The 72,089-nt window shown below is 42.8% G+C and overlaps 1 protein-coding gene across 2 annotated transcripts; it reads left to right on the top strand.

The window, feature by feature from the left end:
- The first annotated feature begins 24,206 nt into the window (after positions 1-24,206).
- Positions 24,207-64,335, top strand: LOC110694021. 2 transcript variants are annotated; one of them, XM_021871182.1, is made up of 13 exons: positions 24,207-24,919; positions 30,678-30,861; positions 31,045-31,113; positions 31,188-31,286; positions 59,166-59,245; positions 59,333-59,507; positions 59,624-60,169; positions 61,258-61,946; positions 62,472-62,511; positions 62,684-62,735; positions 62,952-63,001; positions 63,811-63,858; positions 63,951-64,335. In XM_021871182.1, exons 1-13 carry the CDS (start codon positions 24,582-24,584, stop codon positions 64,125-64,127), a joined length of 2,547 nt encoding a protein of 848 aa, XP_021726874.1. In that variant the 5' UTR covers positions 24,207-24,581; the 3' UTR covers positions 64,128-64,335. The 2 variants fall into 2 exon arrangements, with proteins under 2 accessions (XP_021726874.1, XP_021726873.1); XM_021871181.1 differs by having other exon boundaries at positions 62,472-62,556.
- The last annotated feature ends 7,754 nt before the right edge of the window (positions 64,336-72,089 follow it).

Genomic DNA, 72,089 nt, shown 5'->3' with positions numbered 1-72,089 from the left:
ACTCTAAGCTTTTGTAAGACTTGTAAAAACCGTTCTTTTTCTTCTGTAGACATGGTGTATGAAGCGGGAGGCATATAATTTCCTCGACTTGATTCAATCCAAAGATGAGATTTTACGTTCAACTTTTTAAGGGCTTCTCTTGCACTCTCATCATCTCTAATCTTGTCCATATCTAAAAAAGTTCCTAACAAATTGTCACAAACGTTTTTTTCAATGTGCATAACATCTAAATTATGTCTTAAAATATTGTGTTTCCAATATTCCAAGTCAAAACACGTACTTTTCTTTTTCCAAAGAAGATTATTATAATCTTTCTCATCATGGTCATCATCAAATTCATTAGTGGATGTCCCACTTTTCTTTCTCTCTCTTTTCTTGGAGGGTTGTTTTTTTACTTTCCAAAGACATATATAATCCTTTCTTGTTCTTTCAAAATGTCTTTCCCCCTTGTAGGAACTGGAGAAACATCGTATTCCACTGTCCCATCAAATAAATGGGCTTGGGAACGATAAGGATGATCAAGTGGCAACCATTTTCGATGTCTAGTGTAGCAAATTTTACCACCAAAATTATATGAGTTAGTGGAATGGGCACATGAAGGACAAGCTTTATAGCCTCTGGTACTCCAAACAGACAACATAGCGTAAGCAATAAAGTCATTTATAGTGGAGCGTAAGGCTGCTCGCATTTTAAAGCTTTCCCCACTATATGCATCAACGACATCAACACCATTCCACAACAACTTTAACTCATGGATTAATGGTTACAAATACACATCAATATCAATGCCTGGACTTTATTTACCGGGAACAATCAAGGACAAAATAAATGATGATGGCTTCATACAAAGCCATGGTGGTAAATTATAAGAAATTAAAACCACGGGCCAAGTACTATAATTAGTATTCATAAGACGATATGGATTGAAACCATCACTTGCTAGACCTAACCTAACACTACGAGGATCAGCAGCTAATTCTTGATATCTTTCATCAAAATGTTTCCAAGCTTCACCATCTGCTGGGTGCCTCAAAACCTTATCGTCCTTTCGACCAAATTGCCACCTCATATCCTTTGCTGTTTTAGATGACATATAAAGTCTTTTTAATCTAGGGATAAGAGGAAAATATCACAATACTTTAGCCGACTTGATTAGGGGATTTTTATCCACCAAGCGCCGTTTGACAAGTGGACCAACCAGGTTCCGCCACGCGTCCTCCACGGACCACTTAAGACACGCCACGTGTCCACCCATGCCAAATGGGACAACCGGCCATCAAGGCCCATTTCAGTCTAGAAGCCCGTTCGGCCCTAGGTTTACCTTAAACCTAGAGAGTTGCACGCTTCCCAAGGCTATAAATACTCGATTAATCCTCATTAATCAGGGGACCGAATAATTGACGGAACACACTAATAACCGGCTGATCTCGCTAGCAAAGCAGATTACCTACATTAAATACTCTCACCTAGAGAGACCTTATTACTTTAATTTCTGTATTAATTACTCCTTAATCAGGTACTAACTTGACCGTTGGAGGCGGAGCTCTCAGGAGTCTCCGTTATTTTGCAGGTACAGGCGTCCGGTTCCAGTCTCGGAATTGTAACTCTCCCGCAGGACATCAGAAAACCCCGAAACATTTGGCGCCGTCTGTGGGGAGAGTACTTCAGAGATGGCATCCAAGTCTGTACCGACCCCAGAAGAGAGGCGTCCCCTAGACGACCCTCAAGTTCAGTCGGACCATGATACCGAAAGTGAATTTGAAGTTGAAACTCATACAGCTCCAGACGGGACCCTAAGGGCCCGCCGTACCCGTCATACTGAAATAAGGGAACGGGAGTATCTTCAAACAGGAAGCGAGCCAGCAGGCGCACCGCTTGCTCGGCAACAGCCGACTGATGGGTCTGCTCCGATCACAAGGAACGAACTCATGACCTTCATGAGGGGATTCAAGGGAGAGATCCAAGAGTTGATCAATAAAAAACCGCCTGCTTCAGTCAAAGAGCAGGCGGCCAAAAAACCTTCCACTTCACTGAAGAGGAAGCCAGTTCAAGGGCGAGAGGCGACTCCCCATCCTAAATCTAAGAAGCGGGAGCCGTCTGCTCTTGATTTCACAAAACTCCGTTATCCTACGGGAAATAGGAAACCGGTTCGTCATATTCAGGCGGACGGGTCAAGGCAAACGTTCACAGATGCTCGGCACCTGCTAGAGCAGAAGAAGAGTGACCGATTATCAGAGTCGGCTTCTACTTCAAATTTTCAGGACAGTTTGCGAAATGCCTCGATGAGGCCAACTCAGTCGTACCATGAGAGTCAGTCAGGCGGCACCTCCCGTCAGTCTGGCTTTCATAGTGCGCAGGCGGTACCAAATTTGCCATTTGTGCCGCAACAACAATATTTTATGCAGCCACCTCCATTTGGTGGACCTGCAGCAAAAAACGTCCAACCTATGGACTGGCAGCTACGGCTGCTTAGACTTGGTGAACAGCCGTCGGCCTTCTCCAAGGAAATTACTGAAGCCGCTCAGCCGGCCAAAGTAAAAAATGTTTTAGTAGGCGCCTATGATGGCACTACTAACCCGGAAGACCATCTGATGGCATTCACCAACCTGATGTACCTTCAAGGGTTGGATGATCCCACTTGGTGCAAGTGTTTCCCAGCAACTCTCAAGGGAATTGCACAGCAATGGTTCGGCAACCTGCCGACTGGTTGTGTAAACAGTTTCAGGACGCTTGCTTACTTATTTGCCTCCAACTTTGCAATGAACATCCCTGCGAAGAAAACGACCCTTGATTTGGGAACAATTCAGCAGGGTGAAAAGGAGGGGCTTCGTTCCTACATCAGGCGGTTCAACCTGATGAGAATACAGATTCAAGGGTTACCGGATGAGGTAGCTTATACTGACTTTTTTAGAGGTCTCAAAGACGGGTCTACCTTCAAATTTGATTTAGTTCGAAAAAGGGTGGCGACTCTTCAAGAGGCCTTGATTGAAGCAGAAGCCTATATACAGGCGACTGATCTGTGTACAATGAAACAGTCGGACGGGAAGAGGTTCGACAATAGAGAAGGACGACAGAAACAGTCGTCCAACAAAGATGAAAAAAGAAAAGGGGTCTGGGCGGCTGATTCCTCTAAACAGCCGGCCAAGAAGAAAAAGGAATTCAAACCATACTCCCCAAAGTATGTGTTTAACAAGGATAACCAGTTTATCCTAAAAGAAATAAAGGGACGGCTCTCAATTGAGAAACCGCTCCCCATGAAGGGTTCTGCGAGCAACCGGAACCAAGACAAAATCTGTGCTTATCATGATGACATTGGTCATCACACCAACGACTGCATTAGTCTCATGCGGTACCTAGACCGCTTGGCTGATCAAGGTGATCTTGACACTTATGTCAAGAAATCTACGGGGAATACTTTCTCAAAAAAGCAGTCGGCCAAAAAGAATCAACAGGCCGACAGTTCCGATACAGATGATGCAGTCGTCTACACCATTGCAGGCGGCTTCTCAGGAGGCGGCCCCACTATTAGGGGCAACAAAGATAATATAAGGCGGTTAGATGTAAATTCCGTTCACCAAGAACGACCGTCCAAATATACATTTCCTGAGATTGTCATCACTGAAGAGGATCTAGGAGGAATAAGGGGGCCGCATGACGACCCTCTCGTTATTGAATGTAAAGTGGCCAACCAGAGAGTTGGTCGAATCCTCATAGATACTGGGAGCTCTTCAGATCTCATCAGCAGCAAATGTCTGTCAAAACTGAAATATCAGACGGACTGCATACATCCGGCCTCCCACCCTTTAATAGGGTTTGGAGGAGGAGTCGTCCACCCACTGGGACGAGTTGATCTACCCGTCCGCCTGGGCGAAAAAGGGGAAGGACGACACATGGTAGTCCGATTCCTAGTTGTAGAGGAACTCTCTGCCTACAACATGATTCTGGGTCGCCCAACCCTGAATAGTGCCAAGGCTGTTATAATCCCGTCACTTATGCTGCTTAAGTTTGAAAGGGACAATGGAACAGTCGGCTCCCTAAGGGGAGATCAGAGGATGGCCCGAGAGTGCTATCTCTCGGATGTCAAACCCACTGCTAAGGCCACTGGGTCAAGTGGAGAAAAAACAGACCTTGACAATGTCAAGGAAAGTGCGCCTGTTCAAGAAACAGGCGACAGAAAAAGAAAGGCGTCCCAGACAGAGTCCGCCAGAAAGGCAAGAAAATAGCAATCATTGGCAGAGGACCGGCCGGATGAGTTCCGCCCTCAGCCGGCTGGTGAGCATACGGACCTGATATTAGACGACTCCCGCCCTGACCGAACAGTCAAAGTTGGGACGACTGCTCTGAGAAACCTTGGTGCTGACTTTCACAACCTGTTGAAAGAATACAAGGACATCTTTGCATTTGAAGTCCATGAAATGCCAGGCATTAGTCCTGATCTGGCAGTACACAAACTCGCTGTGGATCCGAAAAAGAAGCCGGTACGGCAAAAGAAGCGGAACCATGGTGAAGAAAGAGGTCAGGCGGCCGCCGCCGAAGTCAAAAAATTACTTGATGCAGGGTTCATTCGGCAATGTTACTTCCCAGATTGGGTTGCAAATGTGGTACTTGTTAAAAAGCCGAATGGCACCTGGCGAATGTGTGTAGACTACACAGACTTGAACAAGGCGTGCCCCAAAGACAGTTATCCTCTGCCCAAAATTGATAACCTGGTCGACTCAACAGCCGGCCATGCCTTGATGAGTTTTATGGACGCCTATTCTGGTTTTCATCAAATACCGACCAACCGATCAAACGGCCCCTTACCACCATGGAGTCCTCCGGACGAATGATCAAATGGGCCATAGAAATGCAGAGTCTCGAAGTTACTTTCGAGCCTAGAAAAGCAGTGAAGGGGCAAGCCTTTGCTGACTTTATTGTAGAGATGACTCGTCCTCCTGACTCTCAAGTTCCAGACCAAGTCTGGAAGGTATATGTGGACGGAAGCTCTACTTCAAACGGTTGTGGAGCAGGCGTCGTATGTCAATCTCCAGAGGGCGACAGGTTCGAGTATGCTCTACGCTTCAGTTTCCAGGCTTCAAACAATGAGGCAGAATATGAAGCTTTACTAGCCGGGATCCGCATGTGTAAGGCGGCCGGGGCAAGGAAAATAGACGCCTGTTCTGATTCACAACTGATAGTGAGTCAGTACAATGGCGAATACGAAGCAACACATCCGGCCATGATCAAATATTTACAGGCGGTCCGACAAGCAGTCGGCTCCCTTGAGGATTTCCATCTGATCCAAGTACCGAGATCAGAAAACAACCAGGCAGATGCACTCTCGAAATTAGCATCATCCGCCTCCTCCGATACTCCTCGAACTGTGTTTTGGGAAGTAATGGAGAAGAGAAGCATCGAGGAAAATCCTATTGGAATTCTAGACAGAAGCTCAACCTGGATGGATTCAATCAGGGCATATCTGACAAACGGTACACTGCCGGATGATCCTCAACAGGCGGCATCACTGAAAAAACGAGCCTCCTGTTTTGAAATGATACAGGGGGAACTGCACAAGAGGGGGCACCTTCAACCCTTCTTAAAGTGTGTTACTCCTGAAAAGGGACGAGAGATACTAGATGATCTTCACTCTGGTTTCTGTGCTTCCCATATAGGTGGTAGGATGCTTGCTCAAAGGGCAAGGCGGCAGGGCTACTTTTGGCCTACTTTGGAAGCAGATGCAATGGAGATGGTGAAAAAATGTGACAAGTGCCAAAGGTTTGGCAAATTAATTCACCGTCCGGCTACTGATCTCACTACCATTCACAGCCCACTACCGTTTGCTAAGTGGGGCATGGACATTCTGGGTCCATATACGCCTGCTACAGGCGGCAGAAGGTATATACTTGTTGCCGTTGACTACTTCACTAAATGGGTAGAGGCGGAGGCTGTAAAGGGAATCAAGACGAAAGATGTAATTTCATTCATTTGGAAAAACGTCATCACTCGGTTCGGGGTTCCCATGTCTATGGTTTTTGATAATGGTCCCCAATTTGAGACGCCTGTTCTCAAAAGCTGGTTGGGAGACCAAGGAATTGGACATTACTTTGCATCTGTCGGCCGTCCACAAGCAAACGGCCAGGTAGAAGCCTTTAATAAAATCATCTCAGACGGTCTCAAGAAAAAAATTGAACGAGCAGGCGGCCTATGGGCAGATGAACTACCACATGTTCTTTGGGCCATTAGGACGACTGAAAAAGGGGCGACTGGAGAAACTCCCTTCCTCCTAACTTATGGTGCAGAAGCTGTTCTTCCAATAGAACACTACGAGCCGACTCTTCGAGTAATGCTATATGACGAAGAGGCAAACTGGGAAGCTATGCGCCTGGCATTAGACTCACTTCCTTAAAAGAGGGGCAATGCTGTTTTGCGCCATGAAATCTACCGCCTGAGAATGACTAGATCATACAACAAAAAAGTGCACAGGCGTCCACTCAAAGTAGGGGACTTTGTACTTAGAAAAATGGAAGCAGTTGGTAGGGCTAACGAGTCTGGCAAACTAACTCCCAACTGGGAAGGACCCTACCGAATCTATGCGGAAGTCAGGGACGGTACCTACCGTCTGGAAACACCAGACGGACAACCGTTGCCTCGAACTTGGAATGTAGATAACCTTAAGAAATATTTCTTTTGAATGATGTAAAGTAAAGAGCTACTTAACAAGTTGGCACTTACTATTCAATTTTGTATTACGAGGGGCATGCCGTCTGTACCTTTACAGTCGGCTACTCTCCATTGAGTTTCACTCTCTATCTTTACAGGGGCATGCCGTCTGTTCCATTACAGTTGGCTACTCTCTCTCGAGTATTTTACTCACAATACTTAGCTAAAAAGTTTAGGGCCTGGCCGATCCTGTAACTAACAGGCGGCTACCCTTCTTTTACTTAGCACATACGTTCACCACGAACGTACCAAGGCCACTGGCCGAATGATCAGACCAGGCGCCTAGTCAACTGATCTAACTTTTAAAAACTAATCCGACCTGTCCCAACATTATAGCAGGCGTCCGGCGGCATCCATTCGGATGAAATTCGTCGCAGAGAGCAGCTCCCTTTTGGGTGGAACATTGTTCTATAAACTAATTACACGGCACCTATACGACTGTCCCAAAGGGCAACCACGTAGCCGTTTTTGAGACAAGGATAACTCTATCACTAACCAAACCAGTGGTAGCAGTTGACATCTGAGTCAGATGACCGCCTGTATTACTTGGGATAAATGCAGGGGGTACCTATTGAGTTAATAGCCAACAAACATTGGCGAATCAAGGGGTCTAGCCGGCCTACGCCGCCTGGTACCTCTACTTCTCAAACAAAAGTGACGGCGACTGAGTAACTCCAAAGTTAACTCATAGTCACTCCTTCAAATTTGGTATGGAACCTAAAAAGTTTGAGTCGTCCGCCTGTTTTATACAAACAAGGGCACTCGAACCCCTATTCCTACTGGATAACCTATTGAGTAAATAGCCAACAAACATTGGTAAATCAAGGGGTCTAGCCGGCCTACGCCGCCTGATACCTTTACTACTCAATCAAGATTGTGACGAAGACTAAGTAACTCCTATGTTAACTTAATAGTCACTCAAACTTAGTACTGAGCCTAAAAGGTACGAGTCGTCCACTTGTTTTTAATAAACAAAGGCTCTCAACCAATACTCTTGCTAGGTTAACAAATAACAAATTAGAGGCCAACATTGGCAATAAAGGGAAACAACCGGTACCCGCCGCTTGTTTTCCTACTTAAATTCCTTGGCTACTTGGTAATTCTATTTACTTGGTCAAATTGAATAAAGAGTTCGAATACCGATTGATTAAATGGCCGACTGATCATCTATCCTGGAAAACCAGTCGTCCAGGGGCATAGGCGGCATACTTACTATTTGTACCTGTCTTAACGTTCGGCCATACACAACAGTCTGTCTAGTGAGCAAATTTCAAATACTTAGACAAATTTGAACAAAAACAAAAAATTTGATTAAAATGAGCCGGCCATAAAAGACCAGCAGAATATTCAAAACCCCGGCCCCCTGGCCGGGTAATTACAAAGCAAACGGCACGCAGGCCGTGAAAAGAAAAAATATACTTAAAGCTTAAGAAGGGGGCAGTTCAGTATCAGCAGCAGCCGCCTGGTCAGCACTCTTCTTGCTGGACTCGGCCTTCGCTGCATCATCTTTTGATGCCTTTCCCCCAAGTGGCACAAGCGCCACAACCGGCTCTTCCTCCTCCAACGCAACGTCCATCGCCTCTTCTTCAGCAGCCGCCAGGATCTGTTGATTATATATTTCCGAACACTGGCGGTACGTTCTTTCCCATGAGGCAAAGTCGGCACTGGGGAACAGTCGTTCCCAGGTCATGCGTTGGATTTGGGCGGAGTCTTCCACCATCTCCCGGACGAGCTCTTGTTTTTCTTGCTCGGCCTTGTCCGAGAGCTCTTGGGTAAGACTCTTCTCCTGGTTCACCAGGCGTTCTTTTACGTTAGCCAAAGATTTCTCCATGGCTTCGTAAGAGTGCATTTTCTGGCGAAGGGGTTTCAGCTCGGCTTTAAATTTGGTGACGGTCCCCTCCAGCTCGTCAACCTTCTTTTGGGCCGCCTCTAGCTGAGCCCGAACAGCGGCGGTCGCCTGCGCCTGATAATAAAGAAGATCAATGGTCAGTACTTCATTTTGGGCAATTTGAAACATTGCTTTATCACAGCTGGAGGCGGCCATAGCCTTTGCGGCCTTTACCTCTTTGTTTTTCCGATCAATCGGCTTGCGAAGGCTGTTGACTCGGAGCAGGGCCTAAGTACAAAGAAAAACAGGCGTCAGTTTCCAATCATAAGGGTTAACAGGCGTCCTGGAACTTCAAAAGGGTATACCTCAGCTAGGATCCCCGAAATTCCATCGAGGTCAAGGGTGCCGGCACCCTTGACCGCCTCCCTGTCAGAGGGAGGAACTACTTTAACCATTGACTTGGCTACCTCAACCAAGTCAAGTCCCTGGGGGCCGGCTGCATTAAGCAAAAGGAAAAACAAGTTAGACCTAATCAAGAAGGAAGCAAGAGTGAGTTTTTACAAGCAAGTGTCCATACATCTAGGCGGCCCCGCCTGGGTTTTTGAGGAAGTGGCCGGCTGCTTCTCAGCCGCCACTGTTTTCCTGGAAGACCCAGGAGAGCTTGCAACAGTCGTTCTCCGGGCCTTGGGGTCCGGCTGTTGCGAGGAAGAAGCCCTTGGAGTGCCAGACTGAAAACAAAAAGAGTTAGTATATGCATAATACAACTTAAAGGGGAAGAGTTTTCAAAGCTTACCAAGGGTGCTTCCTTGCTGGGGGAGTCGGCGTACGACTGCTTCATTAGCGAAACCCGCAGCATGGCCGCCGCAGTCTTAGATGCTGTTATTTTACTCATGGCGTCGGCTGAAAGAAATAAACAGCAAAGTTAGTAAAAATCCCAAGTAAACAAGGCGTGAGAAAACAGAGTATTCGTCAGGCCGGCTACCTCTAGAGCACCGACTGCCGAGGCCACAGGCGGCCAAGAAGTACTCATCATAGAGCCACTTGAAGCTCGGGACGCAGTGTAGGGGTACTTGCTCTCGTACCCCTGAAGTAGAGTTCACCCTAGTCCCTACTTTGAAGAGTCCTTTGTCTAGGATCTCTCTTTTAGCCTTTGGGGGAACAGGCGGCATGCTGCGGCCGCCTGCAAGAAGAGGCGGATCCCTGTTCCACTTGTTAAAACGTTTGTTCAGCTCCGTGTCTGAACTCTCGATAATAAGGAAGGTGTTCCGCCAATCCTTCCATTTGTTTGCCTTACCTCTCGTCATGAGGTAACCCCTGTGGCTTGTTAGTTGATACCAGCCGGTACCTCCCGACTTAGGGGTCCGGCTGAGATAGTTCATGTGGGCGAAAGCCTCAAAACTTGGCTCCACCCCGTTCAGTTCGCACCCGGCCACATAGCCGAGTACGTTTACCCAAGAGTTGGGGGCTAACTGCCATAACCCCAGATCATACCCATCTAAAATCCGCTGAACAGCCGGATGTAATGGGAAGCGCAGACCAGCTTTGATGGCCGCCACATAGCAGCCAAAACAGCCGTCACCATAGCTGGTACCAGCCGGCCAGACGACAGTATCTTCTGGATCCGGCACAAACAGTAAATACTCCGGGCTCATTTTGTGGTTAGCAATAAAGCTCGCCACGTTGTCTCGCATGGTTGCGATCCGGCCCCGGGGCACCCTGCAGTAGTAGGGGGTGTTTTCCTCTCTGTAAGAGGCGGACGGCTCTGCCCAATTATCCCCCTTCTCCACTGCATGGGAACTTCTCGCCTCTTGTAGGCGGTTATGTTTTTCTTCTGAGTCAGAAGAACTATGGTCAGAAGAGCTGGAATCGGACTCGTCCCCTGACGAGTCCGAAGAGGACGACTCCTCCCCTCTCCTAGAGGGGCCCGCCTCCTCTCCCTTAGAAGGAGCAGAAGGTAAATTAGACATGTCCACGGTTAGATGAGAAGGGAACACCTTGGTCCCTCTCTCAGAACTGTCAGCTTGACAGTCGCCTCGTTCCACATCTGGCGCCTGGTCAGATGTTTCGCTAAGGAGTACCCTTTGGGAGGAGCCGTCTGAGTTTGATATTCTAGCAGTCTTTTTTGTTCTGGCCATCACGTTCTGCATAGACACAGATTCAGTTGGACTTTGTATAAAGGGCAAAGAGGGGTCCAGAAAAGGGCAGGCGGCACTCCTAGTCCTAGATTCAGCCGTCCCCGGTGACCGGCTGATCACTAACTTAGGGCGTGTCGTGTGCTTCCATGGTGCCATTTCAAAAAATAAAAAGAAAATTAAGAGTAAGAGAACTGAGTTACCTGAACGGATGACAGTTGATGAAGTCCTGAAAGTTCGGGTCAGTCGGCTTGTCAGAACAGGCGGTAGGCAGAAAATGTCCGAAAATGTCAGAGCAAGTTCAGGGGTCCGAATGTTCTCGCAAAAATTCTCAAATGTGAAAATGACCGAAGTCAGCACTTCCTTTTATAGGCAAAATGAGAAGGCGAAGGGTCGCCTCCGAATTCAAATTTGGGCGGGAGAGTCTCCCGGCCGTCTGCAAGGTGACACCTGTAACGGGCCGTCGCCTGTCACCGTGCGACACCTGTCACAGGCGACACGTGACCAGTCGCGTGCCACCTGTGAGGGGCAAATGATTAGGGGATTTTTATCCACCAAGCGCCGTTTGACAAGTGGACCAACCAGGTTCCGCCACGCGTCCTCCACGGACCACTTAAGACACGCCACGTGTCCACCCATGCCAAATGGGACAACCGGCCATCAAGGCCCATTTCAGTCTAGAAGCCCGTTCGGCCCTAGGTTTACCTTAAACCTAGAGAGTTGCACGCTTCCCAAGGCTATAAATACTCGATTAATCCTCATTAATCAGGGGACCGAATAATTGACGGAACACACTAATAACCGGCTGATCTCGCTAGCAAAGCAGATTACCTACATTAAATACTCTCACCTAGAGAGACCTTATTACTTTAATTTCTGTATTAATTACTCCTTAATCAGGTACTAACTTGACCGTTGGAGGCGGAGCTCTCAGGAGTCTCCGTTATTTTGCAGGTACAGGCGTCCGGTTCCAGTCTCGGAATTGTAACTCTCCCGCAGGACATCAGAAAACCCCGAAACACGACTCACCCTTTTTACACGATTCTTTACCTTTCTCACTTGTATGGCCTTCCTTCCCTTTAACAGTTTTCCACCTTGATGTATGACAAACATGACACTAACTTTTTTCAGCGAATTCGCCCCAATATAACATGCAATCATTTGGACATGCATCAATTTTCTCATACCCTAATCCCAAGTCCTTAATTATCTTCATGCCCTCATAGTAAGACGATGGAAACTCGTTGATTTGAGGAAATGCATAAACTAAAAGTTCTAGCAATTTAGTGAATGACTCAGCAGACCAATGGAACATACACTTAAGGTGAAACAAGTGCAAAAGAAATGATAACTTTGAAAAATTAGTACACCCCTCATATAAAACCTTATAAGAAGATTCCATTAGTCTTTTATACTTGAGATCCTCTTCACTAGATTAAGTAGATGGTTTTACATCATCTACATCACAATGAAAATCAAACTCTTCATGCATATCATATGAACTACCCACTTCATGCATATCATATGTGTTTCGGGGTTTTCTGATGTCCTGCGGGAGAGTTACAATTCTGAGACTGGAACCGGACGCCTGTACCTGCAAAATAACGGAGACTCCTGAGAGCTCCGCCTCCAACGGTCAAGTTAGTACCTGATTAAGGAGTAATTAATGCGGAAATTAAAGTAATAAGGTCTCTCTAGGTGAGAGTGTTTAATGTTGGTAATCTGCTTTGTTAGCGAGATCAGCCGGTTATTAGTGTGTTCCGTAACGTTTCTGTTCTGTTCCCTCCTTAATGAGGATTAATTAAGTATTTATAGTCTTGAGAAGCGTGCCACTCTCTAGGTTTAGGGTAAACCTAGGGCTGACCGGGCCTCTAAACAGGATTGGGCCTTGTTGGCCGGTTTTCCCATTTGGCATGGGTGGACACGTGGCGTGTCTCAATTGGTCCGTAGAGGACGTATCTGTGATTGACACGTGGCAGGCTCCTATTGGCCTACGTGAAGGATACGTGGCGGAACCTGGTTGGTCCACTTGTCAGACGGTGATTGGTGGATAAAAATCCCCTAATCATTTGCCCCTCACAGGTGGCACGTGACTGGTCACGTGTCACCTGTGACAGGTGCCGCACGGTGACAGGCGACGGCCTGCTACAGGTGTCACCTTGCAAATGGCCGAGAGATTTTCCCGCCCAAATTTTGAATTTGGAAGCGACCCTTCGCCTTCTCACTTTGCCTATATAAGGAAGTGCTGACTTCGGTCATTTTCACATTTGAGAACTTTGCGAGAACATTCGGACCCCTGAACTTGCTCTGACATTTTGGACTTTTTCTGCCTACCGCCTGTTCTGACAAGCCGACTGCACCGGATTTCCAGAACTTCATCAACCGTCACTCGTTCAGGTAACTCAGTTCTCTTACTCTTAATTTTCTTTTTATTTTTTTTGAAATGGCACCACGGAAGCACACGACGCGACCTAAGTTAGTTTATTTTTTGCAGCTGACGCCATGAGTAAAATAACAGCATCCAAGACTGCGGCGGCCATGTTGCGGGCCTCTCTCATGCAACAGTCTTGTACCGACTCCCCCAACAAGGGGGCACCCTTGGTAGGCTTCGAAACCCTTCCTCTTTTAGGAGTTGTCTTATGCATATACTAACTCTCTCTTTTTTTTTTTTTTTTTCAGTCGGGCACTCCAAGAGCTTCTTCCTCGCAACAGCCGGACCCCAAGGCCCGGAGGACGACTGTTGCAAGCTCTCCTGGGTCTTCCAGGAAAACAGTGGCGGCTGAGAAGCAGCCGGCCACTTCTTCTAAAACTCCGGCGGGGCCGCCTAGAAGTATGGACAATTACTTGTAAAAACTTTTACACTTGCTTCCTTCTTGACTAGGTCTAACTTGCTTTTTTACGCTTGATGCAGCCGGCCCTCAGGGGCCTGACTTGGTAGAGGTAGCCAAGTCCATGATCAAAGTAGTTCCTCCATCTGAAAGGGAGGCGGTCAGGGGTGTCGGCACCCTTGACCTTGATGGGATTGCAGGGGTCCTTGCTGAGGTATACTTTTTGAGTATTTGAATTCCAGGACGCCTGTTATCTTTTTTGTTTGGAAACTGACGCCTGTTTTTTTTTTGTACTTAGGCCCTGCTCCGAGTTAACGGCCTTCGCAAGCCGCTTGATCGGAAGAACAAAGAGGTAAAGGCTGCAAAAGCTATGGCCGCCTCTGACTGTGATAAGGCAATGTTTCAAATTGCCCAAAATGAAGTACTGACCATTGATATTCTTTATTATCAGGCGCAGGCTACCGCCGCTGTTCGGGCTCAGTTAGAGGCGGCCCAGAAGAAGAATGACGAGCTGGAGGCGACCATCACAAATCTTAAGGCCGAGCTGAAACCTCTTCGCCAAAAAATGTACTCTTACGAAGCCATAGAGAAATCCTTGGCCAGCGTAAAAGAACGCCTGGTGAGCCAAGAGAAGAGTCTTACCCAAGAGCTCTCGGAAAAGGCCGAGCAAGAGAAGAAAGAGCTCGTCCGGGAGATGATGGAAGACTCCGCTCAAATCCAGCGCATGACCTGGGGCCGCCTGTTCCCCAATGCCGACTTTGCCTCTTGGGAAAGAACGTACCGCCAGTGTTCGGAAAAATATAATCAAGAGATCCTGGCGGCTGCTGAAGAAGAGGCGTTGGGAGAAGCGTTGGAGGAGGAGGAGCCGGTTGTGGCGCTTGTGCCACTTGGGGGTAAGGCATCAAAAAAGGATGCAGCTGAAGCCGAGTCCAGCAAGAAGAGTGCTGACCAGGCGGCAGCTGCTAATACTGAACTGCCCCCTTCTTAAGCTTAATGTATTCTTTCCACGGCCTGCGTGCCGTTTGCTTTGTATTTACCCGGCCAGGGGGCCGGGGCTTTGAATATTTTGCTGGTCTTTAATGACCGGCTTATTTTAATGAATTTTTGTTTGCTTCAAATTTGTCCAAGTATTCCATATCTAATATCCAATTGTTTACTAGACCGACTGTTGTACATGGCCGAACGTTGCAGACAGGTACGGATAGTTAGTACGCCGCCTATGCCCCTGGACGACTGGTTGTCTGTTTCCAGGGTAGACGATCAGTCGGCCATTTATCCAATCGGTTTTCGAACTATTTTGTCTGAATCCTTTTTAGGCAGGCGGGCCTGTCATTTGTAAATTTAACCAAGTAGGAAAGTGGTCTGACCAAGTAAATAGAGTATTACCTAGTCGCCAAGGAATTGAGTAGTAGAGATAACAAGCGGCGGGTACCGGTTGTTTCCCTTTATTGCCAATGTTGTTGGCTTTTAACTCATAATTTGTTAACCTAGCAAGAGTAGTGGTTGAGAGCCCCTGTTTGTTAAAAACAGGCGGACGACTCATACCTTTTAGGCTCCATACTAAGTTTGAGTGACTATTAAGTTAACATAGGAGTTACTTAGTCTTCGTCACAATTTAGATTGAGTAGTAGAGGTACCAGGCGGCGGAGGCCGGCTGATCCCCTTGATTTGCCAATGTTTGTTGGCTATTAACTCAATAGGTTACCTAGTAGGAATAGGGGTTTGAGTGCCCCTGTTTGTTAAAAACAAGCGGACGACTCAAACCTTTTAGGTTCCATACCAAATTTGAGGGAGTGACTATGAGTTAACGTTGGAGTTACTCAGTCGCCGTCACTTTTGTTTGAGAAGTAGAGGTACCAGGCGGCGTAGGCCGGCTAGACCCCTTGATTCGCCAATGTTTGTTGGCTATTAACTCAATAGGTACCCCCTGCATTTATCCCAAGTAATACAGGCGGTCATCTGACTCAGATGTCAACTGCTACCACTGGTTTGGTTAGTGATAGAGTTATCCTTGTCTCAAAAACGACTACGTGGTTGCCCTTGGGGACAGTCGTATAGGTGCCGTGTAATTAGTTTATAGAACAATGTTCCACCCAAAAGGGAGCTGCTCTCTGCGACGAATTTCATCCGGAGGGATGCCGTCGGACGCCTGCTATGATGTTGGGACAGGTCGTATTAGTTTTGTAGATTTGATCAGTTGGCTTGGCGCCTGGTCTGATCATTCGGCCTGTGGCCTTGGTAAGTTCTTGGTGAACGTAGGTGCTAAGTAAAAGAAGGGTAGCCGCCTGTTAGGCACAGGGTCGGCCAGGCCCTAATCTTTTTATCTAAGTATTAGGGGGGTGGCTATGTGCTTGGAACCAGTCGGCCATCTTCTTATGGAGAGTAGCCGACTATATGCCCAGGCGACATGCCCCTATTGTGAGTGAAATACTCAATGGAGAGTAGTCGACTGTATAGGTACAGACGGCATGCCCCTCTGAATGAGTGTAAAACTCAATGGAGAGTAGCCGACTGTAAAGGTACAGACGGCATGCCCCTCGTAATACAAAATTGAATAGTAAGTGCAAACTTTTATTAAGTAGCTCTTTACTTTACATCATTCAAAAGAAATATTTTTAAGATTATCTACATTCCAAGTTCGAGGCAACGGTTGTCCGTCTGGTGTTTCCAGACGGTAGGTACCGTCCCTGACTTCCTCATAGATTCGGTAGGGTCCTTCCCAGTTGGGAGTTAGTTTGCCAGATTCATTAGCCCCTCTTTTCAGGAAGTGAGTCTAATGCCAGGCGCATGGCTTCCCAGTTTGCCTCTTCGTCATATAGCATTACTCGAAGAGTCGGCTCGTAGTGTTCTATTGGAAGAACAGCTTCCGCACCGTAAGTTAGGAGGAATGGAGTTTCTCCAGTCGCCCCTTTTTCAGTCGTCCTAATGGCCCAGAGAACATGTGGTAGTTCATCCGCCCATAGGCCGCCTGCTCGTTCAATCTTTTTCTTGAGACCGTCTGAGATGATTTTATTAAAGGCTTCCACCTGGCCGTTTGCTTGTGGACGGCCGACAGATGCAAAGTAGTTTGCAATTCCTTGGTCACCCAACCAGCTTTTGAGAACAGGCGTCTCAAATTGGGGACCATTATCAAAAACCAAAGAAATGGGAACCCCGAACCGAGTGATGACATTTTTCCAAATGAATGAAATTACATCTTTCGTCTTGATTCCCTTTACCGCCTCCGCCTCTACCCATTTAGTGAAGTAGTCAACGGCAACATGTACCTTCTGCCGCCTGTAGCAGGCGTATATGGACCCAGAATGTCCATGCCCCACTTAGCAAACGGTAGTGGGCTGTGAATGGTAGTGAGGTCAGTAGCCGGACGGTGAATTAGTTGGCCAAACCTTTGGCACTTGTCACATTTTTTCACCATTTCCATTGCATCTGCTTCCAAAGTAGGCCAAAAGTAGCCCTGCCGCCTTGCCCTTTGAGCAAGCGTCCTACCGCCTATATGAGAAGCACAGTAACCAGAGTGAAGATCGTCTAGTCATGTTCAACATCCCACCTAAAGCATGATATTCTTTGGTCATAAGCCATATAAGAGTAAGTAGTTGTAGACACCTAAAAATGCCTCCCCAAAACCAAACCCGATGATGTACAACCTTTCACCGCCACTATTGGTCGGGTTCAGTATTTAATTCCGAGAGTGCTTAAAAATCGTGTTTAATTAAATTCAATTTTTGAATAGTCCATGGATCAGTCTTGATGTTTAGTCAAAACATAGTTTTTAATTTTAGCCCAAACCTTTTTATTTTATTTTATTGTTTTATTATTTATTTTGGCCGAAACTTTTTATTTATTTTATTTTATTTTATTTATTTTCTTATTTTAGCCCAAATAATAATAAAAACAGAAATGGCCCGAAATTATCAATCGGCACTTAAAATGCTGAACGAAATTAGGGTTAAAAATGAATTTAGACAGAAAAGCGGACTGAAAACTCCCGCGTCACGGCAATAATCCACCGTGTCACGGGAAACTTTCCCGTCTGATGGTGGGGTTCCCCGTGACACGGGACACCTGCTGTGACACGAGGGTTTCCGTGTCCTTTCCGCGTAAACCCTTAACGCGTTTTCTCCCCCCGTTCACTAAATATTTCCCGCGTCACACAAAAGTATACCGTGTCACGGGAATGTTTCCCGTTTGACGGTGGGATTTCCCGTGTCACGATACACTTTTCCGTGTCGCGTTATACTTTTTTAGGGCTTTTATCATTTTAGGGTTCCGTGTGTTCCCTCAGCACATTTTTTCTATAAATACCCCTTCATTTCTAATGTACTGGACATCAATTAATTCTCTATTTTTCTCTCTTCTATGCTCTAGCCTAAACACTAGCCTACCCTTCTTCTTTCAAAATTCCTTTTTCAAGCATTCCAAGGAGTCCGTACTTTACTCATGGTTCTGTCCTTAAGCCAAGACGTGAAAGGTAGAACTGTTTGAGGGTTTGGCCCCAAATTAACTCTACTTAATTTAATTTAATTTAATTATTGTTTTATTATTATTTCCTTGAAGTTACTAACTCGTTTATTATTTTGTAGTTGCAAGCAAACAGAATCAAAGTAAGAATTATGTTCCTTTTATTTCTATTATTTTTCTAACGATTTTATATTGTTGGAATTATTGTTAAATTGCTTCCAATATTGTTGTTATTCTATTATATTTATGATCACCATATTGCATGATCAAGGGAATATGTAATTGAAAATCACGCCTAATAAGATAATTTGGACAGCCGATTTAGGTTCCTTTTTAATCTTATTATTAATTCAAGTGATCACAATATTTTAGAATTATGTGTTGCATTAATATTAAACCAATTTAGCTTAATAATAGTTTGGAGCGAATTGAATCTCTGTTTGTATGCCTTTGAGATCGCAGGAATCACTTTTCACTATAAGAATCGAGTAGAGGCCAATACGGGCAAATGTGACTCCATGACTCACTTCGTACCATCATCCCTGATCCTCCTTTCGTGGTTCCGAACCATATGGAGTTAGTAATCTCATGGATTATGAATTAGGTGTAACCTTCACGGGTCAATCGTTGTTGCCTTTCGTTGTCCCTTTATCGTGGTTGCCTTTTATGATCCGTGAACGATTTACAAGTTCCTTAAAAACTTGTTGGCGGCTCCCTACTTTCCTTGTCCCTAATCGTATTATGTCAATTCTCACTTCCTATGAATGTCAAGCATATTCACACATGCTTTAACGTAAGCGCACTTCAAACGACGCCTACAGTAGTGCATATGTCTTAAAGTATTGCTACAACATACTCATATCATTATTACTTTTTTATTAAAAAAATGACTTACAAATGAATATAGAAGAAATATAAATTAATTTAAAAGTTAAACAACCAAACAGCTTAAAACATGATATTTATTAGTCACAAGCCATATATGAGTACTGCACATGTCTTCAACTATTGCTATTACATACTCACATCATTATAAGTATATCATTCTATGTATAATATGGAAAAAGGAATCAATTTAAATGGAATACCAAGAAATCACTAAAAAATTTGTATAAACTAAGCATCAATGACGGTAATTAAAGGACAAAGTTCAATAACCTTTTAACTTATGATTATGATTAGTTAAGTAAACGATGGCTCATTTACCCACAAAAAAAAATACAAATGTAAAAACAAAGAATAAACATGATAGTTATAAAATCATGAGAAGGCATATGAATTCAAAATATCATATTATGCATCCATAGACATATACATTGAATTATAAGTCTTAAAGGTTATTAGTAGTTACCTGAATCAACTGGAAGAGTACAAGTGTGATTCAAGCCTAATCCTACTTGTTACTAAGATGATCTTGTTTGTTGTTGTCCCCTTCACTTTGTGCCCAACAGCCGATTTCACTTAGTTTAACATTTGAAGAGCCAGAGAACAAAATAAATTAATTTACTCAAATATTGAACTATGTAAAAAAAAAAAACAGATTGAAAAAAAAAACACACACACACAAAGCCAATTTATAATCATTTTAGGCAGACACAAAACACACTAAAATAAATACCGCCTAACAAATTCTCTTCTCTGGACACTTAAGGGCTTTGAAAAAGAATTGTAAGCAACATGACCAGTATATATCTAAATAACAAATTACCCTAAATAATTGATTATGGGTCATAAAATTCGAAAGTGACAAACATTCAATTATATTGCAATTAACCCCAATAATTGATTATGGGTCATGAAATTCGAAATTGATTAACAAATTACTCTAAATGCAAACTGATAATTTGAAGGGCAATTGAGATGAAAAAACTGGAAATTCATGACGACCTATGTTAATTTCATTCATCTTTGAAAACTGACAATTCATAAACTGGAAAATTAAAGGGAAGGAACAAATCTAAATATTTAGCTAATTTGTAAATGTAATTTGTAATTTAACCATGATTCAAACTCGTATTTAACAGCAAATTTCGTAATTAATTACACTAATCATAAGTTAAACCCTAAAACCAATTTAATTTACACGATAATTAAATGTTAATAAAAAAACACATACCTGTAGACACCTAAAAATGTCACCCCAAAATCAAACCCGATAATGAACACCTTTCACCGCCATTATTGGTCGGGTTGAGTATTTAATATTTGGAGTTCTTAAATCCATGTTCTATCCAATATATTTCATGAACCAATCCAATTTCTAGCTCATTTCCCTAAACCATAACCTATTTTCCACTTTTCGTGTCCACATCACAAAACCGAGCGGAACTGATTTTACGGATATTTTTATTTTGATCCAACTATTATTTGATTAGATAGGCATTTTAATAAGCTTTTCAATCATATATCATAAGCCCAATTCCGAGCTATAACGAAAAAGATATGAGCAAAACACTAAACTCGGCCCAAAACCAACACCCTTCCACTAAAACGTCCATATCTTAAAATATAAAAATTATTTTTACTTTATTCTAATTGGGTTAGAAATTAGACTTGATAAGCTTTCCAATGATATATTATACGCCTTATTCCAAGTTACGGATCAAAAGTTATGATGATTTTAAAAATGGGTAAAAAACTGGAATCACCGCGCACAGTACAAAAGCACCGTGTCACGGGAGTGTGCCCCGTATAACGGTGCCTTCCCTCGTCTGACGGTGCCTAGTGCCATGACACGGTACTGTACATCGTGTCACAGTGCCATTTTTGAAGCTTTTTCGCGTTAAATTCCACCGTGGCACGGTACTTGTTGCCGTAACACGGTACCTGCTGCCATGACACGGTATTTCTCACCGTGCTCTTTCCTTGTAATTTCCGTATTTTCCCATACCGTGACACGGTGTACTGTACCGTGCTACAGTGGACACTACCGTGTCACGGAATTTTCTCGTGTCTTTTTCGCGTAAACCCTTCACGCGTTTTCACTTCCCGTAGGTCAAATATTTCCCGTGTAACTCCAGTTGTCCACCGCGTCACGAGATTTTCCCCCGTCTGACGGTGCCTGGCACCGTGTCACGGTGTTTTCTGCCGTGTCGCGGTGTTAATTTTTAGGGTTTTTATCTTTTTAGGGTTCCGCGTGTTCCCTCTACTCAATTTCCCTATAAATAAGACCCTCATCTCTGTAGTTCGGGGCATCAAATCCTTCTCTCTTTCTCTCTTTTACACCAAAAATTATTCTCTTCTCTTTCTCTCATATTCTAAGCTTTAAACCTATATTCCTAATTACATAATTCTTCCCTTAAGCACTCCAAGGAGTCCATACAACACCCGAGGTTCCGTCCTTAAACCAAGACGTGAAAGGTACAAATAACTGAGGGTTTGGACCAAATTCACTCTACTTTTTTATTTAATTTAATTTAATTTCTATTTGCTTTATATTTTTTATTGAAGTTTCTAACAGTTTATTCATGATGTAGCAATTTAAAGGAACGCGCGGAATGTGAGTAATTAATTAATTTTATTTTATTTTCTTTTTGCTAGTATCATGATTAAGTTATTTTATATTTGATTTGACTAACGCTATTATTGTTGAATTGCTTCCAATATTGATGTTTATTCTATTTGATCGATCACCATATTGCATGTTTAAAGGGAATATGTAATTGAAAATCACGCTTAATAAGATAATTTGGACAACCGGTTTAGGTTCCCTTTTAATCTTGTTATTTAATCAAGTGATCACAAATATTTTAGAATTATATGTTGAATTAATATTCAACCAATTTAGCATTAAAATAGTTTGGAGTAAATTGAATCTTTGTTTGCATGCCTTTGAAATCGCATGAATTACTTTTCACTATAAGAATCGAGTAGAGGCCAATACGGGCAAATGTGACTCCATGACTCACTTCGTACCATCATCCCCGATCCTCCTTTTGTGGTTCCGAACCATATGGATTTAGTAATCTCATGGATTATGAATGGGGTGTAACCTTCACGGGTCAATCGTTGTTGTCTATCGTTGTCCCTTTATCGTGGTTGCCTTTTATGATACGTGAACGGTTTACAAGTTCCTTAAAAACTTGTTGGCGGCTCCCTACTTTCCTTGTCCCTAATTGTATTATGTCAATTCCTACTTCCTATGAGTGACAAGCATATTCACACATGCTTTAACGTAGGCGCACTTCGAACGACGCCTTCAATACCTTCAAAAGATCAGAACTTGGATGAGCGATTGGAAGCAATTGTTTGTAGAAGTGAATAATGAAATCAAAAGAGAGGGTAAAGTTAGGGCTCAAAAGTTAACTAGCTAGAGGAGAGGAAACTGATGATTTTGTGAGAGTTTTAGTGCGTGAGTTTTGTTTTAATTTTTTTTTTTTTTTCGTTTTTTTTTTTTGCTGCAACTTTCAATTGAGCGAGTTTGTTTATCCGCCTAAAATTTCATTTCATGGGCTTGAGATTACCGGGCCTCTTTATCCCATGAGGGCCACGTGATAATTCGACACTTTTAATTGTCAATCCATGTTTACGACACAAAAAAACCGTCGAGTGAGGCGCGAATTATTTTTTTGTTGACGGTCTTCCATAGTATCGAGGCTATAGTGTCGAGATTACATGGGTTTTGTAGTAGTGCGACTGAGATGATCCCTCTTTAGAGCCGAATGCCTCCTCGCTGGAATCATTTTCTTGTCCACCCAGAATCGAGTCATTCAGCGTCATTGGGACGCTGGATGGGTAGTAAGAAACCTCGCTCCTGGGTACCCTGATAGGACTTCCGTCCTCTTCATCATTAGGTCGTCGGGCTGTCCTTTTTGTTCTAGCCATAGTGTCCTGCATAGACACAGATCAACGGATTCGTTGGCGAGACCAGTTTAGGACAGGCGACAACCCTAGTTCTAGATTCAGCCGTCCCAAGTGACCAGCTGACAGCTATCCTAGGCCGTGCCTAGTGTGTTTGTGATACCATTTTTAAAGAAACAAACACAGGCGAAATGAAAGGAAACTGAAAAGAGAGAGAAAGAGCAGGCGATTACCTGAAAGAGGTACTACTGGAAGTTGATTAAGTCGACTGGGTCAGGCGGCAAATAGCAAGCGGCAGGCGAAAGCGTTTTTTAAAAGAAAAGTCAAAGATTCTCTCAGATTTTTTCGTAAATGAGCGAAAAAGAGAGGGGCAAAGTTTCTATTTATAGAGGGGTAATTCCAGGGCCATCATGGTAAATTCCCCAAAAGGTGAACAATAATTACTGTTCCATCAATAGATGAGTGACAAGTGTCACAGATGCCACGTGGCTCGCCACATCACATCTGTGAGGGGCAAATGTTTTGGGTAAAATTACCCCGCCACGTGGTCCAATGAGAATAGGACACGTGTCCACCGTATATTGGGCTAAATTTGTCCATTTACGAAATGACATGTGGAATCCACTGTCATCAAAAGGAATGACGGCTTTCAAAGGCTCAATTCCCGAAAAACCACCAAAAGTGCGGGCAGCTCATCAAATCTAGGTCAAATGACCTACGTAAGGGCACACTTTATCCAAAATGACCCTATAAATAGAAAGATTCCCCCCATTTGTAGGACAGATTGAATTTATTACAATATCACTGACATTCTCTTACAACAGAGAAATCTCCTGATCTCAAAATCGGAGAAGATCTCACCTTTATTTTTTTCCGCACTTTTTACTTAGTCCATCACGTTCTAACTTGATCGTTGGAGGCGGAGCTCCAACCACTCGGAGTCTCCGTTGTTTTGCAGGTACAGACGCTTCTCAACCAATCTTCGAGGTATAACTCTCCCGAGGGAAAAAAACACCCAAAACAACTGGTAATTGACCATAACAAGTATACACCAAAATTATTGGAGTATCTAAAAGCTTTTTTATTCCCTTTTTGAAATCCTTGTAATTTTTTACGGGAAAAATTGTCAAGAACTACCCACCTTTGTCAACAACTACTCGCTTAAAATTTTTATAAAAAAATTACCCACTAAATTTAAAAAAGTTTGAGTAGCAATACCCATTTTAGTTCTCCGGCAACAAAATCTGGCAAATGTGGCCGAATTTTATTTTTTTTTCCTTCCAAAACTTAAGCTTAAACCTCATATTAACAACCAACCTAATCTCCTTTACAACGACTCACCTTAGAAGCACAAAATTTACAATATCTCCCTAATTTAAGAGGGCGAAAGTAATTGTGATTTTAATTAAGAAATATGTAATGCTTCTAAATTGATGTTAAATTCACTTATTTTGGCTTCTTAATTGATTGATTCATCATTTCATGTTTAAATTTTGGAAGAAAAAACAAAAGTGAACCTCGCCGGATTTTGTTGCTGGAAAACCAAACTGGGTAATGTAAATTCAGTGGGTAATTTTTTTGATAAAAATTTTAAGCGAGTAGTTGTTCACAAAATGACCTATTATGCGGATAGTTTCTGACAATTTTTTTTTCCTAAGACAATCACCCGAATTTTCCTACACTACTGTCATTAATGAAATCATATCAGTTCCACCGAAAATAACCCCGAATCCCCTTTAAAAAAAAAAAAAAAAAAAAACCGAATCACTTTCTCTCCCTCTCGAAATTCCTACAGAGACAACAATGGCGCTGATTTTCATGCTCTCACCATAACCAATGGCGGACCAGCATCACCAACCCCACCACCAGCAGCAATCCCACTCATCAATAAGAAATCGTTGTTATTCGTTCACCCAACACCAACAGCAGCAGCAGCACCATCATCATCATTCTATGTCGCTTCCGATATCGCAACCTCAGCCGCAGCAGCAGCAATCAGTTAGTGACCGGAGCAGCGTCGAATTGCGTGCTGTCGATTGTAATCTCGCCTCTTTGTGTGATCACATTCAATTGGAGGGTTTTAACAATGGCGTTTTCTCCGATATTGTTGTTAATGCTATGGACTCTACATATCATCTTCATCGCTTGATTCTTTCTCGCAGCTCTTATTTCAGGTTTCATATTTCCCTTTTTATGCCTACTTTTGCAATTTTCGTACTTTTGCATTTAAATTTTGGAGAATGTTTTGTATTGGAATCGTCAATTTTTTTTTTTCGTATTTTGAGGTGGTCGGGGCGCTTGATAAAAATTTCAATAACTATGATATACGGTGAGAGGGCAAGAAGTAGGTGATTGATATGCTATGTTGTAAAATTGGAGACACACAATCATATAGATGTTGACTTACATGAATTTGGATGTAAGCTTGATTTGATTTGGAGATTTTAGCTATAACTCATTGATGATGATGTTGATGGTTGTTTAATACCGAACAATCAACTAGCTTATATGCCAATTAAACCTCCGTTATGGCTAATGTTGCTGTAGGAATATACTGCCTGCCTTTCCATTATCATTGCATTCGTTTATATACAAATTACCTAGGGAAATATACATGAACCTAGGGAAGGACTATAGACAAGATAGTAAATGCATCATAATAATTACATAGCTAATACACCCCCGCAGTCGTAGAGGGAGGTAATCGAACGCTAAGGCTGGAACGGAATTCTTCAAAGAGGATATGCGGCAGGTGAAAATGTCGGCTATTTGGTAGCGAGATGGGACATGAAGCACACGAACCTGGCCACGGCTCACCTTTTCTCGGACAAAGTGAATGTCCATTTCGATGTGCTTAGTCCTTTGATGTTGAACCGGGTTCCCTGTTAAGTACACAACACTCACATTATCACAGTAGACTATCGTGGCCTTTTGGATAGGACATCGAAGTTCCAATAAGAGGTTGCGCAACCAGCAGGATTCGACAACTACATTAGCTACACCGCGGTACTCTGCTTCGGCACTAGAGCGGGATAAGGTCGGCTGTCGTTTTGTGGACCACGAAATAAGGTTGTCGCCGAGAAAAACACAGTACCCCGAGGTGTAGCGGCGCGTGTCTGGGCAGCCACCCCAGTCCGCGTCGGTGTACGATGTTAGCCCCGAAAGAGAAGAAGGATAGAGATGGAGCCCAAGCTTGAGAGTGCCATGTAAATATCGGATTATCCGTCGAAGGGCTTGCATATGCTCTTGACGAGAATCATGCATAAACAAGCAAACTTGTTGGACGGCATATGATATGTCGGGTCGAGTGAAGGTGAGGTATTGAAGAGCGCCGGCAAGGCTACGGTAGAGAGTCGGATCAGAGGCCGGAGGTCCGGAGTTGGCGCTCAATTTGGATTTAGAATCAACCGGGGTTGCCGAAGGTTTGCAAGATGACATATTAGCTCTGGCGATGATGTCTTCGGCATAGGATTGTTGAGACAAGAAGAGACCATGAGAGTGATGAGTAACCGAAATACCAAGAAAGGGATTTAATAGACCGTGATCCTTCATTTCGAATTCCGATTTCAATTTTGCCATGATGGACTTGCGAAGACTCTTAGAAGATGCTGTTAGAATTATGTCGTTGACGTAGAGAAAAATATAAGCAACTTGCTTACCATGGCAGTAGATAAATAGAGAGTGGTCCGATTTACTGTGAATAAAGCCAATGGTGGAGATAAAATTTGCAAATCGACGGTACCAAGCCCGGAGAACTTGTTTGAGACCGTATAGGGCCTTTTTGAGAAGGCACACATGAGACGGGTTACTTTTGTCACAAAAACCGGGAGGTTGATGCATATAGACCGTCTCATCAAGACACCATTCAAAAAAGCATTTTTGACATCCATTTGATGTATTGGCCAAGATTTGGATAGAGCAATGCTTAGGACGGTGCGGATGGTCGCCGATTTAACCACGGGGCTAAAAGTCTCATCACAATCGACTCCCACCTTTTGGTTCCTGCCATTGACAACAAGACGAGCTTTGTGTCGCTCAAAATCACCATTAGCATTTTTCTTGTGGCGGTAAAGCCACATTCAAGGTATAACATTCACATTAGGAGGGCGGGGCACCAACTCCCACGTCTTAGTATTAATAAGAGCATTGTACTCATCAAACATGACATTTTTCCAATTCGTGTCCGAGAGGGCAGCAATGGGGTTGTGAGGAAGAGGAGAAGGAGAAGAGGAGGCGTCGAGGTTAAAGGGGCGTTTGGGTTTAAATATGCCGTGAGAGCTGCGGGTTTGCATTTGTGGTGAAAACGGCAGTGAAGGGGTGGGTTGAGTAGTGTTACTGGCTCGGGCGGAGATAAGGGAGGAGTTGGGCTTTGAGAGGGGGAAAGAGGCCAGTCGCTGTAGCTTGGATAGGAGGAGTGTTTTGATTTTGGGGTGTGGTTTGGGCCACATGAGTTGGAGAGGGGATGTGGGCCTGAATGTGGTTTTGGGTTTAGACTGTAGGGGTGGAGCTTATGTGATGCAAAATGGCAGGAGATAAACCATGATCTAAGAACTCATAGGTGTGAGTTGTTGGAGTATGGATTTTGGCAAAGGGGAATTGTGTTTCATCAAATATTACATGTCGGGAAATAAAAATTTTATTAGTCGACATATCATAGTACTTGTATCCACGATGGTTAGGAGGGTAACCAGGAAACACACAAGGGGTACAACGGGCTTGTAGTTTGTTGATGGTGGTGGAGGGAAATAAAGGATAGCAAAGACAACCAAAGACTCTAAGATGGGAGTAAGAGGGATCCTTGTGATAAAGAATTTTAGTGGGAGAGTTGAAATCAATGGTTTTGGAGGGAAGAATATTATGAAGGTAGGTCGCCATTTGTAAGGCATGGTGCCAAAAGGAAGGAGGCATAGAGGAGTGAGCAAGTAGAGTACGGATCATATTATTTATTGTGCGAATTTTTCTTTCGGCTTTGCCATTTTGAGAGGATGTGTGTGGGCAAGAAAAACGAAATACCATACCATTTTGTGTACAAAAAGTACGGAAGGGCTCATTATCATATTCTTTCCCATTGTCACATTGAAAACACTTTATTTCCCTTTCAAATTGAGTTTTAGCATGAGCACGAAATTGCAAAAAATGGGAGTAAACTTGAGATTTTTTTGCATATAAGAAAAGTCCACAAAAAATTGCTAAAATCATCCAAAAATAGCACATAATAAAGATGGTCCGCGGTGCTTAGTTTAGGAGACGTCCAAAGATCACTATGGACTAAATCAAAAGGTAAACAAGTGCTAGAATTAGAATCATAAAATGGCAGCCTAACATGCTTGCCAAGGGGACAAGAAGGACAAAAAGTGGAGTCTAAAATTCTATTACTAGTGACAAAATTGTTCCTTTTTAAGGAACTCAAAATATTAGCTCCGGGGTGTCCAAGCCTTGCGTGCCAAAGGGAGGGAGAAAGGGCAGCAAATGTCGAAGGAGGAGAGGCGTGAGTGGAGACGGTGGAGAGAGGGTAAAGATCACCGGTGCTATCACATCGCATAAGGGTGGTTCCCGTCCGGTGGTCCTTCACTGAAAAACCAAACGTGTCAAATTCCATGGAAACCCAATTATCATGAGTGAATTTTCTGACCGAAATCAGATTCTTAATTAGTTTAGGGGCATGAAGAACATCATTTAGGAGGAAGGGAAGATGTGGGGAGGGAAGAGAAGTGCAACCAACACCACGAATTGGAATACCATGTCCATTACCAACAATAATATTACGTTGATTGCTCAAATTAACGTAAGACGAGAGAGTACCTGATTGAGACGTCATGTGGGAGGTGGCGCCGGTGTCCATGTACCACCCATCATCCGGTGGAGTGAGGGAGAGCGTGTGCATAGCTATGTCGGTTGGAGCATAAGAGGAGGGGGCTTGAACCGAGTAGGCCTGTTGTGGCTGGTGAGGCCTTGGACCAAGAACTCCTTGCTGACGAGGCCCAGCTCATCGAGCCCAAGGCGTTGTTGGATAGGGGCAAGGCAACATAGCCCATTGTGGCTGCCCACGGGGTCCATGGAGGATATTGCTGCCAATTTGCCCACTGTTGTTGAGATTGCTGTCAATTGGGGCCCCGATGGTGCTGGTGGTTGTTGCGGTTGTTGTTGTGGTTGTGCCGCCCGCGACCGCGACCACCCCCGCCACGGTTCCGGCCACCGCGGTTGTTGTGGGTATTGCCCCTGTTTCCGCGATTATGGGAGCGGGAGGAATTTTGTATCAATTGAGGTGGTTTCATCATCATGGTAGGAAGCAGACTCGTTTCCGGCGGCGAGTAAGGTGGAGCCGGCGGTGATAGTTTGTTGTAGAATAGAAGCAATTCCATCATACGACTTTGGGAGGCCGCGGATGAGAGTGAGGACAAGACGTTGGTTGTTGACTGGAGCACCAACGTTTGTGAGTTGGTCTGCAATCATTTTGACTTCTTGACAGTAGGAGGAGATATTGGAGAAAATTTTCAATTCAATAGATGAGAGAAGGCCTTCCAATTGCACAGCACGCTGCACGCTGACCTTTGTTGTCTTGAAAGATCAATCGATTCCATGCTTGTTAAGCAGTAGCATTAGGTTCCAAAATTGTGTTCATGAGATCGTTGGAGATGGTGCCATAAATCCATTGTAAAACAATGGCATCAAGACGAGACCAAACGGCGGCATCAATGGTATCGTCTTTTTCTTCCAGAGGGATGATGTGGTCAAGAAGGTCGTAGGCATGAGCTTGGATTTTGAAAAGCTCGGCCCATGAGGAGTATTGTGCGTTTTTCATTTGGAGAGTAATAGGAATGAGGCTTTTGATATTACTAAAAGCAATAGCTGGGTGAAAGGCAGAGGATTTGGGGGGATTTGGATCGGTTGCCATGGCAGAGACGAGGGAAGAAGGGGATTGGAAGATGAAGAGACAAAGAAGAAGATGAGAACCTAAACCTAGCTGTCTGATACCATGTAGGAATATACTGCCTGCCTTTCCATTATCATTGCATTCGTTTATTTACAAATTACATAGGGAAATATACATAAACCTAGGGAAGGACTATAGACAAGATAGTAAATGCATCATAATAATTACATAGCTAATAGTTGCAATATACAGTTTAATTGTCAAAGTTATTGCCTGATATAGTGTATCCATATCTGACTGTCCTATGTTTTATGTGATCTGTGGGCTTAAGTTAGACAAACTTTACTTTACTTTACTTGTTTTGCTTTGCCATGACATGAGAATTCTTCATATATAGTTGTTTTAAAAAATTGATTTTCAAACCCTTGCTATGGCGCTAATAATGTGCTATAAGTTTCCGTTTGTGAAAGGGAAATGAATTTAGCACTTCCCCTTCTAGCCCTTTGTATATGTGATCCTTTCCCCCCAAGTGTTCAACTCTGGTATAGCATAGCGCCAGATTTTCCTCTTTTGGTCGGACTCAAGTACTCAATTTATCTGTGAAAAATATTTATGATGTTGACCCAAAGTGAATTATCAGATACTTGAGGTATAATGAAGAATCTGATCAATGTAGAGCCTGTCAATTACTTTTGTGTGGAATGATTTATGCAAGTCAAACAAGTGACCATGGGTAGAAATGTAAGGAATTGATTTAAAGAAGTGGTTGCTATAGTTCAGATTTTAGCTTCTCTTTTACATTAACAGAAATAGAGATTATACTGCTGGTTATCTTAGGTTATTGATAAAATTTTCTGATGATGTAAATTTGACCTTTTTTTTGTGCTAAAGATGTGCTAAATATCACATAATGAGAATAAGAGAAACAGAACAAAGGAAGAATTGAATGTTGCCTGAAGTTGTTTTCATTTTTCTTGAACTGTTTATGGCTTCTATGCTTATAATTTATGTTGGATAGTTAATGAAAACTTCTATCTTATTACACAACTGCTTGTCAGGAATATGCTTCATGGTCCTTGGAAAGAAGCATCTGCCCCCGTCTTAAGTTTGCAGATAGATGATCCAAATGTTAATGCGGAGGCCATTGCTATTTCATTGGCATACCTTTATGGTCATCACCCTAAGCTTAATGACAATAATGCATTCCGTGTTCTTGCTGCGGCATCCTTTCTTGATCTCCAGGTATCTTACTTTTCATGGTAGTTAATAACTTTAACCTTCATAAGTTCCCCAATCTACCTTTTCCATGTTTAATGACATTGTGATAATCTTTGTGTTGCACACTTTTATGCAATTCTATCTTAACATATATCCTATCTTAAAATAAAGTTATCAGTACCTGTCTCTTAAAGCTTGAATTTGCAGGAATTGTGTGCTATTTGTACTGACTTTATCATCGCTGAGCTGTGGACTTCAAATTTCTTAGCCTATCAGGTTTGAGATACTTTTTGGGTTATTTTTTCAATATCTTTTGTGCTTCTCTATTCTTAATTATACTATCATGACAGGTGTTCGCAGAACATCAAGACTATGGCATACATGGGGAAAGAGTTAGGAATGCTTGCTGGGGCTACCTTTGCCAGAGTGGTTTCATGGAATTAAAAGAGGTGTGTAGCTCATTTTTTGCTTATAGTACTTTTTTATACTCCATCCTAGAATAGTTTGAATACTCTTGATTTTCATCGGCCCCAAAAATAGTTTGGACACTTCCTTTCTTGAACTGGTCCTACCATTTATATAATATTTTTTCCGTTCTTTTTAGGGCTGTCAAACAGATCAGGTCGGGTTCGGGTTTGGGTTCGGGTCAGTTGATTTCGGGTAATCTACCCCCCAACCCGAACCTGATCCATTTAAGTATTCGGGTTGAAAACCCCAACCTGAACCTGATATTTTTGGGTTCGGGTCAACGCGAAAATAACCTGATTAGACCTGATTTTAATATTTTTGAGTTCAAATCAGGTTTTGACCTGAAATTAATTGTGTTTGGGTAAACTTGAAAGTAATCTGGTTTAACCCGATATTTTTGTCTGGGTTTAAATCTGGTTTTTTTACCTAATATTGGCCTAAACAACATTAATTTTATTGGAAAAAAACATGGATATTTTCATTTTTCAAACTAATATTCTCAAGCAAAACATAGAAATACTACCTCCGTTAACAGTTATTTGCAACGAAAGGGACATGCGCGGACTCCTAGGCGAAAGTTTTAAAACGTGATTATTGAAATACAAGGGTAGTACTTAAGTATTAATCTAATTTTTAAAAAACCACAATTAACCAAAATCAATAAACCACCAAACTCAGAACCCAGATTCACCACCACCACTGAAACCCAGAACCCACCAAAACCACCACCACCGAAACCCAGAACCCACCGAAAACCACCACCACCGACACCCAGAACCCACCGAAAACCACCACCAACAAACCTACTGAACCCACCACTACCGAATACCACCAACACCCAGAAAACCACCATCAAAACCCATTGAAAACCACCAAAATCCACCACTGAAAACCACCACTATAACTTATCGAAAACAACCACCAAACCCACTGAAAACAACCACCAAAACCACGAAATCCCCAATCAAACCACCCCCTTCCCCCCACGAATTGAATTAATCCCAACCACCACCACCACGAATTGAATTAATCCCAACTACCACCATAAAACCCAACACCACCTAGACCACCCACAACACCTACGAAAGCTTCAACACCACCTAGACCCCCGACACTTAGACCCACCCACGAAACCCACAAAACCTTGACCACCATATCCACGATACTCGTGCCGCAAAAACCACCTCCAATTTTAGATCTCCATGGAAGATGGGGATGATGAAGGAGGAGTGAGATTTTGATGGTGGAGGAGAGAGATTTTGATGATGAAGGAGGAAAGAGAAATTTTGTTGATGAACCACGAAGGGTGAGTGAGATTTTGATGAATATGATGATGAATGAGGAGTGAGAAATGTGATGAACTAGATGAATGTTGAGAGGTTTGGTTTTTTTACAGATTTGATTTTTTTTCTTTAGAAGATTAGATGAGTTAAGTTAGGGTTATAATAGAGTATAGTTAATGAAATAATTAAAGGAGTAAGTTGGTTAAGTGAGGGCAGTTTGGTCATTTCAAACAAAAAAACTTATCAAAAGAGGAAAAAAATCAGTTTGTTGCACATAATATATAGCACCTGTTTTTTGCAAATGTTGCAAATAACCGTTAACGGAAGTAGTATATAGGAAATTTTGATTTTTACCACCTTCAAATAACGACTTCTCCAAAAAAAACATTTACTTTACCACCACATAAAAAATTTAAACATCAGTTTTACCACCAATCACCTCCAACTAACGGATTCCGTCCAAAAATCCGTTAGTGGGGCCTACCTTGCACACGTGTCGCCATATTATTGGGTAAGTTTTAAAAAAAAATAAAAAAAAACAAAAAAAAATTAAAAAAATCCCCATCAAGCAACCACCACCGTGGGGACCCCCACCGCCGGACCGGCTACGACCAGCCCCACCACCTAACCGTTACGACCAGCCCCCACCACCTAACCGTTACGACCAGCCCCCACCACCTAACTGCTACCAGCCACCATCGGGACCCACAACCACCGCACCGATTTCGACCTCAAAACCCTAGCCACCACCTAACAACTACGACCAACCCCACCACATGACCGCTACCACCGCACCGCACACCACAGTCGCGCCGATTTCGACCCCTTTTCACCTATTTCTGACCTCAAAACTGTAGCCACCACCTAATAGCTACGACCAACCCCACCACTTAACCGCTACCACCGCATCGCACACCACAACCGCACCGATTTCTACTCCTTTCCACCAATTTCCGACCTCAAAACCCTAGCCACCACCTAACAGCTACGACCAACCCCACCACCATCTAAACCCAGACCAGAAACCACCGCCACCCATACGCGAAACCACTGCGACCCGGAACCACCACCGCCCAGACGCGAAACCATCGCAATCCACCCCAGCCAGCCTAACCAGAAACTACGCCACCCAGAAGCGAAACTATCGCGACCCGAAACCACCACTTCCCACACGCGAAACCCTCATGAAATTCCGACCAACCGAGGTAGTTGATTTCGTTGCTGGTTGGTTGACATGGAAGATCGGGGAGATGAAGAAGAAACGTAAAAAATGTGGGCCCTACTAACGAATTCATGGACGGAATCCAGTAGTTGGTACTAAAATCGAATTTTTGGAAATTTTTGTGGTGGTAAAGTAAATTTTTTTTTTTTGGAGGTGGTAAATTCAATTAAGTGGTTATTTGAAGGTGGTAAAAATCAAAATTTCCAAATATATAATGAAACTAGCATAATTAACTATTACATGCCAAAATAAAATCTACTACTAAATTACAAATTAGAATTCAAAAGCAACAAATAGTTTTAAGCAGACTTCATATAACATAGTTCTTGGGACGATGTATGTCAAGGCTTGTCATCCCTTTTAGCCTTTCAAACTTCAAGATAGATCTATATATATTTGCTGCAAAAAAATGAAAAATGAAAGCAAGTTAACATCAATAATACATGTTAAAGGGTCGAAAACAAATTATATGAACAAGACGACAAACAATAATAAACATGCAAAACAAGAACAACAACAGAGATCTAAAAGCAAATATAAAGGGTGAAATTGTTTACCCAAACAACAATCTAATCAGAAATTATATGAACAAGAACATAGTTCCCTCAAAAACAAATATGAACAAGACCATATAATTTAGCAAAATCGTATAATTATATCACTGTATAACAAATCAACCACAATAAAATCAAACAAGAACAACAACAATAAGAACAAAGATCTAAAAGCAAAACCAAATTTAAAAAGAAAAAAAACCATATAAAACAAAAACTGAAATGAAGAAATTACCTTAAAGGTTGAACGCAAAAAATGATGAAGATCTGAAGATAGAAGCTGAAAAACTCACCGAGGATTTGAGGGTTTTAAATGTTAAGAAGAGAGTTAAAGAGAGAGAAAATTGAAATATGAGGAAGGAAGTTGAAAACGGCTGAGCACAGGTGTGAGAAAAAGTGAAGTAGGCATTTAGGATTTTAGGGTATTAGTCTACTTTAAGATATTACATGGGCTTGGGCCAAATTTTATTTGGTGTGTTTAGATATTTTATTTTTGTTTTTATTTTTGGACTACATATCTATCTTATACAATTCGGGTTATCAGGTTCGGGTTGACCCGACCTGATTATGACACGAAAATAATTTCGGGTTAAGTGGGTTGTTTTCGGGTTGAGATTTTCAACCTTAACCTAACCCATTTAATTTCGGGTTCGGGTTCATGTCAACCCATTTAAGTTTTCTGGTCAAAAACCTCAACCCTAACCTGTTTTTTTCAGGTCGGGTTTTCGGGTGGGGTCAGCTTTTGCCAGCCCTAGTTCTTTTTCAGTTATACTCCGTAAATCAGACAATAAGTTAAAATAATAAAAAGTTAATATGATGAAATATACATTGTGACAATTCTAATAAGATCCTATATAACTCTTTCTTATTTTTTAATTTTTTTTTTAAAAAAAACCATAAATCACAAAAGGCAAAATAGAGTTTGTGAAGAGTGTCAAAAGTCAAAACATCAACTAAAAAAGAATAGAGTAAATATCTCTTACATTACTTTTGGACCCACTATTTCCTTTCCACACCCACTTTTCGGTTAGAATTTCTATACAAATGCCACATTAATTCCCATCAAATCTACTCACAGCTTATCTCCTAAAACTCTATTTAGTGATTTGTTTTTTTAATGTGGCATGGAGAGAGTAGTATTTTAAATGGGTATATAGATTTTGGGGATGTTTCCTATTTAGGGTAAAAATACCCCATATACGTGGTCTAATCTCGTAGCAACACGTGGCCCAACCAAAGGGCGGCACGTGTCGCTATGGGAATATGACGCGTGTCAAAGGCTCAAAAGAGCCCCTGAAATCAGCTTAAAAAGGGCCTTGTTACATCATGGCCCTTTCCCGAGAGATACCCGTGGCACCGCCTGATTGCACAGCCAATCACGTCACAGAATTTTAGGGAACAAACCCTAAAGGGGCACAATCTCCCACCCCTATAAATACCCCAATCATTTATGATGGGAGGGGTGGATTAAGACATTATAGAAAAAGAGCATTAAATAGCTCCAACGTCTCATTTCAAGAGGCTGATGATCCTCCTATTACTGCTGCTTCCTTGCAGACCGCACTCAACAAACTTCGGAAGGAGTTTGAGAGCAACTGAGCTTCTACCTCTAGGCAGCCGCCCAGAAAAGAGGGAGAAAGAGCTCTAAAGAAAACTCAGAATAGAGCAACCAATACAACTGGGAACACCCCATTTCGCCGGCCGAATGGAAGGTCTCCGAGGGTGCCACAGACGAATTTGTTTAGTATGTTGGCGAAAACCCAGTCGGCTGAGGGGAGGGACAGACAGGAAGAGAGGAGACAGAGCCATGAATTTTCTAACCACTCTCTTTCCCAACATAGCAACTCGGCCATCTCCGACAAGAGTCAAGCTGTTCGTACTCCAACCCCCATTCCAGTACAACCGCTTCAGTATCAGTCCCTCTAGGGTTTCAACGACATTTTGCAGCCGAGCCAGGTCTTCGGACAATATGGGCCATTCGGCCAGACGTTCGGCCAGACTCCCTATTTGACCAGACAGTCCGTGCAACCCCTGCAATTGATTGGCAAATGCGCTTACTGACTCTTGGAGATAAGCCGCCTCCGTTTTCGCAAGAAATTTTAATTGCTCCTCAGCCGCCAAAGGTTAAAAGTGTACTTGTGGGCGCCTATGATGGTACGGGCAACCCCGAGGAACAGATCACTTCGTACAGAAACCAGATGTACTTACAAAGCGTAGATGACGTTACCCGGTGCAAATGCTTCCCGGCCACTTTGAAGGTTGTGGCGCAGGATTGGTTCTATAGCCTTCCGGCCGGGTGTATCAATTGCTTTACCACACTCGGTTTGCTGTTCGTGGGGAACTTCTCTTACAATATACCACCTCAAAAGACAAGTCTCAATTTGGCAGCAATTGTGCAAGGAAAAAATGAGGGCTTACGTTTGTACGTCCAAAGATTTAACCAAGAAAAAACCCAGATTTATAATCTGCCGGATGAAATGGCTTACTCTGAATTTCTCCGGGGATTAAGGCATAATGGTTTTAAGTTTGGTTTGGTAAGAAAAAAGGTTCAGACATGCGCAAGTTTTCTGCGGGAAGCCGAAGCCTACATTGAAGCAGCCGACTTTTGTTCGCTTACAAAAGTAGAGGCGTCAGCCAAGGGGGCTGAAAAGAAACAATCTACACAACAAGACTCGGCCGGTAAAAAGAAAGAAGGAAACAAAGGAAAAGAAGTCTGGGTGGCCGACGACCATCAACCAAATTAAAAGAAAGTCAAGACGTACGAGCCTCAGTACGAGTTCAACAAGGATTGCTACTCGATCCTAATGGAAATCAGGATAAGTTCGAGTTTGAAAAGCCCCAGCTGGTAAGAGGCTTGGCTCAGTATAGGAACAAAAACAAGTACTGCAAAGATGTGGGGCATGACACGAACGATTGTATAAATCTGAAGAGACTGTTGGACAAGCTAGTCGAGAAGGGCATGCTGAACTCTTATGTGATGAAGTCCAGGTTCCCTTATACACGGACAGACGATACGTCTGAAAAGAAAAAGAAAAATGATAAGGAAGATGATGGGAATAGTACCGATTCGGGCTTTGTGGCTGTAATATCAGGGGAATTCGCCTTACGCGACCCCACCATGAAGGGAATCAAGCAGAACACCTGTAACTTGGGAAAGGTGATGGAGGCGCACGTTGTGAAGGCTAAACCCTTCCCTGAAGTAACCGTTAGCGAGGCTGACCGAGGGGAGGTCAAAGCCCTGCACAACGATCCTATGGTGTTTATCATGAAGATAGCCAACTTGAAAGTTGGCCGAATACTGATAGATACGGGCAATTCATCCGATATCATCAGCCTGGCCGCCCTGAAAATTCTCAGAAGATGCTCTAAAAGACATCACTCATCCCTTAGTGGGGTTTAGGGGAAACATCATTCACCCAGTCGGACAGTAGATTTGCCAGTCCGATTTGAGCAGAAAGGAGAAGGGAGGGACATGGTCGTCCGATTCTTAGTGGTGAAGGAATTGACTTGCTATAATGTCATACTCGGTCGTCCCACCCTAAATGCTGCAAAGGCTGTGATCATCCCCCATCTTTGAGCGATCGGACGGAAAAATTGGTTCGATTCAAGGAAGTCAGAAAATTGCAAAAGATGTAACCACCTAGCTAGCTGTTAAGCGAACAATTCGCGGACATGGAAAGCTGTCCGAGTCGAAAGGGGAAGAACCCCCACTCCAAGCTTACCGGGCGGCCAAAAGCGAAAGCAGGCCATGGCCGACCAGGCATAGCAGTTAATGACCGTCGGCCGGCCTACCAAGATGTAGTGCTTGACACCGATCAACCGGATAGTCATTGTAGGCACTATAGTTATAAGTTAATTGAGCTGTTGAGAGAATTCAAAGATGTATTTGCATTCGAAGTCAGTGAAATGCCAGGCCTTACCCTGGCCATGCACAAGCTTCTAGTCATTAAACCTGTGCGCCAGAAGAAAAAAAATCATGGAGAAGAGAGGAACCAAGTGGCCGCAGCCGAGGTGAAAAAGGTGCTGGACGCAGGTTTCATTCGGCAATGCTACTACCCAGATTGGGTAGCAAACATAGTCCTTGTAAAGAAGCCGAATGAGACTTGGAGGATGTGCGTGGACTATACAGACTTGAACAAGGCATGCCCTAAGAATAGCTTTCCCTTGCCTAAAATCGACCATTTGGTTGATTCTACGGCCGGGCACGCCCTAATGAGCTTTATAGACACATACTCCGGTTTCCATCAAATCCCTCTATGGGAAGAAGATCTAGAGAAAACCGTGTTTGTGACTTAGTAGGGGTTGTATTGTTAGAAGGTTATGCCATTCGGCCTCACGAATGCCCCTGCAATGTTTCAGCGACTTGTCAATACAGTCTTTAGAGATCAGCTCGGCCGGAATATGCAAGTGTACATTGATGACATGATTGTTAAGTCAAAGGAGCCGACCGACCATCTAAATGATCTCCAAGAAACATTTACCGAATTCAGGCGGCATAAGATGATGTTAAACTCGAAGAAATGATCTCCAAAAAGTTCAAGCCGTTTTGGACATGAAGTCTCCAAGAACAATTAAGGAGGTGCAAAGACTAACGGCTGTTTAGCAGCACTCGATCAATTTATGTCAAGATCAAGGGACAAATGCCGATACTTTTTTCAAACCATCATAAAGAAAGCCATGTTTGAGTGGACGGAAGAAGCTGAAGAAGCAGTCGTACAGTTAAAAAGTCATCTGCATACATTGCCTCGGCTCGTCAACCCACTCAAGAATGAGATGTTGTACATTTATCTCGCCATCTCAAAACACTCCTTAAGTGCCATCCTGCTTGTTGAAAGGGATGACCACCAGATTCCAGTCTACTTTATCAGCCATGTACTACATAATTGAAAAGTTTAGCTTAGCATTGTACATGGCATCTAAAAAAATGCGGCCGAACTTCCTGGCACATTCAATTGTGGTCTGATGAACCACTCAAGAATCCATTTGCAACTTTAGAAGCTAGTGGTCGCATGCTTAAATGGGTTTTAGAATTTAGAGGCTCGACATCACGTTCGAGCCCTGAAAAGCTATAAAGGGGCAGGCCTTTGCTGATTTTTTGGCCGAGATGACGCGGCCTGACTTGCGGCCGGTTGAGACCAAATCTGGAAAGTATATGTAGATGGTAGTGGGACAGCGACCGGATGTGGTTCGTGGAATTATTTGTCAAATCCCCTGAAGGGGACAAGTTTGAATATGCGCTGAGATTTCAATTTCAAGCCTCTAACAATGAGGCCGGCCTTAGAATGTGTAAGGCGTCAGGAGTAACAAAGGTTGATGTAAGCTCGGACTCCCAGCTAATAGTCGGCCGAGTGTATGGTGACTTTGAAGCAAGGGAGCCGGCCATGATGAAGTTTTTGAAGAAAGTCAAAGAAGAGGCCGAGAGCCTAGAACACTTTACTCTACAACAAGTTCCCCGTTCGTCCAATCATCAAGCGGACCCCCACATCAGTGTTTTGGGAAGTAAAGGAAAAGAGGAGTATTGATGCCGAGCCACTACAGATCATTCAACTTGGATGGACGGAATCATTTCCTACCTAAGGGATGGATTGCTCCTGGCTGATCCTAAATAGAGCTGGTTGATGAAAAAGAGAGCGGCCTGGTTCGAAATGATGCAGGGGGAGTTGTTTAAGAAAGCTTTTGTGAAGCCCTATCTGAAGTGTATTACCCCTGAGAAGGGATATGATGTGCTGGACGACCTCAGTAGGGGCATTGTGGCTCCCACATTGGAGGACAAGCCTTGGCTGAAAAGGTCACCCACATAGGATACTACTGGCCGAGCCAGAAATCGGACGCCATGAAAATGGTAAAGAAATGTGATAAGTGCCAGAACCCTAATTCATCGCCCAGCTAACAGTTTGTCGGTCATAAGTAGTTCGCTCCCCTTTGCAAGATGGGGCATGAAAATCTTGGGTCCGTATACGCCAGCGTTTGGTCAAAGACGATGTTTTGGGTAAAATTACCCCGTCATGTGGCCCAATGAGAATATGACACGTGTCCACCCTATATTGGCCTAAATTGAGCCACTTACGGTATGACACGTGGAATCCACTGTCATCAAAAGGAATGACGGCTTTTAAAGGCCCAATTCCCAAAAAGCTGCCAAAGGTGCGGGCAACCCACCAAATCTAGGTCAAATGACCTATGTAAGGGCACACTTATCCAAAATGACCGTATAAATAGGGAGATGTCCCCTATTCGTGGGACAGATTGAATTTATTACAATATCATTGACATTCTCTTACATCAGAGAAATCTCCTGATCTCGGAATTCGAGAAGATCTCAGCTTTATCTTTTTCTGCACTTTCTACCTTCTCGAACACGTTCTAACTTGATCGTCGGAGGCGGAGCTCCAACCCACCTGGAGTCTCCGTTATATTTTGCAGGTACTTTTCGAGTTGTAACTCTCCCGAGGGAAAAAACACCCAAACATTTAGCGTCGTCTGTGGGGAGAGTACCTCAAGGATGGTTCAAGACTCTGTACCCTCTCCTGACTAGCCGGGTAATTAGCCGGAGGTCTTTACTGACCAAGAGGATGATGATCCTCAGGTCGAAACTTACATAGCCAAAGATGGCTCTCTAATCACTAAACGCATCCATCACAGAGACACTCTGGAATGGGGCGAGAGCCAGGCGGGTATAAGTCGACCCCCGGTGAGCCGGAAGGGGAAACCCATACGGCAGGAGGATCCGCCCCAGTCACCCGGGACGAACTCATGAATTTCATGACTAGATTCAAGGGTGAATCAAGGATCTGATCACCAAGAGCAGGCTGGTCAACCAAGGGTCAGTCGGCAAGAAAGACCCCTCCAGAGAGGAGGAAGCTTGTCCTCCCCTCCAGAGAGGAGGAAGCTTGTCCTGCCAACTCCGCATCCAAAGGACAAGGCAGCTGGGACCCTTGACTGGTCCAAAATTCTTCTACCCCATAAGAATATAAGAAATCCCCGCCGGGGTGTACAACCGGTATGTAACAAGAAATCTACTCCTGATGCCCGGGAAATCATCACCCGCAAGAGAAGTCAGCAGCTGTCTGAGTCAGCCTCTACCACACAGCTTTCAGACAACTTCAAGAATACATGAGAGCCATACAGGCGGTAATACCGTCCACTCTGGCGTGGGATTGGGAATGCACCGTATGTACCTCCTGTGGTCTTTTTGGATAGGCAACTCCGACTGCTCAAACTTGGTGAACAAACTTCTGCGTTCTCCAAGGAGAAAACTGAAGCCGCACAGCTGGCCTAGGTTAAAAATGTGTTGGTAGGTGCTTATGATGGCACCACGGGGACCACCTCATGGCCTACTCTAACCTCATGCACATGCTGGAGTTAGAGGATGTTATGTGGTGCCAATGCTATGCTTCCCGGCTACATTGAAGGGCATTGCCCAACAATGGTTTGGCAACTTGCCAGCCGGCTGCATTGACAGCTTTAGGAAGCTTGCCTTCCAGTTTGCCTCCAATTTCTCAATGAACATCCCTGCCAAGAAAACCAATCTCGATCTGAACACCATCTGGGAGACAAGGAGGGGCTTTGCTCCTACGTTAGGCGGTTCAACCTGGTAGGAATCCAAATCTAGGGCCTGTCTGATGAGGTAGCATATACAGACTTCTTTAAGGGTGTGAAGGATGAGTCGACCTTTAAATTCAACCTTGTCCAAAAGAGAGTTTTTATTGTTCAAGAGGCATTGATAGAGGCCGAGAGCTTTATTCAAGCTATCGACCTCTGCTCGTCCAACCATCAGTCGGACTCCAAGAGGTCCGACAAACAAAAAGAGAGTCGGTTTGCTCAGCCAGCTCAGAAGGCTGAATAGAGCAAAAAGAGAAAAAAAAGTTAGGGCGGTTAATAAGAACCTGACCACTCAAGAAGAAAAAGAAAGAAATCAAACCGTACATCTCGTGGTACGAATTTAATAGACTGTTACACCATCTTTTCAGAGGTGAAGGATCAGCTCACCATTGAGAAGCCGAATCCTATGAAGAGTTCCGTTCAGTCACGAAACAAAAATAAATTTTGCCACTTCCATAGGGAGTTGGGCCATGACACCAACGACTGCTATAGTCTCAAGCGGACGTTGGACCGTCTAGCGGATAATAGCTTGCTGAAGTCCTATGTCCTGAAGTCCAAAGCGACTTCTAAGACGAATCCAAGGCAGTCGCCAAAAACTGTCCAGCCTCAACAATGGTTGGCAACTTGCCAACCGGCCGCATTCACAGCTTTAGGAAGCTTGCCTTCCTGTTTGCCTCCAATTTCTCAATGAACATCCTTGCCAGGAAAACCAGTCTCGATTTGAGCACCATCCGGCTGGGAGAAAAGGTGAGAAAAGGTGGGGCTTCGCTCCTAGGTCAGGCGGTTCAACCCGGTAAGAATCCAAATCCAGGGGCTGTTTGATGAGGTAGCATATACATACTTCTTTAAGGGTCTGAAGGAAGGGTCGACCTTTAAGTTCGACCTTGTCCGAAAGAGGGTTTTTACCGTTCAAGAGGCGTTGATAGAGGCCGAGAGCTTTATTCAAGCTACCGACCTCTGCTCGTCCAACCATCAGTCGGACTCCAATAGGTCCGACAAACAAAAAGAGAGTCGGTTTGCTCAGCCGGCTTAGAAAGCTGAAGAGAGCAAAAAGAGAAGAAAAGTTAGGGCGTTTAACTCAACCACCCAAGAAGAAAAAGAAAGAATTCAAACCGTACATCTCGCGGTACGAATTCAATAGACTGTTACACTATCTTTTCAGAGATGAAGGATCGGCTGACCATTGAGAAGCCGAATCTTATGAAGAATTTTGCCACTTCCATCAGGAGGTGGCTATGACACCAACGACTGCTGTAGTCTCAAGCGGACGTTGGACCGTCAGACAAGGGCTTGCTGAATTCCTATGTCCTGAAGTCCAAAGTGACTTCTTAGACGAATCTTGGGTCGTCAAAAACTTTCCAGCCTACTAGTAGCTCTAATACCGACAAGGATCCGGTCTACACCATAGCAGGCGGATTCGCAAGTGGTAGCCCGACCATCCGGGGCACCAAGGATCATCTGAGAAGGATGATCCATTCGGTCGATGATGGACAGGCGTCCTCTAGTGGAACATTCCCAGACGTCCTTATCACTGAAAAGGATCGGGGCAAAGTTTGCCGACCGCATGATGACCCAGTCGTCATCGAATGCAAGGTCGCCAACCAGCTGGTTGGCCGGATCCTCATAGACACGGGTAGCTCCTCTGATCTTATCAGTTACAAGTGTCTATCCTGGCTTAATTACAAGCGGGATGGCCTGTGCGATGTCTCCCATCCATTAGTTTGATTTGGGGGAGGGGTTGTGCACCCGGACAAATTGACATACCTATCCGTCTGGGAGAAAAGGGACAAGGGCGACACATGGTCCTCCGTTTTTTCCTGGTTAAAGAGCTAACCGCCTACAACATCATTCTTGCCCGACCAACTCTGAACGAGTGTAAGGCCGTCATCATTCCAGCCCTCATGCTTCTCAAGTACGAAAGGGATGATTGCACATTTGGCTAACTCAATAGGGACCAGAAGACGACCACGGAGTGCTATCTCTCAGACGTCAAGCCGACTGCAGCCGGTTAGCTAAAGGAGCCAATAGACCTTGACGATTTCAAGGATCCTGATTCACCCCCTCCAGCAGCCGCAAAGATAAGAAAAATTGAAAAGCTGGTGGAGGTGAAGAAGGAGAAGAAATAGTCCTCGTGGAGAGCACGTTGATATTCCTGTGGATGACAGCCATCCAGAGCGAACTGTGAACTATTACGGCTACTTTTGAAAGGTTAGGTGCAGACTTGCACCACGTGCCGAAAGAATTCAAAGACTTCTTGTCCACAAGCTCGCCGTGGATAAAAAAAAGGAGCCCATTCGGCAAAAAAAAAAGAAACCACGTTGAGGAAAGAAGTCAGGCGGCAGCTGCCGAAGTTAAAAAGCTGCTGGACGATGGGTTCATTCGGCCATGTAACTTCCCTGATTGGGTGGCGAATGTTGTGCTTGTAAAGAAGCCGAATGGTACCTGGCGTATGTGTGTTGACTACACAGATCTCAACAAGGCATGTCCAAAGGACAGCTATCCGTTCCCAAAAATTAACAGTCTTGTCAACTCTACAGCAGGACATGCCCCGATGAGTTTTATGGATGCCTACTCTGGCTTCTATGAGATATTCCTGTTGAAAAAAGATCAAGAGAAGACGGCCTTCGTCACTGGGGTTATTCTGCTATATTGTGATGCCGTCTGAGTTGAAAAATGCGCTTGCTACTTTCCAGCGAATGATTAATACGGTCTTCATTAATCAAATTGGAAGGAACGTAGAGGCGTACATTGATGATAGTCAAATCTAAACTCCAGACGGATCATCTTGCTGATCTCCGACAAACGTTCACTACACTTAGGCGACATAAGGTGATGTTAAATCTCAAAAATTGTGTCTTTGGTGTTGAGTCTGGGAAGTTTCTTGGATTCCTGATTCATTAAAGGGGGATAGAGGCTAACCCCGAAAAGATACAAGCGGCCATTGACATGAAGTCACCCCGCAATGTCAAGGAAGTTAAGAAGCTCACTGGGCGGCATTAGGAAGATTTCTCAGTAGGGACAAATGCTTTTACTTCTTCCAAACAATCAGGAAAAAGCCTAGATTTGAATGGAGGGATGATGCTAAAAGAACATTTACATTCCCTGCCGTTCTCCTTGTTGAAAGAGACGGCATCCAGCTCCCGGTCTATTTCATTAGCCATGCGTTCCGAAATGCTGAACTCCGGTACCCCATGGTTGAAAATTTTGGCCTTGCCCTTTACATGGCTGTTACGAAGTTGAAATCATACTTCTTGGCACATCCGGTGGTGATCTACACCCTCAAGCGGCCAATGACAACCCTGGACTCATCCGGCAGAATGCTCAAATGGGCTATTGAAATGCAAAGTCTTGAAATCACCTACGAACCAAGAAACGCAGTGAAGGGTGCCGACTTTATTGTCAAAATGACAAGATTGGTTGCTCTTGATAATCTTGATCAAGTTTGGAAGGTGCATGTAGACGAGAGCTCTACTATGAACGGTTGTGGTGCAGGCATATACTGTGAATCCCCGGAAGGGGACAAATATGAGTATGCACTACGGTTCAAGTTCCAGGCCTCAAACAATGAGGCGGAATATGAAGCCCTGCTAGTCGGTATTCCCATGTGTAAGGCCGCAGGGCGAACAAAAATTGATGCCTGTTCAGACTCTCAATTGGTCGTTAGCCAATACCATGGTGAGTCTGGAGGCGGTCAAGGCTGAAGCGGGGACACTTGAAGAATTCCATCTAAGTCAAGTGCCTCGTCCAAGAACTATCAGGCGGATGCTATGTCAAAGTTGGCATCCTCCGCCTTTTGTGATACGTCTCAGTTAATCTTCTGGGAAATAATGGAAAAGCGAAGCATATCTGATGACGAGCCCATCGTAAATTCTGGATCGAAGTTCTACTTGGATGGATGGCATCTGGGCGTATTTAACAGACCATATGCTCGCTCCCTGATTCACCTCAGGAAGCGTGCAGCAAACTTCGAGATCAGATAAGGAGAACTCTTCAAGGCGGGTTTTTTGAAGCCCTTATTGAAATGTGTTTTCCCCGGAAAAGGGGAAAAAAGTTCTCGAAGAGCTGCATGCTAGATACTGCGCCTCCCACTCAAGCGGCAGATCCTTAGCCGTGGCGACATTATTTCTGGCCTACCCTGGAGTCGGACGCAATGGAAATGGTAAAAAAAATGCGACAAGTGTAAAAAATTTTGCAAGCTAATCCATCGTCCGGCTACTAACGACAATCCCAGCCCAGTCCCGTTTGCTAAATGGGGCATGGACATTTTAGGTCTGTATACGCCTGCTCCAGGCGGAAAAATGCTATATCTTAGTTGCTGTGGATTATTTTACCAAGTGGGTAGAAGCAGAGGCGGTCAAAGGCATCAAGACAAAAGATGTCATCTTCTTCATCTGGAAAAATATTATCACCCGGTTCGGGGTACCTATGTCTATGATATTTGATAATGGACCTCAATTTGAGACGCCTCAGCTCATGACTTGGTTGGGAGATCAAGGGATCTTAAATTATTTTACATCAGTCGGCCGACGCCAAGCAAAAGGCCAAGTTGAAGCCTTCAACAAACTCATCTCAGACGACATTAAAAAGAAAGTTGAAAGAGCCGAAGGTTTATGGGATGAGGAATTAATTCATGTCCTATGGGCCATCCGGACAACTGCAAAGGGGGCAACAGACGAAACTCCATTTCTCATGGTTTACGGTGCTGAAGCCGTCTTGCCCATCGAGCATTATGAGCCGTCTCTTCGAGTCATGCTTTACTATAAAGAGACAAACTGGGAGGCCATGCGCCTAGCATTAGACTCACTTTCAGAGCGCAGGGGCAATGCCGCCTTGCGTCATGAGATTTATCGTCTGAGAATGACTCGTGTCTACAACAAGAAAGTACACTAGCGCCCTTTGAAAGTTGGGGACCTTGTGTTACGCAAATTGGAGGCAACCGGTAGGGCGAATGAGCTTGGAAAGTTGACTCCTAATTGGGAAGGCTTCTACCGGATTTATGAAGAAGTAAGAAACGATACCTACCGCCTAGGCGGCTGCCTAGAACTTGGAATGTAGACAATCTTAAAAAGTACTACTTCTAAGTGTTGTAATATTTGTAAATTGAAAGCCTATCAATGAAAAGCTGCTTTTTGTTTCCAAATTATTTTATCTATTCCTTTACATACATGCGGCTTATCTCATGTGCGGCCTGTCTGAATTACAGGCGGTGCCCTTTCTTTAAATAATTTGAAAAAATAAAATTGGAAGTTAACAACAAACATCCAAGTAATGTGAGAAGCTAAACATAAAAAGGTTTAGTGGCCATACAACCGTCTTCAAAAAAATTAGACATGAGGCCAATGGCCGGATGGTTACCCATTTAATAAATTCGCCTGCTCCAATGTGAAATGGCGTCCAACGACGCCCCTCCGAGTGTTATCCTCGCAGAGGACTTTCTATCGTCTGCTCTATAATTGCGTACAAGCGACAAGAATTGCTAATTGGTCAACTCATAGCTACTTGACCATGGCAATCTAAAGAATGACTAAGACTGCAGTGGCCGGATGTTAGATACATCAATCGGCCGCCGACTGAAATTCTAACTTAGATTAGTTTGCGAAATTATACAAGTCCTCCCAACAGGGGCATGCGGACATCGAGTATAATTGGATTATGGCCGCCTACATAGACAACTAGTTTGAAGATTAGCCTAAGTAGGATGAAACCCATTCGAAATGGGTTGAGCACATAAGGCCTATAGAGCCGCCTGCTATTGTGACAGAAAGTATGCAGGCGGACAATTACAAACTTCCTATTTCATGCAATTTGTAATATCTGTAGCATGATCACCATCCGGACCCATTTGAACTTGGGTAGGCGCAAAAGGCCGCCTGGAAAATATGGGACGCCTGTAAAGGAAGAATCTCAGGCAGACCGATGCTAACTTAACATTGAAGTTCATTCAACTTGTAATACTTGTTGCTTAAACAGCCATTCGACCATGGCAGAAAGGTCTAGTGACCGCCTACAATAAGAGTCGGATGCTCGAGTGGCTGACAGCACGCTTAGCTTGGGGCAATCACCTTAGTGATTGATTGATTGACTCAAAAATTAGTCATACCCCCATGCGGCATCATCCATTTTCAAGGAAATCAACCAACTTGTAAACCCAAGCGCACAACTGCCCAGGGGCAAAACCATTCGGTATACCATTCAAACACAAAATTCAAATTTCAGAAAATAAGACACAAGTGTTAGAAACCAAACACAAACATTAAAAACCGACCTATTGGTTAGATGATTTATCATAAAAAGATGACCCCTAGTCCAACAAAATTTAAAAAGTCAATTTAAAAGAAATTGTTGGTTAACCCGACTCCTCAGTCGCTAAAGAAATAAGAGATACTCGGCACGCAGGTCGGAAATGTATTTGCAATTTCCATTCGGCCACAGGAATAACATTAAAATTAATCAGCTTTAGAAGAGGACTCGGCTTCATTTTCATCCGCCAATTCTTCTGGATGATCTCCATCACCTTCCTTCGCCTCGTCCTCATGCTGGTCCCCCTCGCCACCATGGTTCGCCTGAGCATCCAGCTCCTCTGTAGCTTGCTCATAACGATACTCCTAAATGGAGTAGTCGTCATTATGAAAGAGAGCCTTCCACGTCATCTTCATGCGAGTGACGCAGTCGGCCTCGTTTTCCTCAACGAGCAGCCTTTTCTCCTCTTCCACCCTGGCAGACCATTTGGAGGCGAACTTCTTTTCTTGGTTGGCAAGCTTGTGTTGAAGTTTCTCATATTGGCACTTGAGACTATTTGTCTCTTTGCCAACATCATGAAGCTCTTCAACCTTCTCTTTAGCCGCCTTCAGCTCGGCCTTTAACTCAGTCACCCTCTTCTGGGCCGCCTCCAAATCTTTCTTCACTTATAAATTTGCAGTCGTCTGTGAGTATAGGATATCTTGAGTCAACAACTCAGTCTTATTTACATCAAAAATGGCTTTGTCAGGATTGGAAGCGACCCTTAAGTTGGCAGCCCTTACCTCTTTCTACTTGTCGCTGAATGGTTTTTTTAAGACTATTAACTCGCAGCATGGCCTGCATCCGGCAAAAAGGAAAAGAGGGTTAGTATACAGTCGGCAAAAGCAAGAGTTAGAAAATAGCTTAAAATAATATATACCTCTGCCAAATTTGCAAGGATAACACCATAGTTCAGGGAGCCGATTCCTTTTATAGAGTCGCGCTGATTAGCGGAGACGGTGGGGAGCATGTACTTAGCGATCCGCTTAACATCCGGTGGCCTGGGGAGCATTTGCACAATCAATACTTGGTGAGAGGCTGGCATAGATCTTGCCAAAAGACCGACCGGTTTTAGAGTTGGTTGGCGAATGACTATAAGTCTTAACCCTACAAGGGTAAGGCAAGGGATCAAAGGCGGAGGTACCTGGGATGATGACTAGATCTTGAGCATACTTGTCCCTTTGCCTGCTTGAATGGCCGCCTGGAGAGTCAGTTCGAGGTTTTTCCTTAGTCAATTTGGAGTCCTCCGCCTCCTTCAAAGCAGCCATGACAACCGGCGACTTGCCGTATGTAGAGGGGTGGGACTCAGACTGGCTAGCCGACGGTTTGTGAGCAACCGTCTTCCTTCTTTTAGCCGGAGTCTGGCCCTTATCCGGAGCCAGCTACTTCGGGGGCCTCACCCCAAGTGATGGCAGTACATGCGGCTTCACCGACCCTTCCTGAAAAAGGCACAACTTTGAAATGAGATGTTTGAAAAAGGCCAATGACAAGAAGACGGATGTAGAAAAACTTACATGCTCAAGCTGCTCTTTCTTGAACACTTGGTTTTTGTGCTTCATTATTTGGCGGTAAGCTGAGCCGCCTCCTGGTTTTTTGTTCGGATCAAGTTGAGACATGGCTTCTTCTGCAAAAGGCCGAATGAAATGTTAGTAAAAAAAAAATCTCTTTCTGCAAAGACTCAGGCGACTACCTCTTCCCTTCTCACTACTAAGGCCACAAGCGACCATATAGAAAGGATCAGCTCGGATATAGCTTTTAGGGGTAATCTCTTTCTCGATTCCTCCCTTAACCGTATTCACATAAACTTTAAAAAGACCAGGCGTCAAAATCTGGCCCAGCCTTTGTCAGACACACCCACCGGCGGTAGAATGGCTTTCTGACCCAAGAGGTAGGGATTTTGGTTCTAAGAATTATACTTCCGGTTCCGGATGGTATTAGGGGAAGAAATGATGTAAAACTTGTTTCTCCAATCCTTCAATTTGTTTTCTTTCCCTAATGTTATCATGTAACCTTTGTTACATGACAAGGTGAACCATCCGGGGGCCGGCTGATGCGGGAGCTTTGCTTAGGTAATGCATATGGGCGAAGGCCTCAAAGCTAGGCTCAACGTCCTGCATCCTATAGGCGGCTACAAATCCTAGAATATTAACCCAAGAATTGGGTACTAGGTGCCATATCCCAAGGCGGTACCCGTCCAGGATCTTTTCAATTGTCGGATCCAACGGAAACCTAAGGCCCGCCTGTATTGTGGCGGCATAGCACCCAAAGCATCTATCTCCATAGCTCTGGTCAAGCGGCCAGACGACTGAATCATCAAGGGGCCGAAACATTTATTTGGTAGCCAGCACACATGACATAGGTGTCCCGGAAATCACCCAAGTGTTTCCGCATGGTTCTCTAGGTAGATGCGGATACATGGGTAAAGTAAGGAGTAATTTTTTCTTGAAGGGAGGAAGAAGTTTCTTCCTAGCCTCGCTCGATAGAGGCGGCCCCTTCCTCAGAACCTTCCTCAGCAGCATTCACATGCGACTCCTCCTCAAATCTGAGGCCGCCTGAGCTAGCATCCGACTGAGATGAACCCTCTCTAGAGCCGGATGCCTCTTCGCTGGGAGCATTTTCTTGTTCACCCAGAATCGAGTCAATCGGTGTCATTGGGACGCTGGATGGGTAATAAGATACCTCGCTTCTGGGTACCCTGATAAGACTCTCGTCCTCTTCATTACTAGGCGACCGGGCTGTCCTTTTTGTTCTAGCCATAATGTCCTGCACCCCTAGTTCTAGATTCAGCCGTCCAAGGGCTAACAGCTATCCTAGGTCGTGCTGTGTGTGTTTGTGATTCCATTTTGTAAAGAAACAAACACATGCAAACTGAAAGGAAACTGAAAAGAGAGAGAAAAGAGCAGGCGGTTACCTGAAAGAGGTACTGTTGAAGTTGAACAAGCTGACTGTCACGCAGCAAATAGCAAGCGGCAGACGGAAGTGCATTTTTGAAGAAAAGTCAAAGATTTTCTCAGATTTTCTCAAGACTTTTTTCGTAAATGAGCGAAAATGTGAGGGGCAAAGTTTCTATTTATAGATCCAGGGGCATCCTGGTAAATCCCCCAAAAGGTGAACAGTAATTACTGTTCCACCACTATGTGAGTGACGTGTCACAGATGCCACGTGGCCCGCCATGCACATCTGTGAGGGGCAAATGTTTTGGGTAAAATTACCCCGCCACGTGGCCCAATGAGAATAAGACACGTGTCCACCGTATATTGGCCTAAATTGGGCCACTTACGAAATGACACGTGGAAGAATTCTTGTCATCAAAAAGAATGACGGCTTTCAAAGGCCTAATTCCCAAAAAGCCGCCAACTGTGCGGGCAGTCCACCAAATCTAGGTCAAATGACCTACGTAAGGGCACACTTATCCAAAATGACTTTATAAATTTGGAGATTTCCCCTATTTATGGGACAAATTGAATTTATTACATTATCACTGACATTCTCTTACATCGAAATCTCCTGATCTTGAAATCCGAGAAGATCTCACCTTTATCTTTTTCCGCACTTTCTACCTACTCCAACACGTTCCAACTTGATCGTCGGAGGCGGAGCTCCAACCACCCGGAGTCTCTGTTATTTTGCAGGTACAATCTTCGAGTTGTAACTCTCCCGAGGGACAAAAACACCCAAAACAGGCGATATGTGTTTGTAGCAGTAGACTACTTCACGAAGTGGCTTGAGGCCGAGGCCGTCCGGGACATTAAGTGGACGGATGTGTCAGCTTTCATATGGAAGAACATAATTACTCACTATGGAGTACCTCAGTCTATGGTGTTCGATAATGGGCCCTAGTTTGAAACACCCAGCTCAAGGGATTGTTGGCCGAGCTCATTGCTTTGACTCAGTCGGCCGACTAAAAGCCAACGGCCAAGTTGAGGCCTACAACGAGTTGATCTCTAATGGTATCAAGCACAAGCTTGAAGAAGCAGGCGGCCTATGGGCCGATGAGTTGGTTAATGTGTTATGGTCCGTACAAACAATAGCAAAAAGCTCCACACGGGAGACCCCATTCTTTTTGGTCTATGGTGCCAAGGCAATTCTCCCAATTGAGATGCACGAGCCTACCCTCAGGGTGATGTTATATGATGAATAGGCCAATTGAATGCAGCGCTCAGGCACGAAATCTATCGCTTGAGGATGACAAGGGCATATAATCGTCGAGTGTCTAAGCGGCCCCTGAAGATAGGAGATCTGGTGCTGAGAAAAATGAAAGTTGTAGGCCGAGCAAATGAGGATGACAAGTTAACCCAAAAATGGGACGGGCCGTATCGAATTAGCTAAGAAGTTCGAGATGGTACTTACCGTCTTGAAGCCCTATATGGCCGTCCAATTCCACGAACATGGAACACAGACAATCTTGAAAAATATTATGTTTGAAGTCTTTTGTACTTAGCCAAAAAGCTGTATATACAGCTAGGTCCTAATGACCGAGTAATGTAATTAAAGCTGTATGACCCAAGCAATGTAATCTTGACATATTAATGAAAGTCAGGCATTGTTATCTTATTGAGTTATCTGATTTCTTTTGCGTATGCTTTTAGTTATCTGAGGTGAAAGGCCGAGTGAAAATCATAACTATGTTGCTTGCAACATAGCAACATGGCGTATAAAAGCTAAACAAAAGTATTTACGATATAGCAAAACGGTCACAAAAACTGGTAACCGTCCGACTTCCATCTGACGATAAAGGCGTTAGGTACCCTAAATCTGTCAAGGGCATTCACCTCCTTAAATGGGGGCAAGGGCATACCTAGGCACAATAGCCCAGCCAAAATTAGAAATTTTTAAGTTAGAGATATTACTTGAAATTTCCCGAGTGAGCGATAGATTCAACGGACGGCTCACATAAGGCTCATCAAGCGGCCGCATAAATTGTTGATCCAGCGTTTCACCTAGTCCAAGGGCAATCATTACTATGATTTGATTGACTCGCTAATTGCCATACCCTTTAAGGTATAAAAACTACCAAGTCAATCAAACCACTCAAAATATGGACTAGGCGAACGCCGAATAAAGGGGCATACCCCCAGGTTCGTACGAAAGCATATAAGCGTAAAAATGCACAAAAATTTGCAAAGTATAGAACAGATAAAATGAAAACTGCTCAGAATGCGGCAAAATATCTTACAAAGCCGCTCAAAACAGGCGGCACCAAATAAAAAAATAAAAAAAATATATATATTGTTCAACATAAATGAAAGATAAGTACTGAAAAGCTTAAATTAAGGGACGGCCGGAGGAGGACCTGGGCTTTATTTAGCCTAGTCTTTGTCTTGGACAGGTTCCTCGGAGGCAAGAGTGGACGCACCATCAGTTGGCTTTTCCTTGTTTCCCTCTTCGCCCTCATCACCTCATCCTCATCTTCCTCCTCGTCCGAAGCGACCACCAGCTCGGTAGAAGGCTGATTGGCCTTCTTAGCTTCTTCAGCGAAGCGCTCCTGATAATAGGCGGCCTCCCCTTCCTCCACCATGAGCTCGAACGCCTCAAAGAAGTGGCTTTTCAACCTCTCCTCGGTGTTGTGCTTGATGCGGACGACCTCCTCTGCCGAGGTGCTTTCGGCTGTTGTGTTAAGTCCGCAATGGACTTCTTTAAAGTTTCCACCTCGGCCCTAAGAGCGTCCGCCTCATCTAAGGCCTCCTTGAGGTTCTGTTGGGCAAGGGCTATGTCCCCCTTCAGCTTCTCAGAGGCCTCGAATCCCTCCTTCTAGCGCTGGCCGTCTAGGATGGCCGCATCCTTCTCCGGCCTTATAGTCCTTCTAGCGAAAGACTTGTTCAAGAGCCTTACCTAGCTTGACTAGGTTCTCAGCCGCGCAGCTTTGTCGGACAACGCAATTATCTGGGTTTCAAAGTACGTGCGCTGGAGAGCGGCTGTCCCAGTAACGGAATCCCGGGCCTTCTGGACTTCATTCCAAGCCCTCTTTAGCATCTCATTTTCTTTCTCCTTCCATTCTAGGAAGGCGTTCAGCCGAAGGAAGAGTTGCGTACAAGATAAAGTGAGTTAGCAAAACAATAAAGGAAATACTCTAAGTGTGAAAGACTAAAGGGTTGTAAAATGTTACCTCGGCGCTGCAATTAATCATAGGGCTGAGAAAGCCCTCATGAATCCCTCGCAACTTATCTCTTTGCTTGGCGGGGACGGCTCTAGCCATGGCTTCCCGCATGGCCTTCCTGTCTGCGCCACTTAGGGACTGGCGGGCAGCTTCATGTTAAGCTCCTCCGCAATATCTACACACGACCACAAAAGGGTTTTAAATTGTGCAATAAGACTTGTATTAAAAACGAGATTGTGCAAGGTTATTTAAACTAACTGTGCGAGAAGCTCGGAGGAGAAAGAGTGTTGAAGGTGAATGGAGGAGGCGGCATAGGTTCGTCGCTCTCCTCACCTGTGCGGCTGGGTTGATTACCAACCGACCGAGAGACCTCAAGCCAATCAGATTTTCCAACTCTCTTGACATGCGGAGTCGAGATGAGGCCGGACGGGTTTGACGGGGTCGACTTATCCCCGTTGTCCGTTTTCACGGACTCATCATGGATTGGCTTAGCGGCCGGATCCGTGAACTTGGAGACCCCGCTATCACCCAGCCGGGGTGGCTCTCCTTTAGACTGCTTAGAAGCAACCTCCTCGTCCTCTTGGCAAGGGGCAGTTCCAAATTCAGAGGACAGCACTCTGTCCAAATCTGCTGCCTCGGCCGAGCTTCGGCTCCTGGAGACATGGCCGCCCCAGCTAAAGGAAATTCTTCGGGCACTAAGGGACCTTTACCCTTATCCTTGGCAGTGGCCGCTCGATTATCCGAAGAAGGGCCACTGCGAGGAGGCAAGTCGGACGGTTCATTAATGGAGTCTGTCCGACCTGCTATGTTGGAGATAGGATGGTTACTGAGGCGGGAGGACCAGCAGTGGCCGCCCGTGAGGGAAGGAGGCCTCTCACGAGATAGCAACTCGGTCGATTGTATGGCCGAGTTAGCATGTTGTGAGGACCTAAGTTCTTGGGTTAGCCCCAGCAAAAGAGACTCCCTGTGCACGTTGGCGCTCTTTAAAAGAAGAAGTTACTTCCACGTCCGAGCAATGAGTACTTGTGGAAGCGGTCGTAGGGGTAGTAGACCCAGTGTCTACGTCTGTACTATTTGGGTCATCAGGGGTCCTAGGATTATGGGCGCATGACGATCATGCGTTTGCATTGTCCTTGCCATGTCCGACTGCAGGGACAAAGAAGAATAGGTGGAGGTGAGTTGGTACGCACTACAAATGGACCCACTTCATAAAGGAGACAACTCGTCTCCGTCCAGGCGAACGGCCGGCCTCACGAGGAGAAACGGACAAAGCCGAGTGTTGAGCCAGATTTGAAAAATAAATAACTAAAAGAAAAATAATAATGCAAGTAAAGAAGAAGGGAAAGAAAGCAGGCGGCCTACCTCTGTACGTGTAGAAAACTCGAAGGGTTCTAGAGAAGTCTTGAAAGTTGACTGGAAAACTCAAATACACAGCGTAGCTCTTGAAGATTCAAAGGAAATCACTTTCTCTCTCTAAAAAGCTCTGATCTCTCTCTAAAATTCGCAAAGTTCCAAAGTGCAAAAGTGAGGTTAAACCCTGTGTATATGTAGGCAAAATTTATGGGGGCATATTAGTAAATTCATCTTTTCCGCCTTCAAAATTCAAACGGTTATAATTTGAAAATTTAACCTAGAATTCAAAAGGGTGAAAAGACAGTTTTGTTAAGTTAAACAGAGAAAGAGACTGACGGATAACGGCGCATCCAAATAGACTGTCAAAGTAAACGGGATTAAGGTCTCCATCCTAAAATCTAGGCGTCCGATATCTCTCCTAAAAAATATCAGGCGGCATGCTTCGTCCGCCTAACTCTCAGACATAAGCGTCCTCTAGAGGAGTATCAGGCGGACAAAGATAATTAGCCACCCAGGACGACCAACTTAGGGGGGGGGGGAAGATCTGTGCGCCTCCTCAGCAACATGCCCAATCTCCATGTACTCGTACGCCTCAAGACAAGCGAAAGATCAGAGGAGGCGGCCGTTAGCGTATGAGCCACCCCCTTTGAGGGGCAAATGTTTAGGGTAAAAATTCCCCATATACGTGGTCCAATCCCGTAGCGACACGTGGCCCAACCAAAGGGCAACACGTGTCGCTATGGGAAGATGACGTGTGTCAAAGGCTCAAAATAGCCCCTGAAATCAGCATTAAAAATGGCCTTATTACATCATGGCCCTTTTCCTTAGAGATACCCTTGAAAGCCGCAAAACGACGCCCCCGTATTACACGTGGCACCGCCTGATTGCACAGCCAATCACGTCACAAAATTTTAGGGTTTATAGAATTTTAGGGTATAAACCCTAAAGGGGCACAAACTCCCACCCTTATAAATACCCCAATCATTTATGATGGGAGGGGTGGATTAAGACATTACAGAAAAAGAGCATTAAATAGCTCCAACTTCTCTCTACTTTCTCTCTTTAGCCTTTTCCGTTCAGACCTCTAACGTGATCGTCGGAGGCAAATATTCCGGTAAAGGAATATTCGTTTATTTTGCAGGTGTCCGAGAGCGCGACCAGTATCTGAGAAAATCCAAAAAATACCCGAAACATTTCCCATGCTGAACTTTCCTGATTTATAAATGCTTAGTATGCTCTGCTCTTTTATGTTCCCCTCATAATGCATAAACTACAAAAGGGCGACACGTGATAATGTTTTGCAGTGTATATCAGCCTCATATCTGAATCTGTGAGAGTCATTGAATTTTTATACATAATATTATTTTTGTTATTATTGGAGGTTTAAAATTTCAGATATTATTAAATAAAGTGAGTATACTTTTATAATAGAATTATATGATTCTCAAGTCTAAAAGTATTGCTTCATTAGTTGACAAAATTCCTTGAAACGATGTAAGATGATGAGTTTGTGTTTGTTAATAGGAATGTGTAACTTTTAAAATAAGACTGGATAAGGCATGATAATTATTTAAAATACAAATGAAAAGGGGTAGTGGAACACATAGCTTCATGGTATGTGAATTGTCCTGTTCTAAATTATTAGCATGGAGTGCAATTAGTTTTGATTTTATACCTTAAGTATGACACTAGCTATTTGTTTAGCGCTGGAGATTTGAGTAAAAAATTCATGAAGTATGCATAAACAAATATTCATGCAAATGTAATGATTCTTTAAGACAGATTTTAGGAGTTCTCCTAGCTACCAGTACTTACCATAAGTTTGAGTATAAAATTTGTTTGCGGGTTGATAAACTACATTATCCATATTTTTTAATGATTTTAAAAGAATGCTTCCTCTGTCTCCTAATACTATACTTGTCTTGACCTTTTACACTACCTATATAGTCGACCCTTTGTTCTATCTAAATCTACCTTGCTCTTTTTTTTCTTTTTTAATTATTGTAATGTTGTTCAATTCACTTATTGTTGATACGTAGTTTAAGAAAGCTTTGGAAAAGATGAGTGTATGTTTAATATAAGTAAGAGAAAATGTAAAAAGGATGGTAGGTGTAAGGTAGATCAAGAGAGGGTCTGTGGATTGGTGTAATACTCCCCCCTGTGCCTTTTCGTATGATTTTTCTATGACTTCTTGTGAATGCCATGGGAATAGTTTTTCAGAGAAACAATTATCTTTATATAATGATTGAATTTTTAAAGCTTTCTTTAGTTTTGAAGTTTGCATGTAGCCAGGTAGGAACTTAGAATCTGATTTAACATCAATTGAGTATAAGTGATTGTATAAGGATAGCAATCTGTAACTACTGTAACACTGAATTCAGCAATTCACTCCTGAATCTGGTGTCCCAAAGATTAAGCTTGAAGAAAAACACACAAATTATTTCAATAATATCCAACTTGCTTGGTTGGACATGTAGCTTTATGTATTGACTGAATCAGTGTGTTTCCCTAAACCAATGAAAAAAAAACTACCCAAAGAGGGTATTACACACCTATTCTGTCAATATAACTGATTAGGGCTCTAAACAGATTGGCTAGATCAATTAAGAACCAAACACCCTTTATGCTAACACAACCTAAAACCTCTCATGATCCATTAAACAAAGTAATAATCGACTACTGAAATCAACTAAGTTATATAGCCCATGTATAAATCCACCCTAATAGTGTTGGTGAAAACAAATTGGTAGCGAATACAAAAATAAATTGTACTCCATATGCTGTAACAAGCCCAACAAAGAATCTTCAATCCAAGTGATGCAATATACAAACACAAACATGCCTAGTGAGCCCAAGGACTCCAAACAAAAATCCAAGGCATCTGAAATGATGTTCATGGGTTCATATCTTTTGCACTACTGATTAGGGCTCTAAACAGAGGCTTAGATTAATTGAGAACCAAACAGCCCATTATGCTAACACAATCTGGAACCTTGCATGACCCATTAAGCAAAGAAATAATCTACTGAAATTAAACTAGCTATTTACCAATCTCAAAAATCACCAAGATCTATGAAATAGGGGTTCTTAATCAAAGCCAATACCAAGTAAAGCCAGGATTTAGGTGTAAGTTACAAAGAAGCAATCACAAAGATAGTAAATAATCACCAAGACTAAGGAGAGAAAATCTCATTGATTTCAAAATTAAGCAAAATTTCATCTTGATTTTGATCACAACCTTATGTTAAAACACTGTTTTCAAGTATGCTCTTCTTAAGAATATTACTCATTTTTTTATTTTTACTACATGTTTCTCCTATAAGGCTATATGCATTTGTTTGGCTTCATTGCATACGATTGTCATGTACAATGCTTTGGTGGTTAATTTGATATCCCCTATAGACTAGTAGGTAGAAAATGAATTCTACATGCCAGCTACCTGTAATATTAATTCTTGTAACCGTCTTTAGGTTCTACCAAATCTTTCATCCCAAACATTGCACGCGCTACTGACCTCAAATGAACTTTGGGTACCTAGTGAAGAGAAACGGTAAAGTACTGTTCTCATATCTTTGGCCTCTATGAGAATTTGAATCTTTCTCATGCAGGATGACATTGTTTACTTTCCTTTTTGAAGCTTTGAATTGGCATTATATACATTGGTTAAAAAAAGTGCTCTCAACAAGGGTGAATCCCATGAAAAGCAGAGTACAAGCCTGGAAACAGGGATCTCAAATCAACATGACTTGTCTCAATTCAAAGGAAAGAACATTATTGATGCTTGCTGTAATAGAAATTCAGAAGCTGATACGGTACGTGTGAATTCTTACTTGCTCTTTACAGCTATAAATTCTGCTTGCATTATCTGATCGAGCTTGCAGATTTTGTTATTAACTTCCACAATAATATTGTTGATGACAAACAACAGGTACTTCAAGTTGCTTGCAGTGAGCCAAATTCAGGAGCTGAATATCCTAACAACTTCGAACAACCTTCCCTTGCTACCAACTACTCTGATTCAGATAGAAATAGGCCCTCTTCTTCTTACGTCAGAATGCCAGTTAATTTTGCTGCCAGTGGACAGGGAAGTGAAGCTGCACTAGTAGAAGGACCATCCGAAGAAAGCATATGCTGCCATTTTAGTAGTTCTAATTGGTTGTCTGGAAATGATTCAAGGGATTGCTCTTCATCATCAATAAACTCTTCCTGCAACGATATCGTGCCTGATGAATGGAGCAGAAATGAGTTGGCTTATTTATGGGGTGGAAGGACTGTTGGAAGAAGGCAGGTGAAGAGTTACGGTAAAGGGAACTGTGGGTTGAGAGGAGAAGAGTATGATACATTCATTAACATTTTTGAAGAAGGTTCAGTTTTGTACTGCAATATGTCTTTTGAGGCTCTTTTAGATATGAGAAAACAGCTTGAAGAGTTAGGTTTCCCTTGCAAGGCAGTGAATGACGGTCTTTGGCTGCAGGTTTGAAGCTTGTATCTTATTCTCACTTCCCTGAAGTTGGGGGATATTCATGCAGATTTATTTTCAAATAGTATATGTATTTGTATGCTTTTTTTTCTATCTAGGTAAGATATGGGACCCTAATTGAATGCTTTTTCAACTTCGATTGGGATAGTGTAAAAGGATAGTTGAGATTGGGACAATGGGCCAAACTTAAGCTACTTCCAACTATTAGGCTAGATATCGAACCCTGACCTCAAATATTGAATGTGCACTAGAGTTCTTTAGATTCTTATGCAAGCTATGTCACTAAATGTAATGCGAGCACTGATTCTGAATGTAAGGGGGGTGGGGACATGGAAATGGAATGGCTCTAAAGTTCTAAACTGCTACGGTGCTACCAGCAAACTAGTCAAATCTAAGGCTGTTGTAGTGAACCCAAAAACCTTTAAGATTGTTTAAGGATCTACAACCACTAGAGTGATTCTAGTTTCTTATTATTCCTTAGAATGCAATTTGTGAAAGCAAGGATGGTTTCTGGAAGTCAGTATTTAGCTTATAAACTAACTGTTGAGGAACAGCATCATAATTTTGTTCATCTGATTACTTTTTTGTTTTGTTGGATGCCGACTGTTTTTCGGAGATGGACTTTATTAATCCTTCTTAATTATTCGTATTTTTGACTCGTAGTTATTTTTCTAATCCCATCCAGACACTTTTAACTCATCCAGTCCAATACTGTTTGAATAATTAGACATAAGTTCACACCTGGTCCAGTCCAATTCCTTTATAATTTGTATTTTTATCTTGCCTTATGCCCAATAAGTCTCATTTTGTCCCTATTATAGAAAAAAAATGTATAGACATTAGCCTAGATAAAGAACCAAAGAGAGACTAGGAGAGGAAATAAGACTGCAAAGATAAGTAGCTAAGAATCAATTTTTATTTAAGCATTTTCCTGAACTTTTATTTTCCTTGGACAACATTTTCTGTATATTGATTTCATACTCTGTTCTATTGTTTAATACTTTTCTCTTTACAGGGGATGAGGGTAAGATTGTTTTCTTGTGATTCCATTACATTAGTCTGCTTCTCTGTTTCTTTTCTAGATGCTTCTCAGTCAGAGGGTTCAAGAAATTGCTGCTGAAACATGCAAAAATTGCTGCCTTTTAGGCATGGCATGTGCATGCAAACAGCCATTTAACTTTTCCCATGGTACTGGAACCACAAACTACTATGTCCAAGCTTCTGATCAGAATAATAATTCACCAGGCAATATTGGTGATTTGTATGTTGCGGGTCCTGCTAATGGTGAAGGAAATGGTTTGTTTAGACCCGTGAGAGTAAATGTTAGGGGTTCAAATGATGGACTTGCTGGTATCGGGCGTGGAGCTACACTGGTCCCTGCTTCCACTTGGTGTCCAACTCGTTTTGTATTTTCCCGTGTTCCGTTTGGTGTGGGTAACAGGAATGGTCAGCAATCTCTTGCTAATGATGATCTGGAATTGAGACCTGACCAACATGGTGACATGTCTGGAGATGGACTTACTGCCTTGGTTGGACTGAGTGACGGAGGAAGAAATATTAATAATCAAGGGTGGCAGACAGAGAGTGCTTTTGATATAGCTCTAAGAAATAGTTTCATTGAGACCTCTGCTGCTGGGCCAAGTGGCAGTGGTACTCAGATGGGAGAGTCTTCAGACCAAAATATTGACGGCCAGTGTGAGAACACAAGCAATGCATCTATATCCTTAGATATGAAGACACCTCTAAGTCACTTCCCACCATTTCGATTTGGGTTGGTTTTCTCTTCCCCCCCCCCCCCCCTCCTTCTCTTTTACTCTGTATCCTATTGTAGCATAGGCTGTGTTACTCGGACAGGGAAAAAATGCTGCCATACCCTAAGCTATTTGCCCCTCATGGTCTTTGCTTAAAAGGAATGAACAATTGCACTCAAAACATGTTCTTTGTTGTTTTCTTGACTGCTGAGCTGCTGCTTTGATACCTTTATTTATTCTTGGGTTCATGTATAGAGCTTCCTATACTTTGAAGCTACCTGTCATGGATGTCTTACTGCTTTTTAGACACAACTAAGGTTTTGAGGTCACTTAATGATATTTGCCCTCGTGTCATAGTTAAATCATGTAAGAACACATGGTTCATTTTTTGGGGTGTAATAGTCATGGTCATATATTAGTATGGCATGTCCAATGACTGCATATGAAGAGTATACATTACTGATTTGTTATTTTTTGGTCTTTTTATTCAATCAACTATTCATACTTCTATATTTTCTTGTTAATTGGAATGTTAATTTTAACAGGGTAGAATTTGCTGATGTGCACCGACTTAATGATGGTCAGGTTAAACACTCTCCTGAAGCATTTTATGCTGGTTCATTTTGGAAAGTATGATTTCAATTTTCTTTTCCTTTATGTTCTTGAATGTGTATTATTAGAGCATAAACTGAAGAAAAGCCTACTCATTTTCCAGAATTGATATTTTTAAACTCATTCAGTCTGTTGCATCTGACAGATAAGTGTTCAAGCTTTTAATGATGAAGACCCTCAAGGGCGTAGGACACTCGGTAATTCTTCATAGAGCAGTTACTATTTTATGCAAATAATTGTTATAAAATCATGAATGACTGGAAAACAAAGGGAAATTATTTTGAATAAAATATTCCTTTTGAAATGTATGTTTTATTAATTTGGATTTAGTAGTGAGTACATTGTAAGTTTAAATTACACAATAATAGCTACTCTTATTTCATTCGCTCTTGATTTATGCTTTATATTGTCAGGCTTATTTATTCATCGCCGGAAGGCTGAAATAATGGATCCTCAAAGGAAGGTCAGCTTAATTCATTTACCATTTTTTGTTTATATAAATTTGCACTTGTGTTGATGTTCTTTAAAAAATCTGCATTTTTGTTGTGCTTTCAAATTTTCATCTTTGTGGATTATTAAGCCTCTGTAAATGCTATATCCACCTACATGCACCATAATTCTTGGATCTTGCTTTTTGTTTCCTTCAAAGATGTGGTCTATATTTCGAGGGGTAAATTCTGTGAGCAAAATGTTGAATTACAACTGCAAATATTTTTGAAAACTCAGTTTTCTTGAATAGTCATATAGTGTAATTGGTTTAAATTTTCCCGGAAAAGGGGCGGGGGAAGACAGCTAAGATGGGGCTTCCTAGGAAATGAGGGTGTGGGAATTTAATTTTGAGAGCAGTATATATCAATGAAACTGTCCATGTAGATCAAATTTGTGAATTGCTGGGCTTTTACTTGATAAAAGCAACCTTGATTTTCCACCTTGTTTGTCATTTGGGATTTTCTGTTTGACTGTGTGAACTATGAATTTATTATTAAATGTATATTAGTAGTTCATAAAGTGCAAGATAGAGAATTGATTAGGTTTCTATCTCTATTTACAGCCATTGTATATTGAATACGTAGTACATAAGCATTCTTCCCTCTTTTTAATTTTTCTTAACTGAATTTATCATGGTTTATTTGAACTTGGTTGCCCGTATTTATATTTATCACGCAACTAATCTGAACTTATTTGTCTGAAACTTTTCTGTGCTAGGTAGTAAAGAACAAAGCTTTATATTATGTAATTATGTGATGACACTTTCCTTTTATGTTAATTCAGGTGCATATGTATGTGGACTCTCGTGAAAAAGTTACAGCTCGCTATCAGGTAGATTGGATATCAGACCACAATGACAATCATCATGTTGCTCTTATTTCATATGTAAATTTTATGAGACTTATTCGTTGATTTGATTTTAGTTGATCTGTCCATCAAAGCGAGAAGTTATGGTGTTTGGAAGCTTCAAGCAAGCAGGTACTCTTTTACCAAAAGCCCCAAAAGGCTGGGGCTGGCGCAGTGCTATACTCTTTGATGAGCTTCTCGATCTTCTCCAAAACGGGTGCTTCAGGGTTTCTGCCGTTGTACAGCTTGTATAGATTTGACAATGTGGCAGTCCCATTCCGTGTCTTGATTTTCCTTTTGTCATTAATATAATTATGTATCATCTAACATCCGCAAGGATGACTTAGGTGGTCTTATCAAAAGGATTAGCCTAATTTTCTTTCTTATAAGAGAGAAAATGGAGAAAATAAATGTTATTGCTTACTACATATTTTCTTCCTTATAAGAAGTACATTTCATGAATACATAATACACAAATACACGAGCTCTCAAAAAAAAAAAAAAAAAAAAAAAAAAAAAAAAAACTTCTTGCTGATTGGAGTTGAATTGAACAGAATCTTTAATAAAATAAGGATATTAGAAATTGAACTGAAATGAAAATAAGTTGAAGAAAACAGGCTTTTATTTATGTTTTCTCTCCTCTCATCACATGAATCTCTTTCTTTATTCCTCTCTATTTATCTCTTCTTCTTACAATTCGTATCCCATCTCCATGTTGCAATATTTGGGAAATGAAGGACGTATGATAACAGTATATAATCCCATGCTTTGAAATTTTTTATTGTGAAATAACCTAAGCATGGATATTTAGTCTTACCAGAGTTAATAATCTTAATATTGAGTATTGACCCAATAAATCAAATTATACAGAGACAGAGAGATTGGAGAAGTTGTTATGATACATTTAAGCTTAAATGATTTAGTTTATGATTTCTTGCAGTGCAATTAATAAAACAGTTACATAAAAAATTTCATAGGAAATTGCTAAATTGATATCTATTATAGTAACATCTTTATAATCCTATGTGAAAATGAATCATTTATTCTGAAACATACAACAAAAACTAAAACTAAAATAGAGAAGGGAAGCTAAGAAGTTTCTAGAATCTGCTCGTGGATGTTGGGCCCGTATTATCATACGACCCATTACATCTAGGGCATCAATCCAAGGGCAATAAGTCAGCAAGAATACGCAAAATAGCTTGATTGAAGTAAACAAGGAAAGCAACATCATACATATCGATCAAGGAGATACTTGCCAAAGATACATCTACAGAACAGGGAAGAAGATAAATCAAGAAGATCTTTCCCATTTCAAATATATTCTGAAGATATTTGTAAACCCTAGAGATCCCTAGGTATAAATAAGCATAGTTAGACATTTTTAGCATACATGTACATTCGCATATACATAAATATAAACAATTTGCTCTACTTTATCTACGGAGCTGCATCCCTACTGAAGAAGGAGGCGTGTCCTTATTCAGTATTGTGTCTCTGAACTCACCTTCTTTATATCATTGAATGCTTATTGCTTACTTGTTGCTTATTTATTGCTTTATTAATTGTTCTTAGTTGATTTATATGTTTTTGGTAGTATGATTGTTATTACCCCTCAAACCTAGCAGATTCTCGTATGTCCTTAATGAAATTTGCCTAAACAATTTGGCGCCCACCGTGGGGCTAATAATCAATTAACCTACCAATTCGCCAAAAAACCAAGACAAACACCATGACTGCGCAACCAGTACCTTTTACCATTGCCGAAATTAATGAAGGAATGAATGCATTTCGCCAAACTTTAGACCAGCAGAAAAGCCAAATTGAAACGCTGCTGGCTCAAAAGATCCAAACTGAAGCCAAACTCACCAGCCTTACCAAACAAAATGAAGCCCTTCGTAGCCAAATACAATCAGTTGCATCTAAAACCATTAACACTAGAAAGAACACCGAAGGCATAGCCATGCAGCTTGACTTGTCAGGAACCTTTCACACCCCTAACGGGAAAAAGGTTCTAACAACAGGGATGATACCCTGGATCTAGACTCTTTGGATGCAGGAACCCCCAAGAAGGACAGTCAGGAAAGAGCCGAAGAGGGAAAAGTAGAAAAGATGGTCAAGGAATACCTCAAGACAATCGAGGCCAAAATAGCTAAAATCCCTGGAATGCCGAAACCCATGGAAGAGGAAGCAGCAGATGGCTATATAGAATCCCCATTCTCAGAAGAGATCGCCATGGTAGAAGTCCCAAAGAGGTTCAGCACGCCCAATATGACCATGTACGATGGAACAACAGACCGTGATGAGCACGTATCCCTCTACAAACAGAAGATGATGACAAGCTCAATCCCTAGAGACATCAGAGAGGCTATCATGTGCAAAGGCTTTGGAGCCACATTATCAGGTCCAGCTCTGACCTGGTTCATTAATTTAGATAATGGGACTATTTGATATTTTGCAGGAATGGTGAACCTATTCAAGGTCCAATTTGCCAGCAGCAGGAAAATCGAAAAAACAATCTTCAGATCTGTACCGCGTTGTGCAGAGACATGGTGAATTGATGTGTCTATTTTATACAGTATTTTACCCCCGTCCCTTGGTCATAATTAGTAGTGTTTTTGGCTCTTTAGAGCCACTTTTATTACTAATTGGTGTTTTCTAGTGTTTTCGTAGATTTGGTTGACTTTTGCAGGGATTTATGCTTTTGGAGTATTTTCCCGAGATATTTTGGAGCAATCACGAACATTGGAGAAGCACGACCAGATTCTAAAGCCCAGGGCCTGTTAGAGCCATCGAACCGGTGATTAAGGGCTCGGTATAGGTGATACCGGGGCATTTGGACCAAGTATTCAAGACCGGAAGAGGAAACCTAGATTGGCCCGAAGAATTGGAGCCCAATCGTAGTCCAAATAGTGGCCCAAATGAGCCGCCCGGCCAAAGAGGCTGGCGCCCGGAGGCGCGCCTGGCCGGGCGGGAGAAGCTTAGGCTGGCGCCCGGTGACGCGCCCGGCCGGGCGCGAGATTATTATTATGAGCAAAAAAAGGCGCGCCCGATCGGGCGGTACCTCGCTCGATCGGGCGCGTGTATTTATTAGTGGACGCTTAACGTCATTTTAATTTGTTTTAGTTTAGGACTTTTGTACGGAGTATAAATACTCCTCCGTAATACGATTTTAGGATCACTTCTTCTTCTTTTTACACTCTCTTTACTCTCTTAATTGTTCTCTTAGATTTCTTTCTCTAAAAACCTTTGTTCTTAATCTACTCTTAATTCCAGATTTATTTTGGTAACGATTTCTCTTCCCTTAATCTTAGTTGTTTATTTTATTCCTTTCATCATGATTTTTTTTGTTGCTTTGATTATTTTAGTTTTTAATATGTGTGAGTAGTTTTATTTCTAGGGTTTATGAGGATCCATAAATAATATGAAGGGGTAATTTGTTGTTGTTAATTATCAATGCTAGATTAATTTCCTATTGATTGATTTAATGCTATGTGACTAGATTAGGCCTAATCTTTTATGCATGAGTTTGACAATATTGATTCGAGATTCGACAGATGAGAATTGATGTTTAGGTCTAGTTTCAATAGGTACGTTAATTTATAAATGGTTAAGTCGAGATTCGAGAGATGAGATTTAATACCGGTAAATTAATTGTGTGATTGTAATACGTAGCGAAAGCCCTTTACAATCTGGTTAATTGATGCATTGATGATTGACTATTATTGATTATTGATATTGCATGATAATTTCTTATTGAATTGTTTTAACGTTTTACAATTGCGGCTTGTAAAAGTATAGCAATATTGAATTAATGAATCGAGCAGATGTTAATTTGATATTAAAGGCTATTTTCAAGAAGAACTTAGATCTAGTAAATTGCGAGAGCCTGTTAGATCTATATTGATTAATAAATTGCGAGAGCCTGTTAATCATGTTATTTGTGCAATGTCAATGATTGATTACTATGTTTTACCCTGGAGTATTATTTATTGGTGAACCTATGCCCTAAATCCTTGATTATTTTTTTCCTATTCTCAATCTTAGTAGTTTAGTTTCATATTTAAATATAAATATTGGTTACTTCATAATCTAGATTATATTAATTAATTAGGAATAGAAAGACTTGTTTCCCTGTGGAGATCGACCCTACTTCCCTATCTACATTAGTTAGAGGATTTAGGTATTACTTTTGATTAGGGGATACGACTTTACCCTGTCATGAATCCTTGAGAGATTATCTTAACAGGTTCAACAGGGAGAAGATTGGAATACATAAGTGTGATGCCCCCACAACAAACGAAGCGTTCAGAAGAGGATTGCTGGACCATAGTGAGCTCTACAAGGAGTTGACTAAATATCCCTGTACAACCTTTGAAGATGTGCAAGCCAAAGCCATGGCTCAAGTCAGATTTGAGGAAGATGCATATGCAAGAAAGACTCCCGAGCCAGATCGCCAGTCAAGAAGGAACAACAATTTTCCCAGAAGGGACCATCGATTCAAGCCATATTAGCGTTCTCGCTTTGATGAGGGATCAGTCAATGCTGTCGAAGGAGAATTTTCTGATTGGAGGGAAGATCCTGAACTCCCACCTAAGCTACATGAGTACTGCTTCAATGTTAATCCTGCAGGAGTAATAAGGACCCTGATTAAGATGAGAGATACTGTGCAATGGCCCACAAGAAGTGATAGGCCTGGAGAGAAAAAAGATCCATCCAGATGGTGTGATTTCCATTCAGATATCGGTCACACTACTGATGAGTGTGTCGCGCTCAGAAAGGAAGTCGCATACTTGCTGAAGAAAGGCTACCTTAAAGAGCTCCTGTCAGATAGATTTAAAGCTTCAGGGAAGGAGAGAGAGTCTAAGCAAGGAGGTCCTCCTCCTCCGCCTCCGATTGTCAAAACCATCTGTTTCATATCAGGCGGGTCAAAAGTATGCGGTTTAACATATTCGGCAGCAAAGCGACATGCAAAGGAAAGTAACAAGGATCAACCAGACAAGAAGGATAAATCCAAGATAAAACATCCCCATCATGTTTGAAGAAAGCGATGCGGTAGAAGGCCATCATGACGGCCTAGTGATTTCACTCCCAGTGGGAAACTACATGATTAAGCGAATCCTAGTTGACAATGGGAGCTCTGCAAATATCATCATGCTTGACACCCTAAAACATATGAACATAGATGAGAAGAACATCATCAACAAGTCAACAATGTTAGTGGGATTCAGTGGGGAAACCAAAAAGACAAGTGGAGAGATTACATTGGCAACATACGCAAAAGGGATCAACCTACAGGTCAAGTTCCTAGTGATTGATACTCTATCTTCGTACAATATGATTCTAGGCAGACCTTGGATACATGAGATGAAAGCCATCCCTTCTACGTACCATCAAGTCATTAAGTTCCCTACTAGGTGGGGTATCCAAGAAATCAGAGGAGATCCTAGGGAAGCTAAAGAGTGTTACAAGATAGCACTAAAAGCAACGTCGACAGAAAAGAGGTTCAGCATAGCAATCAGAGGGTCAGCTGGGCCAAGAAAAGTTGAGCATAGCAGAAGAACAAGAAGCTACAGAAGTCCAGTTGAACCCCAAACATCCAGATCAAAAAGTTAGAATAGGATCAGAGCTAAAGGCAGAACTCAGACAACAAATTTATGACTTTCTAGACGAAGAGAAAGATGTATTCGCTTGGACCCATGAAGACATGAAAGGCAACTCTCCAGATGTAATTACTCACAAGTTGAACGTGGATCCTATGCATACACCAGTAAAACAAAAGAGAAGGAAATTTGCGCCAGAAAGGAACAAGATTATCAATGAGGAAATTCAAAACCTACTGAAGACCGGGAAGATCAGAGAGGTAAAGTACCCAGAATGGCTCGCCAATGTAGTGGTAGTCAGGAAGAAGAACGGAAAATGGCGAATCTGCATAGACTTTACAGACATCAACAAGGCGTGCCCAAAAGATCCGTTCCCTTTACCTCATATTGATGCCATGGTAGACGCCACAGCAGGGCACGAGCTGCTATCCTTCATGGACGTCTACAGTGGTTACAACCAGATCCTCATGCACAATGATGACCAGGAGAAAACCGCTTTCATTACCAGTCAAGGAATATACTGCTATAAGGTAATGCCTTTTGGATTGAAGAACGCAGGAGCAACATACCAGAGTTTGGTGAGCAAGATTTTTGAAGAGCAGATTGGGAACACAATGGAAGTCTACATAGATGACATGGTAGTTAAGTCCAAAAAGGCAGAAGATCACGTCAAAGACCTTAGAGAAGCATTTTCCATCTTAAAGCTGTACGGCATGAAGTTAAACCCCACAAAATGCACATTTGGAGTACAGTCAGGAAAGTTCCTAGGATACATGGTCACACAAAGAGGAATAGAAGCCAGCCCAGACCAAGTCAAAGCCATCTTAGACCTAGAGCGACCAAAATCCAAGAAGGATGTACAAAGCTTAACAGGGAAAATTGCAGCATTGAACAGGTTTATCTCAAAATCTTCAGACAAGAATAGAGCCTTTTACGAAGTACTGAAGAAGAATAAGGAATTCAAGTGGGAACAAGAGCACGACGAAGCATTCCAGAAGCTGAAAGAATATTTAGCCAACCCGTTGATTCTCTCCAAACCCAAAGAAGGGGAGCCGCTTCAGTTGTACCTCGCAGTGTTTGAAGGGACAGTCAGCGCAGTTCTCACAAGAGAGGAGGACAAAGAGCAGTTCCCAATCTACTACGTAAGCAAAACCCTACTCAGTGCAGAAACGAGGTACGCATCATTAGAGAAAATCATTTTAGCCTTATTCATTGCTTCAGTAAAGCTACGCCCATACTTTGAAAGCCATTCTATACGAGTACGTACCAACTATCCCATCAGAGCTATCATGAGAAAGCCAGAGATGTCAGGAAGGATGGAGAAATGGGCCTTACACTTGAGCAGATACGATATACAGTACGAACCCAGGACGACAGTCAAATCACAAGCCTTGGCAGACTTCGTAGCAGACTTCAGCCCTACCCTTGAAGAAGAAGCACAAAAGGAAGTACTGGCGCTACAGGAGCCAAAAGCTACACAGAAATGGATACTCCATACAGACGGCGCAGCAAACATAAGTGGAGTAGGCTTGGGAGTAGTACTGACATCACCCCAAGGAGACAAGATAGCACAGGCAATAAGGTGCGATTTCAAGGCTACCAATAATGAAGCTGAATTTGAAGCACTATGATGTGTCTATTTTATATAGTATTTTACCCCCGTCCCTTGGTCATAATTAGTAGTGTTTTTGGCTCTTTAGAGCCACTTTTATTACTAATTGGTGTTTTCTAGTGTTTTCGTAGATTTGGTTGACTTTTGCAGGGATTTATGCTTTTGGAGTATTTTCCCGAGATATTTAGGAGCAATCACGAGCATTGGAGAAGCACGACCAGATTTTATAGCCCAGGGCCGGTTAGAGTCATCGAACCGGTGATTAAGGGCTCGGTATAGAAGATACCGGGGCGTTTGGACCGAGTATTCAAGATCCAAAGAGGAAACCCAGATTGGCCCGAAGAATTAGAGCCCAATCGAAGTCCAAATATTGGCCCAAATGAGCCGCCCGGCCAAAAAGGCTGGCGCCCAGAGGCGCGCCCGGCCGGGCGGGAGGAGCGCCCGGTGACGCGCCCGGCCGGGCGCGAGATTAGTGTTAGAGGTGAAAAAAGGCGCGCCCGATCAGGCGGTCGGGCGCGTGTATATTTAGGAGACGATTAGCGTCGTTTTAATTTGTTTTAGTTTAGGATTTTTGTACGGAGTATAAATACTCCTCCGTAATACGATTTTAGTACCTCTTCTTTTTCTCTTAATCCTTTCTCTTAGACTTTCTCTCACTACTTAGTTTTCTCTCTCTTAATCTCTCTCTAAACCTTTGTTATTATTTCTTTAATTAATTCCAGATTATTTGGTAACGATTTCTTTTCCCTTAATCTTAGTTATTTCTTTTATTTCTCTCATCATGATTTATTCTATTATTTTGATTAGTTTAGTTATTAATATGTGTGAGTAGTCTAATTTCTAGGGTTTATGGGGATCTAATAAATAATATGAAGGGGTAAATTATTGTTGTTGATTATCAATGCTAGATTAATTTCCTATTGATTTATTTAATGCTCTGTGACTAGGTTAGGCCTATCTTTTGTGCATGAGTTTTACAATATTGATTCAAGAATCGAGAG

This window comes from Chenopodium quinoa, unplaced genomic scaffold, assembly GCF_001683475.1.
Source record: "Chenopodium quinoa cultivar QQ74 unplaced genomic scaffold, ASM168347v1, whole genome shotgun sequence".
In the NCBI taxonomy this organism is placed as follows: Eukaryota; Viridiplantae; Streptophyta; class Magnoliopsida; order Caryophyllales; family Amaranthaceae; genus Chenopodium; species Chenopodium quinoa.
Note: the sequence above shows the minus strand (reverse complement) of the source record. Positions and strands in the feature narration are given on the sequence as shown.

What these genes read in the sequence shown, in the direction of transcription:
- LOC110694021 (XM_021871181.1), top strand. Translation starts at nt 24,582, where the DNA reads ATGGCGGACCAGCATCACCAACCCCACCACCAGCAGCAATCCCACTCA. An exon ending in CATCCTTTCTTGATCTCCAG is followed by an intron (nt 30,862 to 31,044) that starts GTATCTTACTTT and finishes TTGAATTTGCAG; the next exon opens with GAATTGTGTGCTATTTGTAC. An exon ending in ATGCTGGTTCATTTTGGAAA is followed by an intron (nt 62,557 to 62,683) that starts GTATGATTTCAA and finishes TGCATCTGACAG; the next exon opens with ATAAGTGTTCAAGCTTTTAA.